Source organism: Schistocerca americana, chromosome X (genome assembly GCF_021461395.2).
Source record: "Schistocerca americana isolate TAMUIC-IGC-003095 chromosome X, iqSchAmer2.1, whole genome shotgun sequence".
Taxonomy (NCBI): Eukaryota; Metazoa; Arthropoda; class Insecta; order Orthoptera; family Acrididae; genus Schistocerca; species Schistocerca americana.
Window position 1 is genome coordinate 474,642,599 of NC_060130.1, and position 72,089 is coordinate 474,714,687.

General features: G+C 43.2%; 1 protein-coding gene across 1 annotated transcript; it reads left to right on the forward strand.

The window, feature by feature from the left end:
• The first annotated feature begins 7,409 nt into the window (after positions 1-7,409).
• LOC124556080 (proline-rich protein 2-like) lies at positions 7,410-58,818 on the forward strand. Its single transcript, XM_047130107.1, has 3 exons — positions 7,410-7,482; positions 10,604-11,019; positions 58,576-58,818. The coding sequence occupies exons 1-3, from the start codon at positions 7,410-7,412 to the stop codon at positions 58,816-58,818; spliced, it is 732 nt and encodes a 243-aa protein (XP_046986063.1).
• The last annotated feature ends 13,271 nt before the right edge of the window (positions 58,819-72,089 follow it).

Genomic DNA, 72,089 nt, shown 5'->3' on the forward strand with positions numbered 1-72,089 from the left:
GTTGTGGCCGCTATGGTGCGTATTACGACTTCTTAGAACGCTTCTAAGAGCACGTTCTTGTATGCGCCCGTTTGTGCGACATCTCCTCACTCATCATTATCCCTCAACATGGACACCAGACAGGAAAGGACGAAAACATTGCTCATGGAAAGGTAGTGTCTCCTACTCCATCTACATTGGAAGTCGCGAACTTAAACAAAAAAGGATAGCAGCAGTAAATTCTTATGCGAGAAAACGCAGCGTGTTGATACTTTAGCAATCTTAATCTATTAATGCAACGATTATTGTTCCCCGAAGAAAGGTTCATATATTTGCCTATTCTACTATGCACAACACTTACACTACTACTACAGCAAGGTTCATGTATTTGCCCATTCTACTATGTACACCACTTACACTACTAGTATTCCACGAACTCCTTTATGTGAGAGATGTGGTGGAGTCCTACGGACTTTTTTCCTTTCAGCGTCTCCAATTCATAAGCATTGTGGTGAGCTGCTCTCCTTATACGGTACGGGCCGTTGTAAACAGAATTGAATTTTTGGCATTTCATTTTTTGTTTGTTAGAGAGTCGGAAAGACTTCACGAGTACCCTTTGTCCAATTTGGAAGTGTCGTAGACGAGCTCCCATGTCGGCACGTCTCTTCCTGACCTCTGCTGTAGCCCGTATCCTCTTGAGAGCCAAATCCACTATGGCTCGGTGCTGCGTTCGCGCCCTTGGTGAGAAGTTTACGACTTCGGTTATCAAGTCCTTAGGAATCCGGTTTTTCAGTACTGTAATGGGTGCCAATTTTGTTATCCCATGGGGTGCCTCATTGATCACCTCCTGGAAGTCTTTAAGGAAAACGTCCCATGTCGTGTGCTGTTTGTTACAGTACAACAAGCACAAGTTTCCGAGTTCCTTAATAACCCATTCTGCAGCATTCGAGCTCGGATGGTGCGAAGATATAAAAATAGGATCCATTTTACATCGACGCAACGTCTCCCTCCATGTTTTTGACTTAAACTGTGGCCCGTTATCAGAAATAATTCTACTCACATGACCAACCTGTGGTAGGAAATCCCGGATTAGGGCTCGTGATACAGTTCGTCCTGTCGCCCTCTTCAGTGGCGTAAAGGTAACGTATTTGGACGTTAGTTCAACAAACGCTAATACGTAAGTATATCCTCTTCTTGTTCTTGGCAAAGGCCCCATCAAATCTGTTGCCGCTAATTGTCTTAATTTAGTCGGTACGATTGGGTACAATGGTGCCTGCATGCTCACAGTGTTGTGCTTAGCCTTTTGGCAGTCTTTACACACCGACAGTACCCTCCGAATTCGACGCTCCATGTATCGAAAGTAACACATGGTCCTTAGCTTGAGATTGCACTTGCGTGGTCCGAAGTGTCGATAGCTGAGGTGAGTATGCCATATAACCTTGTTTATTAGGTGTTCAGGGATGCATATCCCCCATTCAGTGTCATTGGCATAATTTCGGTGGAAAATTATGCCTTTCCGCAAGAGGTAGAACTGCCTGACGGTGGCGCGTCTTCTGTCTATCCATTTCTGTTTCAATAACACTAGGGCAGGGTCCTTGTCTTGCTCCTTCTTGATGTCCTGCATACTACAGGTAATAAAATTTTCAAAGGCTACTTTCTGCATATAGAAAAGGCAGTAATGATTTTCCTCCAGATCTTCTTCCATGTTGTGCTCAAAACCGATCGGTGACCGTGATAAGGCGCCTGCAATAATGTTCTGACTGCCGGGGATATATTCTATCGAAAAATTGTATTGCTGCAGATATGATGCCCACCTAATGAGCCGCCTGTGATTAAGCTTTGCAGTCAACAGGAACTCGAGTGCCTTGTGGTCAGTGTAGACCCTCGTCTTGCGACCAAACAGAAGGTATCTGAATTTTTCAAACGCCCATACAATAGCCAGCGCCTCTAACTCGGTTACTGAGTAATTCCTCTCACTCTTGGCTAGTACTCTGCTACCAAACGCAATTGTCTTCCACACCCTGTTTCTTTCATGTACATAGTCTTGGAACACCATGACACCCAGACCTGAGTATGAACTGTCCGTGACTATGCAAAGCTCTTCTGCTAAATTAGGGTGTGAGAGGATAGGTGCTTGTAATAATGCGAATTTTAATGCTTTCCATTTGGATTCGGCCGCCTCACCCCATTCCCAAGGAATCTTCTTCCCTGTAAGTTGATGCAACCTAGGACTGTTGTGCTTCACTACAGCCAGAACTTCCGTGTCGGCGAATTTTATTACGTGGTCGGTCTCATTCAGTGCGTGGTCTGCCACGGCCTATTTCTCCACCTGCCCCAACCTGCAATGTCACTTATGCTCTTTGATCCTGGTGTTAATTGATCGTCCAGTCATTCCGACATAAACTTTACCGCATGTGCATGGTATACGATATATTCCCGACATTGCAAGTGGGTCTCTTTTCCCCTTCGCCGATCTAAGACAGTCTTTGATCTTCCTTGTCGGTTAGATAATCGTCTTTGCGCAATATACGGCCGGTTCTGTCCGTCACTCTGGGAATATATGGCAGAAAGGCCGTACCCGACATTTCTTTTTCTGGTTCCCTACTTCGCCGAGTGTTTGGCTCTGTTACGCTTCTAATATAATTTGTGGAGTACCCATTGCTCCTCAGGACAGTTTCGAGGTGTTGCATTTCTCGTTTGAGGTGTTGCGGCTCACATATTCGTCCTGCTCTAGTATCAACGAGCATAAGCGACATTGCAGGTTGGGGCAGGTGGAGAAATCGGCCGTGGCAGAGCACGCAGTGAATGAGACCGACCACGTAACAAAATTCGCCGACACTGAAGTTCTGGCTGTAGAGAAGCACTATCACACGCGCTTGTTCAGAGAAACTGTAGAAATACATAAGCACGCGAACAGTTTGAATAAGAAAGAGGAATGCCTTAAGGTAAACGGATCCTGGCTTCCCGTACTGCAGCGAACGATCGTCGCAGGTAGCAAGAGGAGAACCGCACCTGAAATGACCGCGGAGAAGCCCTCGGACGTTGGCGCGCCAGGCACATATAGTCTGCGGCCGCGAGCTCGGCTCCAGTTCACCACCGGCAATGGAGGGTGAAACTTTGACAATGCCAGCCACTCGTGCTGGCGAAACGTCAGAAAAACCATTAGATGAACGTCGGCCGAAGAACCCGAGACAGAAGCCAATAGGCAGTTTGTCAACAAGTGGCCACGAAAGCCTTAACAATTTTGAATTCTATAAAGGTCAGTCAAGCTGGGCAATATGTACCATTGTTGTTGTTGTTGTGTTCTTCAGTTCTGAGACTGGTTTGACGCAGCTCTCCATGCTACTCTATCCTGTGCAAGTTTCTTCATCTCCCAGTACCTACTGCAACCTACATCCCTCTGAATCAGCTTAGGGTATTCATCTCTTGGTCTCCCTCTACGATTTTTACCCTCCACGCTGCCCTCCAATACTAAATTGGTGATCCCTTGATGCCTCAGAACATGTCCTACCGACCGATCCCTTCTTATAGTAAAATTGTGCCACAAACTCCTCTTCTCCCCAATTCTATTCAATACCTCCTCATTAGTTATGTGATCTACCCATCTAATCTTCAGCATTTTTCTGTAGCACCACATTTCGAAAGCTTCAATTCTCTTCTTGTCCAAACTATTTATCGTCCATGTTTCACTTCCATACATGGCTACACTTCATACAAATACTTTCAGAAACGACTTCCTGCCACTTAAATCTATACTCGATGTTAACAAATTTCTCTTCTTTAGAAACGCTTTTGTTGCCATTGCCAGTCTACATTTTATATCCTTGTTTCTTCGACCATCATCAGTTATTTTGCTCCCCAAACAGCAAAACTCATTTACTACTTTAAGTGTCTCATCTCCTAATCTAATTACCTGAGCATGACCCGATTTAATTCGACTACTTTCTTGAGCCTCGTTTTGCTTTTGTTGATGTTCATCTTATATCCTCCCTTCAAGACATTATCCATTCCGTTCAACTGCTCTTCCAAGTCGTTTGCTGTCTCTGACAGAATTACAACGTCATCGACGAATCTCAGAGTTTTATTTCTTCTCCATGGATTTCAATACTTACGCCGAATTTTTCTTTTGTTTCCTTCTCTGCTTGCTTAATATACAGATTGAATAACATCGATGAGAGGCTTCAACCCTGTCTCACTCCCTTCCCTTTCATGTCCCTCGACTCTTGTAACTGCCATCTGGTTTCTGTACAAATTGTAAATAGCCTTTCGCTCCCCGTATTTTACCACTGCCACCTTTAGAATTTGAAAGAGAGTATTCCAGTCAACATTGTCAAAAGCTTTCTCTAAGTTTACAAATACTAGACCGTAGGTTTGCCTTTCCTTAATCTAGCTTCTAAGATAAGTCGTAGGGTCAATATTGCCTCACGTGTTCCAATATTTCTACGGAATCCAAACTGATCTTCCCCGAGGTCGGCTTCTATCAGTTTTTCCATTCGTCTGTAAATAATTCGCGTTAGTATTTTGCAGCTGTGGCTTATTAAACTGATAGTTCGGTAATTTTCACATCTGTCAACACCTGCTTTCTTTGGGATTGGAATTATTATATTCTTCTTGAAGTCTGAGGGTATTTCGCCTGTCTCGTACATCTTGGTCACCAGATGGTAGAGTTTTGTCAGGACTGGCTCTCCCAAGGCTATCCGTAGTTCTAATGTAATGTTGTCTACTCCCGGGGCCTTGTTTCCACTTAGATCTTTCAGTGTTCTGTCAAACTCTTCACGCAGCATCATATCTCCCATTTCATCTTCATGTACATCCTCTTCCATTTCCATAATACTGTTTTCAAGTACATCGCCCTTGTATAGACCCTCTATATACTCCTTCCACCTTTCTGCTTTCCCTTCTTTGCTTAGAACTGGGATTCCATCTGAACTCTTGATATTCATATAAGTGGTTCTCTTTTCTCCAAACGTCTCTTTAATTTTCCTGTAGGCAGTATCTATCTTACCGCTAGTGAGATAAGCCTCTACATCCTTACATTTGTCCTGTAGCCAACCCTGCTTAGCCATTTTGCACTTACTGTCGATCTGATTTTTGAGACGTTTGTATTCCTTTTTGCCTGCTTCATTTACTGCATTTTTATATTTTCTCCTTTCATTAATTAAATTCAATATTTCTTCTGTTGCCCAAGAATTTCTACTAGCTCTCGTCTTTTTACTTACTTGATCCTCTGCTGCTTTCACTACTTCATCCCTCAAAGCTACCCATTCTTCTTCTACTGTATTTCTTTCCCCGATTCCTGTCAATTGTTCCCTTATGCTCTCCCTGAAACTCTGTACAACCTCTGGTTTACTCTGTTTATCCAAGTCCCATCTTCTTGAATTACCACCTTTTTGCAGTTTCTTCAGTTTTAATCTACAGTTCACAACCAATAGATTGTGGTCAGAGTCCACATCTCCCCCTGGAAATGTCTTACAATTTAAAACCTGGTTCCTAAATCTCTGTCTTACCATTATATAATCTAGCTGATACCTTCTAGTATCTCAAGGATTCTTCCATGTATACGGAACACCACAGAAGTTGGAAACTTAGAAAAGGAGATTCTACTTTTGCAGGCCATTTGCTTAAAGAAGGCCATAGTTAACAAGGTGAAACGTGAAGTACTGCATCACATCCATAAAGGAAGGAAGATGAACTATCTTGAAATTATGAAAATTAAAAAACTTATGTCCATCAGCCCAAGCTTAGTACTTAATGACCAGATATTTTTCCCTTAATTGCCATTTCTAACTGCAGATACTACTCATAATCCCATCCAGGCCGTGTTGTAAATTAACCCTCTTACTCACACGTTACATTTTCCTTTATTTCAGATACTATAATTGTTATATCCTAGCCAGTAATGCCACCCGAGCCCGCTGCCAAAAAGGTTGGCAGCATCAAAGTCCGGACGCCGTCCGCATAAGCAGCGCCAACGAGACAGGAAATCGCCGCAAGTCTGCGCGCGCCACCGCTGGCTTCTGGTTTCTTAAGCGCTGGAGTCGCGAGCGCTAGGACAGTTCTGTATTCGCCGCTCAGTTGTATACTCGCCACCGAATTGTGTACTAGCTAGTCAGTTGTGTGTTCATCGCAGCAGAGTTGTTGTTTGTCGTCAGCCGACGCTGACCTAGCCGCTCCGACTCGAACTAGACAGATTTCTGTAGACACGGAGTTCACTACTGTGTTTCTGTATCTTCGTTAATAAAGATAAGTACCGACTTTTATTTAATCAGAGTGTTTGGGTTTTCATCTTTCTGTTCACTGTTCCAGCGGACCGGTCGGCCCGCTATTAAAAGTGTGGCGGTGACTTCGTAAGCCGTTTCTACAGCGAATTGCTTGTCGCTACGAACGCCACCACAAAACTGGCGACGAGGGCTTCCGAACTCGTGTGCAGGGCTGGTTCAACTTGTTTCTGGTTATACTACTTATAGCGATAAAATTTTGGGGGCTGTTTTAATTTGTGTTCACTATGTCTGCCGAATTACAACAGTTGATCTTGTTACAGAGTCAGCAAACACAAAGTCTGGTGGAAGCAATCGCCAAACAAGCGGCTAATCCTCCAGCACAAAAGGAACAAGCACAGGCAGCACCACCTTTCCGTGCTTTTGATGCATCAAGAGAAGAATGGCGAGAATATTTCGCGCAGTTGCAGGCGCACATGACAGTCTACAAAATCACGGGTACTGAGCGGCAGCTTTATTTAATTTCCACTGCAGGCGTGGAAGTCTATCGACTGCTTTGTAAGTTGTTCCCGGAATCCAAGCCAGAAGCTTTAGACTATGACGTTGTTGTTAACAAGCTTGCTGAGTATTTCGAGTCGCGAGTTCATGTGGCAGCAGCCAGATTCAAGTTCTTCAGATTGAAGAAACTGCCACATCAATCTAATAAGCAGTGGTTAACAGATTTACGGGGCCTCACCCGTCAGTGCCGATTTAATTGTGTGTGTGGAGCTTCCTACAGTGATGTCATGTTACGAGACGCTATTACTCAAAACATTGCAGATTCTCGTATTCGTGCTGCTATCTTAAAGTTGCCTGACCCGTCATTAGAGACTGTGATGAACATCATTGAAGCCCAAGATACTTTTGACTATGCTGAGTGTGAGTTAGATCAGCCATGTATTTCTCAAATTGCCTGTGCTAAGCAAGTTATGTCACGCCCGCGGCCCCACCGGCAGTCAGACTGTAAACACTAGCCGGCCGCGTCATGTTAAACACATTCGTCAGCCGCGTGTGCAAAATGATAGAGTTAAGTCTTGCCCTAAGTGTGTTCTTGCTCATCCTCGTGAACGTTGCCCGTTAAGAAACGCGGTTTGTCACTTTTGTCAAAGGAAAGGACACATCCAAACTGTTTGTTTGCGTAAACGCAAGAACAATTCTAGTGCTGCCCAGCCCATGGATATTCATGTTCTTCAAAGCCAGCCCGCCCAGAAGGTCGCGTTTAAAGACTCTTCCACGGTTCGTGTGGGTAATAAACTTGTTCGCAATAAGCCACCCACCCAGCCCTCTGCTATGCGACCCAGGCGTAATTCAAACGCTGTAAAACGTAATGTACAGACTGCAAGTGAAGCGGGAGTTGTTGTTCCACCCGCCCAACCCACGAGTTGTCGTAAGCAGCGAACACGCGCTAAACGCGCTGATTTTGTGTCTTCCGCCTCCACTGCACCGATCCAGAGACAGTGTAATAAACTATTTGTGAAGCTACGCATCCAGGATAAGACCTTCAATTTTCAATTAGACACTGGTGCGTCTGTGACCCTCATAAATAGTGCTACGTATGCGGCTATCGGCCGCCCTAAACTTTCAGCGGCAAAACATTCTTTGGCTACTTATAGTGGAGAACAAATTCCTGTGTTAGGTGTATGTAGCGTGCCAGCCACATTCCGTGGCAATACAAAAACAGTTTCATTCACAGTGCTCCGCGCTACAGACAGTGTAAACATTTTCGGATTAGACTGTTTTGACTTGTTTGGCCTGTCTATCCAAGACAATGTGTTGCAAATTAATTCTGTTGTTGTTCCTCAAGACAGCATAACCGATTTGTGTAATCAATACAGTGACATATTTAAAGACGAACTAGGTTGTGCTGCGAACTTTGCCGCTCATATTACGTTAAAAGATAATGCTCAGCCTCGATTTCTTCGTGCTCGTCCAGTGCCTCACGCCCTCCGGGCAACTGTAGCAGATGAACTTCGTCGTTGGCAAAACAACCGTGTTATTCAACCCGTTTCAGCGAGCCAGTGGGCTTCTACCTTAGTTATTATAAAGAAACCTTCTGGCAAGTTACGTTTGTGTGCTGATCTTAAGTCGACAGTTAATCCTCAGACTGTCATTGATTCTTTTCCTTTGCCTAGACCGGACGAGCTGATGTATAAGTTAGGGGAAGCTCGTTTCTTTTCCAAAATTGATCTCCGTGAAGCATATTTGCAATTGCCCCTCGACGAGCAATCACAACAGTATTGTGTCATAAATACGTCGTTGGGGTTGTTCCGTTTTCTGCGTTTGTCTTTTGGTTGTGCGTCAGCTCCAGCTGTTTTTCAGCGTTTTTTGTCACAACTTCTGGCTAATGTGCCATCGTGTTGCAACTATTTAGACGATATTGTTGTGTCCGGTCGGACGCCTGCTGAACATTTCCGTAATTTGGAGTGTTTGTTTACAGTGTTGTCTCAGGCAGGCCTACGTTGCAACATCGATAAATGTTAATTTTTCCTTACGGAGATGGAGTATCTGGGACATGTTATTAATGCTCAAGGCATTCATCCCTCCCAGTCACATTTAGCAGCTATTCGTGATTTGCCCGCCTCTCGCAATCTGCAGGAATTGCAAGCAGTTCTTGGCAAATTGACATATTATATTAGGTTTATACCTAATGCATCACAGATTGCTGCACCGTTGCATCGTCTCCGCCGTAAGAATGTTCCGTTTGTGTGGTCAGCTGATTGCCAATCAGCCTTTCAGCAGCTTAAAGAGGCTTTATTGAATAATCGTTTTTCTGGTCCATTACGACCCTAACAAGCCTCTGGTGTTAGCTTGTGATGCCTCTTCTTTCGGCCTCGGTGCTGTGTTGTCTCACCGAGTCGGTAACACCGAACGTCCTATTGCGTTCGCATCTAAATTGCTAAACAAAGCTCAGTGTAATTATAGCCAATTGGACAAGGAAGCGTTGGCTATTGTGTTCGGTGTCACAAAATTCCATCACTACCTCTATGGTAGACCATTCTATTTAGTAACAGATCACAAGCCCCTGACGTCACTGTTTCATCCGTCTAAACCAGTTCCTCAGCGGACAGCTCAGAGACTACAACGTTGGGCTCTTTTGTTATCACAATACCAGTATGAGATACTGTATCGCCCTACAGCTCAGCATGCAAACGCTGACGCGCTTTCTAGATTGCCGATTGCTGCGGATGATGTCTTCGATTCCTCTGACGACTCTTGCCATCAGATTGACGCCGATGAGCATCAATCCCTCCGGGATTTTCCGATTGATTATCGTCAGGTGGCACGTGAGACAGCTACGGATCCTCATCTGAGTTTACTATTACGTTTTGTTCAACGTGGTTGGCCGCCCAAGGCAAAGGACATATAGGATCCTGTGGTTCGTCGCTATTATCCGCAACGTCATCTGTTGTCTGTTTCGCACGGAGTTTTGCTGTTACGCACCGAGAATGTCCAGCTTCGTGTAGTGGTTCCCCAAGTGCTCCAATCCAAGGTCCTCGACTTGTTGCATCAAGGTCATTGGGGAGTGGTCCGCACCAAGCAGCTTGCCCGCCGTCATTGTACATGGATCGGCATTGATAAGCAGATTACGCAGATGTCTACAGATTGTTCGACGTGTGCCGAACACCAATCTGGTCCGCCTCAACGCTATTTTGAGTGGGCACGCCCTGCCGGTCCCTGGCAACGGGTACATATTGATTTCGCTGGTCCATATTGGAACTCTCGTTGGCTCATCGTGATAGATGCATTTAGCAATTTTCCGTTTGTTGTGCCCATGCAGTCTACAACGTCTGCACAAACTATACAGGCGTTGACTTCAATTTTTTGTATTGAGGGTCTTCCAGAAGTTTTAGTGTCTGACAATGGTCCACAATTTACCTCTGCTGAATTTGAAAGTTTTTGTTCTGCCAATGGCATTCGCCATGTTCTTACTCCGCCGTTCCACCCTCAATCGAATGGTGCAGCGGAACGTTTTGTACGCACATTCAAGGATCATATGGACCGCCTCCGTGCTACGCACTCTCGTCAGCAGGCCCTCATCACGTTCCTGTCGTCGTACCGGACCACGCCACGCGACGGCCCTTCGCCTGCGGAGCTTCTCCACGGCCGTCGTCATCGCACCCTACTACGGTTGTTGCACCCCCCGGATCGACCCGCCGCTTCTGAGCATCGCACTCGTTTTCAGCGCAACGACGCCGTTTTTTTCAGAGTTTATCACGGTCGCCGTCGTTGGGAACGTGGTACCGTGATAAGTGTCTAGGGTCGCGGTTTTTATACTGTTCAAGGTGCTACTGGGGTGCACAGGAGGCATCAGAACCAGTTGCGCCGCGCTGGCCGCCCGGATTCTGCCGCTCGTTCTTTGTCCACAGATTTGGTCCGCGGCGGGTTCCAGCCGCGCCTTCCGACTTCGCTGCCGCCCCCAGGGCAGCAGCAGCAGCCGTCGCCGCTACCACGCCGACAGCCCGTCCCGTTGATGCCTCCCACGCAGCTTCATCCGGGAGCGCCCCAGGTGGTCGCTCCGGCGCCTGCGGTCCCTCTTCAGTCGCCACCGCCTTCGGAGCTGATGGACGTCGACCCCTCAGCCGGGCCGCCTTCCCAAGCGGTGGCTGTGCAGCCTGTCCTGCAGCCGCTTTCCTTGGGCACCCCCAAGGAGTCTGACACCGCAGCGCCTTGTCCGGCGCCCACTCAGCAGCCGTCGACGCAGCGTCAGGAGACGCTGCCTCTCTTCGTGGGTCCCGACGCCCCGTCGCGTCCAGTACCAGAAGCTGCGCCCGTGGTCACAGGCGTGCACCCTGACCTCGGTTTTCAGTCAATGTTTCCCGAGGCCCCGCGCAGCCAATGCTGGGGTGCGGACCGGGGACTGCCACCGACAACAGTCTCCGCCCCGGTCTCGTCCGCTACGCCTGCGGCCAGACCCCTCCCCCGCCGTCGACGCTCGCCACGTCATTATTCAACGACGGTGCGGCGATTAGGGGGGGAGGAGTGTTATATCCTAGCCAGTAATGCCACCCGAGCCCGCTGCCAAAAAGGTTGGCAGCATCAAAGTCCGGACGCCGTCCGCATAAGCAGCGCCAGCGAGACAGGAAATCGCCGCAAGTCTGCGCGCGCCACCGCTGGCTCCTGGTTTCTTAAGCGCTGGAGTCGCGAGCGCTAGGACAGTTCTGTATTCGCCGCTCAGTTGTATACTCGCCACCGAATAGTGTACTAGCTAGTCAGTTGTGTGTTCATCGCAGCAGAGTTGTTGTTTGTCGTCAGCCGACGCTGACCTAGCCGCTCCGACTCGAACTAGACAGATTTCTGTAGACACGGAGTTCACTACTGTGTTTCTGTATCTTCGTTAATAAAGATAAGTACCGACTTTTATTTAATCAGAGTGTTTGGGTTTTCATCTTTCTGTTCACTGTTCCAGCGGACCGGTCGGCCCGCTATTAAAAGTGTGGCGGTGACTTCGTAAGCCGTTTCTACAGCGAATTGCTTGTCGCTACGAACGCCACCACAAAAATAATCTCTCTCATTGTGTTAAGAAATTTTACTTTGTGTAATCACAGCTGACTTCACTCGCCTACTTAATATCACTATTGGAGGAGCTTGTGGGCGATTACTAAAATATTCTCACCTCAGTGTCACAGCCTGCACCACGAGGCTGTGGCACCCAGAGCAACATCCCAGAATGCAGTACGGCGTCCATTTTCTGACCACAGGATGGGCAGGCTGTCCAGTATCACGAGTCCAGCCGCCGCTGGAGCAGAGAGCCACTCACTTGCTGGAAGGAGGTCATGGCCGCCTCTACAGTACCGCCAGCAGTGCTACCACACTGTCATCATGGTCGCAGCCGGATATGTCGCTGACTGCGGCATTCGAGTGACACCATGCTCAGCCGGACTCTTTGCGCTGTCAGCAGTGCCGGACGTCTATTGTTTTTCATGAGAGGCAACTGGACGCTTCCACAAAGATGTTCCTGATGTAAAACGGCCGAGGGTCGGAATAAAGAATATAATTAAACAAAGCTACTGTCGTCCTGACACCTTATTTCACTCTGCATGGTCCGCAGCTCATGGTCGTGCGGTAGCGTTCTCGCTTCCCACGCACGGGTTCCCGGGTTCGATTCACGGCGGGGTTAGGGATTTTCTCTGCTTCGTGATGACTGGGTGTTGTGTGCTGTCCTTAGGTTAGTTAGGTTTAAGTAGTTCTAGGGGACTGATGACCATAGATGTTAAGTCCCATAGTGCTCAGAGCCGTTTGAACCATTTTTTTCACCCCCCATGGGCGACAACATTGGTGTCAGATCACTGACGTCTCCTTCTTAGAGCAACATCTGAACTTACAGCTTACAGTACGGTGAGCCCGAAAATTTTGATTGTAGTAAGGTCACGGAGAAAACGTTTGACAGTCTTGTATTTTGTAAAGTAGATTTCATTGTGACTGTGTGTATTGTGTATTAATCCGAGGATTAGAAACGACGGAGAGGCTTCGTCCTGCCGTAGCCCTCAGTGGTTCACAAACCTACATCAGGCCACAGCAGTCCACCCACCCCACCACCGCCCTTCACCGAACCCGGGGTTACTGTGCGTTTCGGCCCCCCAGTAGAGCCCCCCTCCCCCTCATCACCACCACCACGGGGGGAACGTCTCAGACCAGACGAGTGTAACCCCAAATTTTTGGATGGTAGAGTAATTATGGTGGGAGTGTACGTGGAGGCAGTGTTTGCACAGCAATCGCCGACGTACAGTAACTGAAGCGGAATAAGGGGAACCAGCTCGCATTCGCAGAGGTAGATGGAAAACCGCCTTCAAACCATCCACAGGCTGGGCGGCACACAGGACCTCGACACTAATCCGCCGGGTGGATTCGTTCCGAGGGACCGGCACGCCTTCCTGCTCAGGAAGCAGCGCGTTAGACATCACGGCTAACCGGGCGTGCTCATTGTGAGTAGAGAACCTGTAGACTTGTCCAGTTTTAAAGGTCGTAGAAGTCATGATTGGTTAGTGGCTGTTAGATGTGCACAGCGTAACTGTGAGGACCATTCAGCACCATATACGGGATCAGTTCTGGTAAAATGTTATACATGGAATCGTTGGGGAGAATTTGGCTAGGCAAAGCCAGCAGTTGACATGGCTCATGATTAGACGTAAGAATGAAGTTAATGTATTTATTTTTCTTGTCTTGTGTGTGTTATTTCTCAAAATGAGAGTAGTCAAGGTTAAGGCTTCGATACAGATGCAAGGTGTGTCAGAGCTAGAAGCAGTAAGCATATTGTTAGATAGGGAGGAACAATTAACAGCAAATAATACAGAACTGTGTGGGTTTGTAGAATAGCAATCGTCGCAACATGCTGTAGATTCGTCAGTCGCAAGCTTAGCTGCTCCTTTTTCTGGTAAGGCAACTAAGGGTGTGCAGGCCTTTGTGGGAAACCTTGAAAATCTGGCTGAGATGGAAGGTTGGTCTGACAAGGAACTATTGACTGTTGCAAAATTGAGACTAACAGGGAAGCTAAAACTTGTTTAAGGTATACAGGAGCTCTTAAGGAGCCACAAGATTCGAAGAATTAAGAAGCGTTAATTCAGGAATATACGAAACGAAATAGTGACCAACACTATAGGGAACAATCAGGGGTAGTAACTAAGAAAAAAATGAAAAATGTGGAATAATCTGCGGGTAGGATAAACAAAATTAATGGAATTACCTATGAATTAGGGCAGGATGGTACAGTCAATGAAATAATTTTGCAAGAAGCTGAGCAGATGCTTTTTAAGAGGGTTGTATGCGGAAATGTTAAGAGGTGTACAGACATGGTTCGATGGATTTGCACACTGGATAGTGTTTGCAACTAGTATAAGATGTTTCACGTGTGGACGAATGGGGCGTATAAGGATGGAGTGTCGCCAGCCTCAGGGTGATATAAACAGAATAAGAGGAAGCAATAGTTTCAGAAGTAGGGGACCATGGAAGAATAAGATGTTAAACGACAACCGGAACCCCAGGTTCACCTAGGGTCATTCCCTACTAAATCGTATGCAGAGGTGGATTGTGCGATAAGAGGCAAAGCAAGAAGAAAGGGTTGCAAGACGTTATTGGATACACTGGCGCATGTGTCAGTCGGCACAAATGATCTTGTGAAACATAAGAAGCGCGACCTACCACCGTACAGATTGCGTGGTGTGGGGGAATAAGGATGTCACACCATAAGGATCGGTGGACTTAGACTTTTGCCTCAATACGATTAAATTTAAACAATGTGTAATGATTGTGCCACACGGGACTGAGGGCTACGACATGATTCTAGGATTAGATTTCTTATATCAGCATTGTGCTATAATCGACCTTTGGCAACATAGGGTGCCACTTGACGGAAAAATTTTTCACTTAGGTGAAGTCATTGCCTGTGTAGCGATGTCGCGAGGAAATTCTGACGCCAAATACGAACCGATTAAACCGTGGACGGCCACACTAAGACTACATTTGGATAAATATGTACGTAAGGATACTGGGAAATCACTTTGGGTCAGTGTTGAGTCCAGCTTGCCAGTAGGAATTTTGTGTGTGGTGGAACCGTTATAAAACAATGAAGTATTAGATCAGTCGGGTTGCTTCGTTAAAAGACATATTGTATGTATAGAAGAAATGAAATGTGAAAATAAGGCATCTGTTTTATAGATTATTTTAACGGAGAGTACAAAGGATTATCAAAGGGGCTGTTATTCGTTACTATGGATATTCTGGAGGAAGGAGTGTCAGCCACGTACAATCGCCAAACGCCATTGAAACTGTATTACAAGGTTAAATGAAGCATCTAGAGGGAAGCAATATGGAACAGATGGAAAAATTATTTTTGGAATTCAAGGATTTATTTTTCTCCAAATGCGCCGCTACCAGTTGGGCATGTTACACAGCACCGCATATGAATGGGAAACGAATCATCGTCCTACCACAAAAGATACATAATACATACATACTTGCAGCTAATTGTGGAGGAATTTGTCGAACAGCAGCTCAAAGATGGAACAACTGAAGAAAGTAATAGTGCAGGGAGGGTAGGACCAGTCGTGTCAAAAAATCATTGGATGAAACACGAAAATATAGGTTTCGTTGTGGTAACACACATTTAAATGCGAAAACCATAATGGACGCCTACCCTTTGTCAAACATCACAGAAGCCTTGGATCATTTAAGGCAATGCAAATATTTTTCAACAAGGTATTTGAAACGTGGTTATCACAAGACAGATGTTGCATCACAGTATCGACACAACTCAGGGTTTTTCAGCACATTGGGGGCACTACCAATTCAGAAGAAGGTCATTCTAGCTAAAAAATGCATATGCAAGGCTCCAGAGATCGATGGATGGAGGGTTCAGAGGATTGAAACCACAACAATGCTTACTGTATCTTGATGACATGGGAGTGATATGGAACAGCATATGCAGCGATTAAATGTAGCGTTCCTAAGGTTAGAAGCAGCGAAGTTAACAATGAGTACAGAAAAATGTGGTGGAAGAGATAGGATACCTATGTCACATCTTAAGTGACGATGGGCTTATGGCAGACCCAAGATTAATTAGAACTGTAAGTGAATTTCCTGTACTACAATCTGTAAAGGAGTTGCCATCATTCTTAGGAGTCACAAACTATTACCGCCAGTTCTTAAAAGGATTTGCGGATTTTACAAGACCATTGATACAGTTGTTAAAAAGGGTAATACATTTTTGAGGTCAGGAGAGTGCCATCATTCATTTGGCTGTGTGTTGTCATAAGTGGTAGAAGGTGTGGAACATAAGGTAGGTCACGCATCAAGACAACTAAATTCTGCAGAAAGAAATTATTCGGCAATAGAGAAAGAGATGTTAAGCCTTATTTATGGAATCACATATTCCATATGTTATCCGTACAGTAAAAATTTTAGAGTAAAAACAGGTCATGCAGCATTAAAATGGTTGTTGGGGTTAAAGGATCCTTCTAGTAAGGGACAGAAACACTAAGTGAATTTGATTTTTCGTGTGTGTGTGTGTGTGTGTGTGTGTGTGTGTGTGTGTGTGTGTGTGTGTGTGTGTGTGTAGCCTTTGCCTGTTTGTGCTGTTTTTATTTGTAAAGTTCCTTTAATGTGTCCTTTAATGTGTTAAATAGTGTGCCCTTGCAGAATGTAGTGTATTCGTTTAAGGCCTGTTTTCTTTCTGCCATTGCCTTCTGTATATGGAAGTTTCCCTCAGTGGTCTGTTTGCAGTATAGGCTGTTGCTGGGTTTTAGTATTCTTAAGTCTGTTTCAATTGTGGTTGGGTGGTGATTGTGGGCTACAAGGTGGTCAGCAAATGTGCTATGGGAGCTGTTGCTTTTTAAAGCTCTGAGATGTTCTGAATATATGGTTTTGAAGTTTCCGTGTGTTTGTCCTATGTACACTGACTGCCAAATGTTGTATGTGAGTTCATATATTCCTGATCTGTTAATATAAATAAATTCGAATAAAAACGAAAGCCCACTGATGATGGCACAGTGATGTCGAAACATGTTTGGGTACTGAGAAAAAACGGTGTTTTGCATAACTGGGTGACCGCACATCCAACAATTTTGACTGCAAAAACGGCCAACACAAGGTGCTGCAAATCAAAATGATGCCTATTAACTTTGTATACGCCGAAGGGAAAGACAGAGAAGTTCTTTTGCGTAGTATACGGGGCCAAACCAAGCGGTAGAGACTACGTCCCAGTAAATGTAAAGATTCAGTTGCCGACGACCGCGACGAATGTGCGTGTAGGACAATTGAAACCTGTTAAGGGGGTCCGGAAGTTATTCCCTGGATAGGAGATGCGGACCGGAAAGGGGGAGTGAGGAGAAAGGTATCGCAAGAGCTTGTCAATGAAACGATAACGAGGAACCCGTATGGATTAAGGCCTAGGAGATAGTCGTTTAGTATTTTTCTCTTTTCGTTAGGTATAGATTATGTGTAATTAGTATAAGCAGCAGCAGAGCAGCAATGAATTTAAGGGGGAGAAAAGTAATAGGTATTCCTGCCCGTAGGTTAAGTGCAGAGAAGGCGAAATGCGTTGCATAGCGGGGTACTGATTTTCATCGGGGTGGAAACGTTAAGGAATAAGCATCTGGAAGGCGAAATGCCGTTCGCCAGGAAGGAAGACGTAGTGATCACCCGACATCTCTGGGTGATACAGGTGGTATCCAGTGGGAGATGCGTAACGAGGTGAGGATAATGGAAGAAGCATTCAATAAATTCCGTCAGGGAACGGAAAGGCACGGGATACTCAAAGGACGTGCCAAGGTATCTGTGAGAATACACAGGGCATACGAGAAATTAAGGAGCGAGCTCCCAAGGCACTGGGGGTTATTTCACATATGTGAAGGAAGAGTGTTGGCATCGACACTGGACGTCGGCTTATGAAAACAATATTTGGCACTGCTCATGAGGAAGATACTCAAAGGGTGAACAACACCATAAAAGAGGTTAAGTAGTGGGCAAAAGGGAACAAAGCCGTGAGTGACTGGCACCCTACACAGATTACAAGTTTAGAGAAGGACATATTGAATAACACATGACTACTGTAACATCTGACTGGAAAAGTAATGCGTTACGACAGAGCTACAAAAGAGGCGGTTAATAAGAGTATCAGGGAACTACAAACCGAAACAGAAGTCTTAGATAGGGAAATAGTAATGACAAAATGGTTGCAGTCCGTAGAAGATAGTGTTTGGAAAGTGTGAGGGAAAGTAATAGAACTACAAGAGGCTATGCAGCAGGCTGTAAGAGGTCAAACAGGGGTAAACATGTCGTCTCCAGAGCAGTATTTAAAGGGTCTAAGGAAAGTATACAAAAATTTGGAAATTTTTGGTAAGGTCTTATGGGACCAAACTGCTGAGGTCATCGGTCCCTAAGTTTCCACACTACTTACTGTAACTTAAACTAACTTATGCTAAGGACAACACACACACCCATGCCCGACGGAGGACTCGAATCTCCGACGGAGGGAGCCTCGCGGACCGCGACAAGGCGCCTATAGACCGCCCGGCTACCACCCGCGGCTCGTACAGAAGAATTACCACCGAAGTTGGGCTTGGTATTACAGCCCGAGTACAAAAACTTACTCTTTTATTTTAAGGTAGCCACAATATCAGTGAGAACAGTTGGAGCGAAAGTTTATAGTTCCTTTTCTATGCCAGTAGCAGGGAAACAAGCACTTTACGAGTGCTACATAGTTCATGGATATCCAGACACATGGGGGATATTGCAGAAGTCTGTCACAGTAAAATCTGAGTGACAATTATTAATTGCAAAAGCCAAGGGAAGAGATGCAGAAATGGAGGAAGCAAAGTTACAAAAACGCTACACTTCCATGTCACACTAAGTACTTTTTTGTGTTGCATCCAATCATTTTACATTACGCGATATTTTTCTTTATAAATGCTAAGAAAGCCCTGTTCCTAGCACATCAAACCTTCACCATTCTCAGAGGAGTGCAGACGATTCAGAAAGCAATTCCGCACTTAGCATGTATGTGGAGCCTTCCCAGCGCTGCCTGTTTCCCGGTTTCACCGATCCTTGTCGACACCCGGGCTCGGCCGGGTACCCGACGAGCCGCGGGCCTCGATGGCGCATCGCGGCTCGGGCAATCCGTTGTCGGTACACTTGGGCTCGACTACCCGCGGTGCGGGCAACAGAACGAAGCGGTCGACTGCAGCCTGGCTCGGACGGGTAAATGTTGCGCGATTCTGAAAACCAGTACCGGTACATCGTTAATAATCATATCAAGATTTCTGGTCGTTAATCATTAGTTCCCGAGCACCGCAAAGTCACAATTGCATTGCATGTATGTATTGTATTCTATGTTAACTGGGGGCCTAGAAACGACGGAGAGGCTCTGTCCCCGCGGAGGCCGCAGTGGTCCACAACCCCACGATGACTACCGCAGTCCATCTCAGCCCTCCGCCGCCCCACACAGAACCACTCTTTCAGGGTTATTGTGCGGTTCGGCACTCGGTGGACCCCCCAAGGGAACGTCTCACACCAGACGCGTGTAACCCCTATGTTTGCATGGTAGAGTAATGGTAAAAATAAAACGTAAGATTTGCACAGATGTATGCGAGAGATAGGAATTTTTTCTCTTGTAATTAAAAACAGTAACAATAAAAGATAGAACGAAACATAATCAGAGCACATTTAAAAACATTTAAAACATGATCGCAAAACAATGATATTTGAAATAAGCAGTTACCTGCCACCGAAAACTGCTAGGACCTGCCGTGAGATAGGGAGTTTGCTGTTGAAGGGGAAAAGGATTGGCAGTGAGGAGGGCAGGAAAGTGGTGAAACAAGGATTGAGGTCTGGTGCATAGTATCGATTAGGTAAGGGTTGCTGTTAGGACAGAAAAGGAGGTGAAGTAGAGGGCTGTATTGGTGAGACTAAAAGTTGTTAGGAAAAATGGAGTGTGGAAAGGAAGGCAGACAGAGAAACAAGGAGGGGTAAGGAAATGTAAGGAGAGGAGGGAGAGTTAGCTCTGCTGAGGTAGAACTGCTGGTGTGGACTTCCAGCTGGTAGTATGGGTAAATATCAGGGTGAAGTTCACGATCTGGAAGGGGGAGATCGTTGAATTTTCTGTAGGAGAGTATGTGGAGCATGTGTAGGTGTAGGATTGATGGGATGTGTTGGCAAATGCATACCATCATACGAGAATTGGAAAGCAGAGGGCAAGCTATAGGATTATTCAAGTCGATTTTGTGGATGATGTAGAGAGGTCAGAGGTGTTCAGTGTGAATAAGGAGAAGCGGGAATTTAATGAATTCGTAAAGGGTTCTTGTGGGGATATCATCTCCGGTTTTTTCTCTTTGTTTTTATTTCATCCACCTCGCCCCATATGAATGGGGTATGGGCTGTCAGCGGTACACTATTCTGCTCTTCACCCGAGCAAATTAAAAAAAAGATGAGGATTAGAAACGAGAAATGTGGCTTATTTTCCATTCTAAATTAAAAATCGAAGGTGAACAGCTAAAAAGAAACGAAAACATGTACATTTTGAAAACACATCATAGGAAGGTGAAATTGTTCTGACAAAAAGACTGAAGCTCTGCACTTTCACATAAAATTAAAAGGACCTGCACAAGGTGAGAAGTATTGTCAGAGAAGAAAGTATGTTTGATAGGATTTAAGTGTGTAGGTAAAACGATAGAGGTCAGAGGTCTGTTAACTAGGAAATGTGTAGATATGGTAGGTAGAAGTTGACGTGGATTGTGGAGAAACGATCAGTGGGAAAGGCAGATGGTGATGAGCAGTACGTTGTGTGAGTAGATTAGTGGTTACAAAAGGAAAGGGATGTCGATGAATGAAGAGAGAAAAGGAAAGACGAGCACTGATGTGGAGTGGGATAGGTGTGGAAGAATTAAAGTTGGTAGCAGGGATAAATATTTGGTTGGACTTGATTGTCTGCATGGGGGAGTTGGTTGAAGTTGTGTTGGGATCGGATATGGAATGAGCATAGGTGTAGGGACAGAGTGGGGCTTTTGTGAAGGTTCAGCAGCATACCATTGTTGGTGGTTAGAGGGGAGACAATGGGGTAGTTGGAATCTCGTATGCAAATAGTGTAGGAAATGCAGAGGCTTTCAATGTGGCTGAGTAGAAATGAGAATTTGGTGAGATGGTAGAGGATCCATGTGGGAAAACGTCGAAAACGATAGTGCATAGTGCAAGGCGTTCGAGAATTTGGAGGGACTCATAGAACTCTGGTAAGCAGATATCCATGCAACATTTGCATAGCAGAGAATGGGTCAGATCAGGACTCTGTAGGTATAAAGAATAGAGGGGGGCTGTAATCACCAAGTTCAGCCTGTTATTAGTTTTAGTCTATTATGGGCTTTCAGTTTAATGGTTATTTGGTTAGGTTTTCCATGTTAGTAGCCGGTCAAGAGTTAGACCCAGATATATTAGTGTTTTAGTTACCTGGATAGGACAGTAGTAAATGATAATGTAGAAGTCATGGAGGTGGAAAGTGTGGGTGGTTTGACCTAAAATTATGGCCTGGGTTTTGGAGGCGTTTATCTTGAGGAGCCATTGGTTATACCAGGAGATAAACTGACTGAGGCGGATTTTGAGGGATCGTTGGACTTTCAGTGTAGGCATACTGAAGGAGGTGGAGTCGTGAGGGTGGTTTGGGTCTGTTAGCAGTGTAGAGGATATAAAGGAAAGGAATGAGGATGGACCCTTGGGGTGCTCCTGCAGTGGGGTGGGAGGTCTGGGAATTGGAATTGTTAATGGTGGCAAGGAATGATCGATTACATAGGAAGCATGCAATAGGGAAAACAGAGTTAACTGGAAGAATATGTGTTTGGAGCCAGAATGCCATACATGGTTGTAGGCTCCTTCTAGCTCAAGGAAACAAAAATAGCAGATTTACATGAGAGGAGCTGATGGAAAAGCAGATGGGTGAAGTGCAAGAGCTGGTCATCAGAGGAAAAACTGAGATGGAAGCCACACTGGTTAATGGGAAGAAGGTCGTTTTGGTTAAAATGTTGATAGATGTTTTGAAGTGGAAGGATTCAAAGACCTTGCTAAACACTGAGGTGAGGCAGATGGGGTAGTAGGAGCAGGTATCAGTAGGAGGTTTGTGTAATTTGAGGAAAAGCAGGATTCTGGTTGTTTTCCATTGTTTAGGCTAGTAACCTATGGATAGTGGTGTAAAGGGCTGAAAGGTTGACAATAAATGAGAGGGTGCATTCTTTGTGGTGTTGATAAGTAATGCAGATGCGACCAGGAGAAGGTTGTGTATGTCACATGCTGTAATTAGTGTTTTAATTCTGATTATGGGATGTTGTCCAAGTACTGGAAGCTGGGAGCCAGGGTTGGGACAGTGGTATTTGTATGTTCGTGGATGGTAGGGCAAAATGTGTAATTAAAATGTGAGTCATCAGGAATGGAGAATATATCACAGAGATAGGATGTAAAATGGTTTCTCAGATTGTCAGGTAAGGGATGGTTTTCGTGCAGAAGTGGGTAGTGAGAAATGGGATTATTGTCATTGAGTCAATGGAATGCTTTAAAGTACGTGGAAGAGTTAATGGGGATAGTAATGTTGAGTGTGGAGGATGTCTGGGGCAACCCCACACTTTTCTTGCATTTAATAAATTCCTGATATGTCTCTGCATTTGATGGTGGTGTATGAGAGTGTCCCTGTCATGACTCTGGAAGGAGGAGTGGTACAGTGGGATTCTTGAAGGATTAGAAGGGCTTTTGAGGGAGGGTGGAGTGGTGAGGATATACGATCTGCAGGAATGTGGATGGCTTGAGTGTCTGAAAATGTCTGTTGCAGAAATGATGTGGCATGAGGGATACTGTCATTTGATGGAAGGTTACAGAGTGGCTTGCAGTCTGCCATTCTATGGATTAGCAGTGGGCAGTCCAACTCACATGGGGGTGGTTTTGGATATCACTTGGATGGAGATTGGGATGGGTCACAGAGATGAGGTGTTGTGTAGGATATGGTGAGGGGTACAGGTAAGTAGTCACTTCCAAATGGATCGAGGACTTCTGCAGTAGGGCATCCAAGGAGGTTGGGAGATACGAATACAACATCAGAGGTAGTGTTGGTTTTAGTATGGGTGTGGTGTTGGGTGGGAAAAATGTCAGTTTGCAAAGAGTCAGTAAACTGATGCCACCCCTAGAGTTCTGCAGGGGATCAACTATGGGGATCTATATGGGTGAGGAATTCATAGGGGATAGGTAATTGGGTCAGATGTAGTTGATGGCAGAGGTAATGGTTATGGTTTGGAAAAAGAGAGTAAGGAGAAGGTGCTCATTTTGAATATTGCATGAGAGTTGTGTAAACAGAGGGATATTCTTGTGGTGGCCAATTAGAGATCCACCTATGGTTAGGGGAAGGGGGCTATCTGTGTGGTGGAGGATATAGGGAGAGGTTTGGGTGGTGTGATAGGGTTGGAGGAACATTTCACTAAGGCTAAGGGTATGAAGATTGTATTTGGACAGGGCATACATTAAAAGATGTTAATTGGAGGATAGGTAGCAGATGCTGTGGTACAAGATTTTGGAGTGCTGTCGCGCAGTTATGAGGAAATTAGCCGTGGTATGTGTGCATGAGGACTAGACAAACCTTAAACTAGGGTGATGAGGTCGGTGAAGAAGTGTACCTGGTTGTGTGATTAGGCGGCTTGGGTGTTGAGATGAGAGACAGAGTGGGTAGCAGCCAAGATTTGTTGAAGGGTGTGTGGATGCTAGAATGGATAAATGTTTAGGAGAACAGTAGTCATGAATTTAATGATATCTTCAGCAATGGGGTTGGCTGGAGGGAAATGCTGCTGTCAATGGGCCTATCAATGGGATGGACTGAGACAGTGAGTTCTTGTTTGGTTGGTTGTCGCCTTTCTTTGCATTTTGCAGAATAGGTGTGGTGGGACTCATTGCAGGTGTTGCAGGTAGGATGGGAAACTAGTTTAGGGCACCATTTAAGGAAATGGGAGACGCTGCAGTGACGATGGGAAGCTGGGATTTTACAACCTCTGGTTAGTTGATCGTTGTAAAGAACAAAGATTTAACAGTGGTAGGACTGGGGATGAGATCTGCAAGGTTCAACCATGTAGCAGTGGTGATACGTCAGGCCTCCCCCCTTAAGGAGAAAGTCTATGATGGTGGCACGATCAATAAACACAAGGATGAGGTGAGAGGAACTATGATCATTGTTGATCTGAAGGGCTCTTTGAACTTCTAAAGTCATTTTGTTGTTCAGTTTGGATTGTATGTGTCGTCACCTGTGATCTCAAGATCTACATTAGTGATCACAGTGGTGAAGGTAGGAGGATGACGGGCATGTTAGCATTGTGTGGTGTGGGATATTGTGATAATAGCTCTTAAAGACGTTTTGGGACCAAAGATAACACAAGGAAATTTGGAGAGGTCACTGAGGAAGTTGGGGCTGAGGGGCTTAAGTAATACATAGTCTTCACCAGAGATAATTTATTATATGTGGAGGCTTAGAGAGTATTTATAGATTTCGCAGATGAGGATTTGTGTTTGAGGAACTTCGGATCTGGGTTGGAGATGACAAATATGTGGATGGTAGGAGAAGATGTTGGAGGGGCAGGTGCTGTGTCCATACATTGGGCGTTGTCGGGATCAGTTTGTAGTTTTCTGTGTGTGAGTGGGACTGAAGTTGGTGTTTTGATGTTTTCTTGGTTTTTTGATGGCTGTTGGATGGAAGGGCAGAAATCATCATGCAGCCCAACAGTTCCAGCAGATGATGCATTCTCACATGCAGTACAGTTATCTAGAAATCGTTGAGCAGTGCTTCTGAAAATTATGGCGTTACATTTTTTTCTGCACATGTGACGCCGATTCTACCACACATTTCTGCAACTGTTGCTGTGTGACTGAAAGTTGACATGCATTCCCATGTCAATCTGGAAAGCGATTCTGGTAAAACAATCATGTCATGCGTTTTGCGCCATTGCATGTACTCATATAGAGACAATGACGTCATGCATATCTACAATCATACGCAACAAATTTTCGATTCTGATAAAACAACGATGTCATGCATTTCTGTGATTGTTCATACAGGTGTGGAAAGTTAGAATCAGCTAGACACGGCCTATGACTTTGCAGTATGGCTTCCAAGGGGATTGCATACGCTGTCAGATAGCTGATGGCATTGCTGAGCTGATTCTCGTGGTTGCAAACACGTATTGCATAATGTGATGCCTGAAGATGTCTCAGCTAGTCTCTTCAGGCTCCCAGCAAAGGCGCTGCAGGCGCGGCTGTACCATGCCTTGCTGGTGCAAAAGATGTAAATGCTAGAAAGAGAGTACACTTTACAGATGATATTTATACATCAATTCATGTACTGGATGATTGGCATTTTACTCTATGCAGAGGCGCTCACAAGGGGCCATGGATGTAAGTAGCATTCGATCGCTGCACCTTCAAACACCATATAGACAAAGTCTCTAAAATTATTTCTCTATGATCATAAGTTGGGAGCGATAACACCATACGTTTATACACTGTTCCTTCATCATCCCTAATACGACACTCTAAAAAGTTGCCAACCACACTGCTGTTTTTCGGGTTTGAAGCCACTGCGATGAGCTAAACTGTTTTGGTGAAGCAAACGATTGTGGAATATCTCCTTAATACTTGTCTGGCACCAGAGAATATGATAAATGCAACATCTTGAAACACTAATTGTCCAAGCACGTTGTAAGATCTCAGTGTGTCTCCGATGACGCACAGTTGCAGATATCATTGTAAGATGTTCCACATGTTTTCTATTAGCTCTACGTTTATACTACATATTGGAAAATTTCTGTTAATGACGATTAGTTCACAAATTGGTCATAAAACAATAACACGTAAGTTGCGGTGCCTGCAGAAAGCTTACATATATCCACAGTTCCATTCCTCGCCACCTCACATTGCTTTGAACAATGTATCATCATGGGTGACAAATCTTAAACTTGTGTGGCTAAGTGTGCATCTGAAACGATCGTTAGTCCAATAGTAAGAGAGGTAATACCTTGTGTACATGCCATACAGTAGTTTTTGTCCCAGTTAAGCTGTAGGTTATAGTATGGAAGAAACTGAGAGTTTCGGTAAACTCTCTCAGATGCCGCTTCCTGTCTGTATGGGGGAGGGAGGGAGGAATAAATCGAAGTGTTTCTAGCTGAAATTGGCAACTATGAAAGACTTGGATATTGAAACAGCTCCCATGAATGGGAATTCAATGGCGGTTGGCCTCCGAATTCATTAAATGTAGAAGTTTCGGACTCTCTTCATCTAATAGAGATATATGCGGCACTTTCCGCACCAATTTATCGCGCACAATTTTATGCTCTTCTCCTACTCCTAGAACGTATGCGCTATTATCAGTAGTACTTCTGACTAAAATCAGCTCCTGTTAGCGTTCATAATGATGCATTTATAATAATCAAAGAACCCCAGTAACATTATGAGCAGGATACACGCAATAAGGGAGCCATCAATCGATCTGTCTCCGAACAATCCAGCGTTGTAAGGCATTCAGATCCGATGCTGATGCAGAGATGTATGTTTTGAGAGTCGATGCGATTCCAACTTTTCCCATGAGGTCGATTTTGATGTCATTAAGTGTGTATCTTGTTTCTCGAAACTACAATGCATTATGTGTAAAGAATGCTGTCACCACTGATATTGGAATCGTCTTAGAAGTAAATAACATTTCAGAATTCTTATCTCATCTTTGTTATTGAACATTGCTGAAGCAAAAGGTTTACGTAATAAGTATACCTGACTAAAGATATTAATAACATGCTTGCCATACTGAAGTGGAATTTTTGTATCCAGTAATGTCATTGTGACCTTTCAGACCAATAGATTTAATAAACTCATAATTTATGTGTGTTATCATGTTGCCCTGCCTCTGAAAAGCGGTCTTCTAATGGCTGTGAGCATTTTATTTACACTTCGTACCCATGATCTTGTTTCAGATAGGGATGTTCTATAATTTCCTCACCATGAAAATCAACTACATTCCTATCCTGGTCTATGATATTCAGTTTGAGACGGTCTAACGTCTGAACAGTCGCTGGGAGGTATATAGGATTGCATGCCACCTCCACAATTTTATAATATGGACCCAATGTAGTTAAGAACTCAAATATAGTATGGATTAACCTGCCATTAAGGTACGGATTCGACACAATATTACACTCAATACGAATCTTATTGACTGGCAGTCCATCCACTTGCTGATTGGACTCATAATTTTAATAATTTTAATCCTTCTGTCCTAGAAAGTATGTACTTTTATCAGCAGCACTTGGAACTAAAATCAGCTCCTGTTTAGCGTTCGTAATGATGTACTTGAGCCGGCCGGAGTGGCCGTGCGGTTCTAGGCGTTACAGTCTGGAACCGAGCGACTGCTGCGGTCGCAGGTCCGAATCCTGCCTCGGGCATGGATGTGTGTGATGTCCTTAGGTTAGTTAGGTTTAATTAGTTCTAAGTTCTAGGCGACTGATGACCTCAGAAGTTAAGTCGCATTGTGCTCAGAGCCATTTGAACCATTTTTGATGAAATTGATCCCTTGAGAAAAACCTAGTAGTGAGCCTATTGAACCTTTGTGGCTACAGTCAACTACATCTTCTGTTGTTTTTATTAATATTTTAAACGTATTAACGTTTGCTCATCACTGTGAAACTTTTGCAAGTCGATTTATAAATGCATTTAAATTATCACTGACTTAGGAAACAGGAGGTATTACTACTGGTTCACCAACTCCTAGTTCCAGTTTATTGTTTACGATGGTGACATTAGCTGTGTTATTTTATATTTCCAGATCGGTCAGTGCAATACTCTATTCCCCCTTACATGGATGTATTGGAGGAGAATAGTTTACTTTTACATCTACATGGATACTCAGCAGATCACACTTCAATGCCTGGCAGAGGGTGATTCATTCTCCGTGGCCAGTCTTTCCTGCTCCAATGTTCGCAAGACTGTCCCTCAGACAAACATATCAAGGATATTTAGTGTATCCACTTTGCTGAGCCGATATCTACTTTTCATGTAGATGAATATTCTTTTGATCTTAGAGTGTATAACATCACGTTTAAACCTCAAGTGATTCAGTGAAGTGCATACTGTTTGTTTGTTTTGCAATCTTCATTAGGAACATTAGATAACAGATTACTACAGAGATATAAACTTCGAACAAATCGAAGCGGCTAGAACTCCTGATTCGGTTTGATACCGACAGTGACACATTTACAGCCACTGCTGTTCGAACTATAGGTTATTCTATTGGCGTGATGATTATTTGACGAAAAAGTTTCAATGCAGGTGCACAACCAACGTCTGATCTATATTGGGCATCAGAAATCTGCGAGTAAGGGAGTTAATGGGTGGAGGTCTATGCTGTGCAGTTGGAAGTTGGGAATTTGAATTTGATGGAAAGTGTGTCTGTATGGCCAAGACGGTTAAGGTAGCCATTCCATGGAAAAGAAATCCTGGTCTAGCACGAATTTTCAGCTCTCGTGGTTGGATTGCCACGATGCACTGTGCTGCTGGAAGTAATTATTTCCTCCCCATTTCTTTTCCATCATGTTTCCTTTCCATTCCTTTCACCCCAATTTTTCATGTATATGTCCCAGCTGCTTCATCACAAATGGTGTCAGTTATGTCCGACAGAAGAGAAGCCACGCATATTTGAAATTAATATTTATGTTTCATATTTACACACAGACAATTTTACAACCGCTTCTTGCATACTGAACAAAATTCCTCCTGACTGCCATACACAGTTGCGGTCTGTTGAGCTGTTGTGTCGTGTGTGGGACACCTCCGTGTCTCGTTGGAGTGCAGACATGTAGAACACCTCCATAACCTGGCCCAGTTGTAGCTCCGCTAGTGCTGTATAATAGGAAAACACTAAGTATAATGTCATACCCTCATAGTAATAATAATTTTATTGATGGATAAATACTGTACTTACTAATAGGTCTCTGCAGCAGTTGAGCAAGGGTCCAAGCATGTAAGGCTTTGTTATTATTTGTCACTACCACTTCTAGTTCGGTGGATCACTGTATAGATATTTTAAAAAGAGTATATACTTCCAGCAAATGTAAAATGTTATGCTGGTTGACCCTATTACGTAATGCATCTTCTTGGAACTTTACGTAATTTTCATTATCTGTTGAACTATTTTCCTTTGGTCTGCACATATACGATATTCCGTTGTCATGCTTATCCATTATTGATGCTGAAAACTTTGACTATATTCCTATGATAGATATTTACAACAGACTTATTTAAGTCTTATTTGCTCAATGCAACCGTATCCTCAACTGAACACATGAGAGTTAGACATAAGTATAGTCAGTCAGACAGCGAAAAAATGACGGTGCTCATGCTGTCGAATAATTAAAGTTGCTTAAGAGCTGGGGCAGGGGGAAGGAACAACTTGCACTCCAGAATTACGCATTTGCAAATATCATACATGTTAAAGTAAAACATGCGCAAGTAATTCTTTGATGTGATACTCACAGGTTTCGCCAGCTCAGAGTTTCTCTACAATACAGTGGCATCGGTGTTAAAACTGCACCGTATGCAGATTAATAGCATAATGAGCTATGGTGCAGGGGCATGGGACAAGGGGGAATTGAGGCTGCGGGGTTCTGGGATCGCGGAGTGTTGGGGTGGTGGTGGGGTGGAATCGTCTGGCAGTGACATAATGATTTCGGAATTGCGGGAGCGACGATATTTTGGGTTTGGGGATATGATGATATCAGAATTCCACAAAAGATGTAGTCACTACGATGGCGTATTTTCTGAACGCTACGATGTCTGAATTTCAGGAACTCTGATCCCGATATCAGCGAATTCCTGCCCAATACCGGCAGTGATCCTCTACTGGCGATGACATCAATCTACCTTCGATATGTTGGCGAAGATACATGTTTAAAGTCGGTGGTAGGTATAAAACGTCGTTCGAAATCGTACTGAATGCTTTGGCTGAAAATAAAATTGAACAAATAGTTCAGGAGCCCACTCTAAGTGTGAATGATTGTGAAAACGTACTTTATCTCTTAGCAAGAAATAATCCTGAGCAGATAAGGAGCATCATGACAGATAGAGGAATTAGTGATCACAAGGTCATTGTTGCAAGACTGAATAACAAAACATCCAATTCGATAAAAAATTAACGCAAAATATGTGCAGGTTTTTTCACAATGCACGTTACACACTTCTAGACGTTGTAGAGGGGACTGAGTAGATCAAGTTGTGCATTAGAACCCATGTAAAGAAACTTCATCGCCGGCCGAGGTGGCCGAGCGGTTCTAGGCGCTACTGTCTGGAATCCTGCCTCGGGCATGGATGTGTGTGATGTTCTTAGGTTAATTAGGTTTAAGTAGTTCTAAGTTCTAGGGGACTGATGACCTCAGAAGTTAAGACTCATAGTGCTCAGAGCCATTTCTGAAACGTCACTCAACTACGCTACAGAGCGCCAAAGATATAGGCGCCGGCGCCTGTAAATGTATGTATATACAGGATGATTCCGCGGTGATGTTACAAACTTTCTAGGATGATGAAGAAGGTTAAATGCATCAATTTGAGCTAAGGGTCCCAGTATCGGAAGGAACTAGTCGAAAGTTGTAAGCGAAAACCATTCCAATACCTCTGACAGTGGAATTCATGTATCGGTACTATTGTTGCTAGATTATGGAGTGGGCAGCTTTCAGAGGTAGTAGTAAGGATCAAACAAAGAAAAAACGCATACCTTAAGAGCTATGAGCACTTATTCAATAGAGGTTATGCGTTTCACCGTTGCGAAGACGAACAAGACAGTGCTCATACCATAGCAGGTATGCATTTTAGAGCCCATGTTTACTGCACATTTTTTCCTTCTTTCTGTTCGTACGACCACTTTTGAAGATTTTATACCATACAATCTTAGCAAAAACAGCACCAGTACGCTGCGCGGGATTAGCCAAGCGGTCTTAGGCGCTACAGTCATGGACTGTGCAGCTGGTCCCGGCGGAGGTTCGAGTCCTCCCTCGGGCGTGGGTGTGTGTGTTTGTCCTTAGGATAATTTAGGTTAAGTAGTGTGTAAGCTTAGGGACTGATGACCTTAGCAGTTAAGTCCCATAAGAATAAAATGGTTGAAATGGCTCTGAGCACTATGGGACTTAACGTCTGAGGTCATCAGTCCCCTTGAACTTAGAACTACTTAAACCTAACTAACCTAAGGACATCACACACATTCATGACCGAGGCAGGATTAGAACCTGCGATCATAGCGGTCGCGCGGTTCCAGATTGAAGCTCCTAGAACTGCTCGACCACAACGGCCGGCTAGTCCCATAAGATTTCACACACATTTGAACCTTTGAGTCCCAGTACGTGTATACCACTGTCAGAGGTATCGAAACGGTTTTCGCTTGTAACTTTCGACTCGTTCGTTCCCGATACAGGGATCCTTATATCAAATCGATACATCAGTCATTCTCCATCATCCTAGACAGTTTGTCGTATCAGTACGGAATCACCCTGTACGTACCTATATTTACAGGTGGCTACGCCATAGTTTTAACGCTCTGTAGCATCGCTGAATGACGTTTCCGGACATGGGTACCTATGTAAAACTTGATCTATTAAGTCCGCTCTACAACCTCCAGAAGTGTCTAATATGAATTGTGAACACACTGTATATTTAAAATAGGAAATAAACATTCGCTTGACGCATTATTAAGAGAGAGCCTCAACTCCTCCCAGTCAGACTATGTAGACGTAGACAAAATGTGGTTTAAATTCACAGAAAGAGTATTGACGGCAGCTGAGAATATATACCAACTAAATTAATAACAGATGGTACCAATTCCCCACGGTACACACAACAGTTCAGAAAATTTTAAAAGAACGCAAAATCCACAAGACAGCGGAGTTTTACAGAAGCTCGAAATTCAGCGTGAACTTCAATGCTAGATTCTTTTGACAGACTCCACAACGAAACTCTGTCTTGTAATCTGGAAGAAAAACCAGAGAGCTTCTGGTCCTATGTAAAGCAGACTAGTGGCGAGACACAATCGATACCTTCACTGTTATAGAAGCAAAGGTAATGGTACTGATGACAGTGCCACTAAAGCAGATTACTAAACAGGGTTGTCCGAAATTTCTTCGCCAACTAAAGACGAATTACATTTTCCAGAATTCGAATCAAGGGCAACTGACAACATAAGTAACCTACAGCCAGATATCCTCGGTGTATGAAACAGCTTAAATAGCTTAATAAAGGCAAGGCTTACGGTCGAGGCTATATACCAGTTAGGTACCTTTCAGAGAATGCTGACACAGTTGTACCATATTTAGCAATCATATACAATCGCTCTTTCGATAAACGATCCGTACCTAAAGACTGGAAAAGTACACAGTTCACAGCAATACTCAAGAAAGAAATAGGAATAATCCGCGAAATTACAGAGCAATATCGCTATCGTTGATTTGCAGTAGGATTTTGGATCGTATTCTGTGTTAGGACATAATTAATTACATTGATGTAATTATTGACAAATAGCTCACACGAGTTCAAAAGATATCGTTCTTGCGAAAAAAAACTATCTCTTTATTCACGCGAAGTAATGAGTGCTATCGACAGGGGATTTCAAATTGATCCATCTTTTTAAATTTCCAGAAAGCCTTTCACACTATTCGTCACAAGCGAGTTCAAATGAAATTGCGTGTCTACGGAGTATCGTCTCACTTATACGATTGAATTTGTAATTTCCTATCAGAAAGGTCTCAGATCGCTGTAACCGACGTAAATTCATCCAGTAAAACAGAAGTAATAGCTGGAGTTCCGCAAGGAAGTGTTATGGCCCTCAGCTGTTCCTGATCTACATAAACGATTAAGTAGGTGATCTGAGTGGCCCTCTTGGAGTGTTTGCAGATGATGCTGTCATTTACCGTCTCATCAAGTTATCAGATGATCAAACCAAATTGGAAAATGGTTTAGATAATATATCCGCATTGAGTGACGTCTGCATTGAGCGAAAATTGGCAATTGACTCAAAATAATGACTAGAGTGAAGTCATCCACATGAGTACTAAACGGAATCTGCTAAATTTCGGTTACACGATAAATCACACAGATCCAAAGGCTATAGCTTCAAATAAATACTTAGGGCATACAATTATGAATAAATTAAGATGGAACAATCTCATAGGTAATGTTGCGGGAAAATCGAACCAAAGAATTATTGGAATTATTGGCAGAACACTTAGAAGATGCAACAGGTCTACTCAACCGATTGTCTACACTGCGTTTGTCCGTCCTCTTCTGGACTATTGCTGCGCGTTGTTGGATCCACATCAGACAAGATTAATGGAGGACATCGAAAACGTTCAAAGGAGAGAAACTCGTATTGTATTATCGCGCAATTGGGGAGACAGAGCCACGAATATGATACGCGAACTGGGGTGGCAATCACTGAAACAAAGGCGTTTCTCGTTGAGGCAGGATCTCCTCGTGAAATTTAAATCACCAACTAATAATAATAATGTCGTGTGACGGGGGCCTCCCGTCGGTTAGACCGCTCGCCTGGTGCAAGTCTTTCCATTTGACGCCACTTCGGCGACTTGCGCGTCGATGGGGATGAAATGATGATAATTAGGGCAACACAACACCCAGTCCCTGAGCGGAGGAAATCTCCGACCCAGCCGGGAATCGAACCCGGGCCCTTAGGATTGACATTATGTCGCGCTGACCACTCAGGTACCAGGGGCGTACAAATCACCAACTATCTACTACAGATGCGAAATTTTTTTGTTGGCGCCCATCTACATAGGAAAGAATGATCATGTTAATAAAATAAGATAAATCAGAGTTCTTACGGAAAGATTTTTGTGTTCGTTTTTCCCGCACATTGTTCAAGAGTGAAACGTTAGACGAATAGCTTGAGGCTGTTCGTTGAACCCTCTACCAGGCACTGAACTGTGAAGACCAATAGTAGTTATTTAGATGTAGATGTAGAAGTTGAGACTTGGAAGCATCACAAAGCTGTTTGGCAAATATTTGATCGTCAGCTTACTTTGGGGACTGGAGTTGAATTATTTCCACATTCATTGGATAGATCTTCGTAATTTTGATTAAATATTCTGAACTAATACTAACGTAATAAATGACAATGATAAAATTAAATTTCACAACTGTAAGAATGTCATTTTATTCGTAAATTATAAGAATTTCTCTCATCATTCACTTTGTGAGAAATTTGCTATTCTTTTCACCTTAGCTACTGCTGCAGCAGTGAGAAAATGTTCCCGGTATCGAAAGCCTGACTAGCTCTTAGTTATCGTGCTCGTCTGCTGAAGCGAGTTCAATTGTAGTATAGGGCCGAGTATCTCTGGAAAAGTGGTATATAAAAGGCAGTTGTTTTTCGTCTACTTCAATGCAACTAAAAGAACCAGAATGGAATTTAGTAACAGAATCTTAAGGAAAATCTCTGAGTTGGTACTGCAGGCTTAATATAGACTGACCAGGAAACTCTTGATAATCAACAGGTGAATGATGGAATGCGCCAAACTTCTTTAATTATTAATACAATGTTACTGTCGTTATTTGTCGCTGATGTACACTATTTTTTGAATCGTGACTTGGAAAGATGGAAGCAATGGATGTTCACCACACGCAATATTCTCCTTTAGCTTTGCTGCTCACTTAATTTCAGAATAAACGGAGAACACCTAGTCAGAAAAGCTAATAAAATGTAGTCGGTACTCAAGGTAGGAATCTAAAATCATTTCTGGTGATTTATCACTGTGTCTACAAAGTAATTCAAGTCGGGGCATGGTACTCAACTATAGAATGAGTAAATACGCTTAAACTAACAGAAAGTCACGAATGCATGGTCATGATTAGCCTAGAATAGTTTTCTGTTGTTTCGTCTGTCGGCTCTGTTGAATTAATTGAAATAGCCAGGTAACGTTTTATTACACTGGGATTCTGTTGCATTTGTAACGAAGTATGAAACGTTTAAAATACTAAGTACTTGTTGCTTTGGGTAAAAATCCCAGAGTTATCGACCAATAGATTCTCGTGTGAGCTATGATACTGTCAAAGATGAGTCAGATTACTGTGTGAGCAATCATAGTTTAGTACTTTGGGAATACGAAGCTACTTTGGAAAATTTTATCTACTACCCTATAGAAAACAACTGGTGAAGGAGGAATTCTTCCCGATTAGTTTACTTTTCGTAGTTGAAAAGTGATTTCTCTTATCAAGGTAGCGAGCTGCTATGGCTTCAGTGGCTTAAACGGTCTAGGAACTGAGGAGAGTAGGCATTAGGAGTGATTTAAAACGGAATGAACATATAAAGTTGATCGTCGGTAAAGCAGATCCCAGACTGAGATTCACTGGAAGAATCCTAAGGAAATGCAACCCGAAAACAAAGGAAGTAGGTCACAGTACACTTGTTCGCCCACTGCTTGAATATTGCTCACCAGTGTGGGATCCGTACCAGATAGGGTTGATAGAGGAGATAGAGGAGATCCAACGGAGAGCAGCGCGCTTCGTTGCAGGATCATTTAGTAATCGCGAAAGCGTTACGGAGATGACAGATAAACTCCAGTGGAAGACACTGTAGGAGAGACCCTCAATAGCTCGGTACGGGCTTTTGTTGAAGTTTCGAGAACATACCTTCACCGAGGAGTCAACCAGTATATTGCTCCCTCCTACGTATATCTCGCGAAGAGACCATGAGGATAAAATTTAGAGAGCGTAGAGGCCACACAAAGGCGTACCGATAACCTTTCCTTCCACGAACAATACGAGACTGGAATAGAAGGGAGAACCGATAGAGGTACTCAAGGTACCCTCCGCCACACACCGTCAGGTGGCTTGCGGAGTACGGATGTAGATGTAGACGTAGATGTAAGCAAGCATGGTGCATCCATTTACTTATCTCCAGAATGGTAAGATGCTGCTTTAGTTGTCTATCCTCTATTTGATGTGAAGGTCTCTCGTGACGTGAAGAAAACTAAGCTAGTATTCACAGCGAGGTAATTGCTTGAGCTTACTTAGTTTATAAGAAACACGCTGTGTGGTACGGAGTAGACGAGATATATAAAGTGTATGATGGTGAGGTAGTCTGTGACCCTTATTTATCGCTTCTAAATTGATGTAACTGTCTGCTACGAAGAAATTAATCGTCTCACAGAGAGTAAGCAAAGGACCTATTGCCGTGGTTAAGGGTATAGCGATCTTTGAACACTTTTTTTCAAGTAAACTAAAATGTAATGCTAATTCTGATGGTATAGTTTTATTCCCTACACTTCTAACTTTCAGAAATCACCGCTGCACCAGGTGGGAGGACCCCTTGCAGCCGGAACATCGGTCATCGGCAGGAATTCCCCAAACTCTACTACTGGACTCGTAACAAAATAATTTCTAACAAGTCATTTTCAGTATACTTTCTGTCAGGATATATAGAATACAGGAAACAAATAAAGTTCTAAAAAAATGGTGACATGCTGAAACAAATGTCATTTTCTTTGCCCACAAACTCGAGGCAAATGCGTGCATCGAATATAGACTTTGAAGACATCGCAAAATGGATATGTACGCTGTTAGATAATTTAATTTTGAACTTCGGCATCAAATTGCGATCAAAATCATGTGTACTGTACTCAAGTTATGTCTCCCGTCAATTTGAAAGATATAGTTTCGATAAAAACACGTTTATAGATTAGAATTCCAGTTTTTGTAGTTATGTTGAACATTCCTCTACTCAGAGATCCCTAAACAATGCAGCAGTCCTTCCGGATCCAAAGGGAGGTCCTTCTGTATTTTCTGTCTGGCCATGGTGGTCCTGCGGGCCTTTATGGCAGCTTGTGTCATCCATCGCTCTGCTCTAAAAAAAAATGGCTCTGAGCACTATGGGACTCAACTGCTGTGGTCATTAGTCCCCTAGAACTTAGAACTACTTAAACCTACTAACCTAAGGACATCACACACATCCATGCCCGAGGCAGGATTCGAACCTGCGACCGTAGCAGTCGTACGGTTCCGGACTGCGCGCCTAGAACCGCGAGACCACCGCGGCCGGCCGCTCTGCTCTCAAATGGGTTCAAATGGCTCTGAGAATTATAGGACTTAACATCTGTGGTCATCAGTGTCCTAGAACTTAGAACTACTTAAACCTAAGGACATCACACACATCCACGCCCAAGGCAGGATTCGAACCTGCGACCGTAGCAGTCACGGAGTTGCAGTCTTAAGCGCCTGGAACCGCACGGCCGCACCGGCCGCCGCTCTGCTCTCTCGATACGCTTTTTCTTCCACTTCTGTGCAGAAGTTGTAACAGATTGGTCCAATCTCAAGTTGAAGCACGTTCATAATTTCCATAACGCCTATTAGGCCGTCGTTGAAATTACATTTCGACTATTGTTGTCCCGCTGTAAATGGTTCTCGGGGACACTTTCCCACAAATAGCTTCCTAACTCGATAACGGAGTTTCTGGCAAATTTAGATTCAACACTAGAATAAAGTAGACGTCCCAGAGAACATTTTCAGCCGGAAAAAGAAAAAAACAATCTGTTTTCTGAAATTTTCAAAGAACTAAACCTGAATTTGATCGTCTTGTGTGTGGGATATAAAGGTGTTGATGCTGTTCACACGCCACTGAGCAACTCCTTCAATGGCAGAAATTATGTATGAGCTAGAATCTGGTTGACAACGAGCGCTGTTGAAGAATCTTGGTAGTTTGACTTAATGAATCAACAGTATTTGGACAGTCTCCACACATTTCAACACCAAACTTCGGTATCAAATTCCTGTCAAAATCATATGTACTGTGCTCAAGTTATGTCTCCCGCCAATTTGAAAACTACAGTTTCGAGAAAAAGACGTTTAAAGTTTTGAATTCCAGTTTTTGTAGTTATGTTGAACATTCCTCTAGTCAGCGATCCCTAAACCATGCAGCAGTTCTTCCCGATCCAAAGGGAGGTCCTCCTGTATCTTCTGTACCGTCGCATTCATATCCCCAAATGTCACCGTGGGTCGCTGTGTGTAAACGCCACTCCAGGTTAGTGTTTTAAATTTCTTTCTGTTTAAGGATTGGTTGTGTTTGATCCCTTCATTAGAATGATTAGCTATTGAATTAATTACACGTAACATAGCGGTTTATTCTAACAATTAGTCCTCGATAATTATCATGTGAATATTCTGACAACACAGAGACCAAAAATAAAATAATGACAGCAACGACTAGGAGGGCCGTCCATTTAATTGTTCCCTCGTCTTAATTTATGGTGCTTCGGTTGGCTCATCCACATTTGCTTCTACTTGTCATATTTCAGGTACCTGTCAGTTTGTCATGTGTTTCCACTACATCCTCGAAGCGCATATTTCATTACTGGATTGCTAGGCTGCTCAAGAAACACGTCGACTAGTGAAAAAATATCCCTTGCTTCTGCAAGAATGATTGCTACTTGGCAACATTGTAGAATATGTCTGGGAACCCTGCGATAGTCGAGTTACTTTCTGGAGTGACAGAATTATACTGATAAATTTATTTGATATTTCCCTGGTATTTCAATCAAATATTCTGAAAGAATTTCACTTATGGAAAATCATGTAATTATCAAATGCATGTTTTTGGAGCAGAAAGGTCATTCCACGCAAAAATTATAACTCATTTTGTCCTTTTTATTGCGAATTATCTGTCTTAAACATCACTACAACATTGAGGGAGCAGACGATGCTGCAGTTTCTCGCTACGTCTGTGGAAATGTTTTTGCTCTGCAAACCCACGGCTGTGATGGATCTAGGTTAAAATCTCACAGGATAACAGATTTTTATGTCTTAACTGATAGACCTACAACTGTTGGACTTGTTCTATGTGGCGCATAATTCATGTCAAAGTGACCGATGAAGAAAGAAAACTATTTTATGACGTGAGTTCTTGAATAGCACACACCCCATACAAGACACAAATGTTCGAGCTTGCTCCACTTCTGTCACCCCTCTTTAAATCCAATGAGAAAAAATGTCACAAATGTTAAACTTTCTTCCATTTAACCCTCCATTTTCTAGTCTATAAGCAACGGTACTCGTAATCTTCAAATATCCAACGTTCAAGATGGAACTACAAGAACGATACGAGAAACCCAAATAAAACATGAGGATTGATAAATACGTTTATAGCACCCTGCGTACCAACACACCGTACAAAATCACTGCAAACGTATGAACAAACCTCTTTTTTCCGGGTAACTTTGGCCATTATGATAGATTACGTACTCAGTACTGCTGGTGTCATACGCTGAATGAGCAATGGTTACAACGTTGTTGTTACTGAATGATGTACACTCAGTTTATCGAAAATATTTCACACTGAAAACCAAACTAAAATATTAAATAATTTAAGCTTGCGAATTTGAGTGCAGGAACAACTGCTGTAGATCATAAGCTCAAGGGGCGAGGCGTCGCTATCAGCTGTGATGATGCCAGCTGGCGTCAGGAGGCAGTAGGTCTTTGTAGCAGAACTTGTTCTCATCAGGATCCAACAGATTCATACTGTTAACATGCAGACGTGGTGTGGTTTACTACATCCCGGAAGATTCAAGCTCAATAACTCACCTTTTCTTTTGCGCTGATCGACTCTTACCATCAACAGATAGCGCAGCAAATTAGCTCAAGTGGATGGTTGGTTGTCTGGTGATTTCGCGGAGGGGACCAAACGGCGATGTCATCGGTCCCATCGGATTAGGGAAGGACGGGAAGGAAGTCGGCCTTGCCCTTTCAAAGGAACCATCCCGGCATTTGCCTAAAGCCATTTTTGGAAATCACAGAAAACCTAAATCAGGATGGCAGGATGCGGGTTGGAATCGTCGTCCTCCCGAATGTGTGTCTAGTGTGCTAACCATCGCGCCACCTCGCTGGGCGAAGTGGAGGATAACACTACCCTTGGAAACCACACTGTCGGCAGGTTGTGTGGATGGCCATTACGTGCTTTTATTTCAGTGATTACAAAAAGAAGTAGAACGTATGAATTAGGTAGCCGAGGCAGTTGGTTGATGGCGATTCAGTCGAAAAAGGAAATGGATGTATTGAACAGTGTGTAATCTATTCCAGGGAATCAGTGAGTCAGAGTTATCATCTAGTGTGGCGCACTTGCGTTACAACAAAATCGTGACGAAGCCAAATTTGGTGTTCTGTTGGATGGATGGTAGGTTTGTTTGCTTAGGACTGTGTTCCGACTTCAGGCAACTGTTTTTAATATAGCAGAGGCAGATCGTAATGACCTCTGGTAAGATCTAAACTCACATTACACGTGAAGGTAAACATACATCTGTATGTGTGCTGTCTGTTCTGCCAGATACAGTATGTCGAACAGAACAGACGCGATTGTGTGATACAGGGGCTGTTGATTATTTTACTTAAGGGAAACCAACGACATCAACCGCATTATGTCTTGGAAATAAATCCAAAGACAAGAGGTGAAAACTTTGAAAACCTTTGCCTGATCGGGAGCCGAACGCGGACCTCGCGCTTCACGCGAAAGATCGCTTTGAAGCCGCGGCTACGCTGGCACGCTGCGCATCTGACCCAAATTCCGAGCCGGCCGAAGTGGCCGTGCGGTTAAAGGCGCTGCAGTCTGGAACCGCAAGACCGCTACGGTCGCAGGTTCGAATCCTGCCTCGGGCATGGATGTGTGTGATGTCCTTAGGTTAGTTAGGTTTAACTAGTTCTAAGTTCTAGGGGACTAATGACCTCAGCAGTTGAGTCCCATGGTGCTCAGAGCCATTTGAACCAAATTCCGAGCCTGTCGTAGCGTCCATTTTCATTCTCCTCCTACTGGCTGCTAATCCATTCCCACAGTAGTCTGAGGTAGTGTGCATCCACACAGAAATAATTGTAAGAGTCGTCGCGTCCATAGATACAGGGTGTTTCAAAAATGACCGGTATATTTGAAACGGCAATAAAAACTAAACGAGCAGCGATAGAAATACACCGTTTGTTGCAATATGCTTGGGACAACAGTACATTTTCAGGCAGACAAACTTTCGAAATTACAGTAGTTACAATTTTCAACAACAGATGGCGCTGCAGTCTGGGAAACTCTCTAGTACGATATTTTCCACATATCCAACATGCGTAGCAATAATATGGCGTAGTCTCTGAATGAAATTACCCGAAACCTTTGACAACGTGTCTGGCGGAATGGCTTCACATGCAGATGAGATGTACTGCTTCAGCTGTTCAATTGTTTCTGGATTCTGGCGGTACACCTGGTCTTTCAAGTGTCCCCACAGAAAGAAGTCACAGGGGTTCATGTCTGTCGAATAGGGAGGCCAATCCACGCCGCCTCCTGTGTGTTTCAGATAGCCCAAAGCAATCAGACGATCATTGAAATATTCATTCAGGGAATTAAAGACGTCGGCCGTGCGATGTGGCCGGGCACCATCTTGCATAAACCACGAGGTGTTCGCAGTGTCGTCTAAGGCAGTTTGTACCGCCACAAATTCACGAAGAATGTCCAGATAGCGTGATGCAGTAATCGTTTTGGATCTGAAAAATGGGCCAATGATTCCTTTGGAAGAAATGGCGGCCCAGACCAGTACTTTTTGAGGATGCAGGGACGATGGGACTGCAACATGGGGCTTTTCGGTTCCCCATATGCGCCAGTTCTGTTTATTGACGAAGCCGTCCAGGTAAAAATAAGCTTCGTCAGTAAACCAAATGCTGCCCACATGCATATCGCCGTCATCAATCCTGTGCACTATATCGTTAGCGAATGTCTCTCGTGCAGCAATGGTAGCAGCGCTGAGGGGTTGCTGCGTTTGAATTTTGTATGGATAGGGGTGTAAACTATGGCGCATGAGACGATACGTGGACGTTGGCGTCATTTGGATCGCAGCTGCAACACGGCGAACGGAAACCCGAGGCCGCTGTTGGATCACCTGCTGCACTATCTGCGCGTTGCCCTCTGTGGTTGCCGTACGCGGTCGCCCTACCTTTCCAGCACGTTCATCTGTCACATTCCCAGTCCGTTGAAATTTTTCAAACAGATCCTTTATTGTATCGCTTTTCGGTCCTTTGGTTACATTAAACCTCCGTTGAAAACTTCGTCTTGTTGCAACAACACTGTGTTCTAGGCGGTGGAATTCCAACACCAGAAAAATCCTCTGTTCTAAGGAATAAACCATGTTGTCTACAGCACACTTGCACGTTGTGAACAGCACACGCTTACAGCAGAAAGACGACGTACAGAATGGCGCACCCACAGACTGCGTTGTCTTCTATATCTTTCACATCACTTGCAGCGCCATCTGTTGTTGAAAATTGTAACTACTGTAATTTCGAAAGTTTGTCCGCCTGAAAATGTACTGTTGTCCCAAGCATATTGCAACAAACGGTGTAATTCTATCACTGCTAGTTTAGTTTTTATTGCCGTTTCAAATATACCGGTCATTTTTGAAACACCCTGTATGAAGATACACTATGCGATCAAACGTATCCGCGCGCCGTTGGGTTGTCGTCCTAGAGAGGGGTCGGTCCGCATGCAATTGGCTGACGTCTTCTTCACAGCCCTCTCTGCTCTAACTTTCCTGAGCGGCATGTCAGTGCTTGATTTTGGGAGTCTAAGTATTCTTGAAACATTTATTATTTACAGAAATTTTGTTTTACTAAAGGATTATGGAATAATTTATAGTAATAGGGGTTCCAGGTGCAATTTTGATATAAAATTGACATGCAAATTAATTAAATTGATCAATTAATTACCCCATGCATCTGACACACCACTCCTACCCCCAGGTAACGTCTTGTGTTTTCCACCATGCCCTCCACCACGCCTTACCCTCCGCCTCTCTCTCACCCACCTAACCTTTTTGCTGGAATTTTGAATTTTGGTGGGAAATTTACAAAATGGTGGTAATTTAAAAACAGCGGTAATTTCCTGTCCCAGCAGTGTGCTGACATTCCACCCCACCCGAAAATTGGTGGGTAATTAAAAAATGTGGATGCTCTTTCTGGGACACGATCCCTGCCTAGTCCTTCTGGACAGAAAGCCCAAGTGTACCACCCCCAATACATGAAAACTGTTCAGACACAGGTGAGGGAGGTTAGGTTAGTGAATTTTGTTTATTTTAGTGGGAGTCTGGAGTAAAGATCGTTCCTAATTATGTAATTAATCATAAAGATCGATTCAAATTACGCAACAATATGCATAACATTACACAACGGGCGCCTAAAATCGCAATACAGCTCAAAAATTGACGATGCCACACAACTGGTGATATGCTGCTGTGAAAAAAATTCACTAAACCACTCTAAGCTAGTTGCAGACGTACTCAAACTCTACATAAGGTGATTCCTTCTCCTACAAACCGGTGGGAGAAAAGGCTGGAGTGGAAGGTACTACCTTTATTTTTGGCAGGAATTGTGTTCAACCGATGAGATGCTGATGTTGGACAGAGAGTAATTTAGTTAGTAAATGTATCTCCTGTAAGGATACAGCTGAGGATTGTGTGTGCCACTGTTTGACGTAAGACTTCGCTGCAAATGGTTCCCACTGCATTCCTTGATAATCACTCTGCAGCCCAGGATAATTACACATCAAAATTGTTGAGAAAAGAAACAGCAGTCAGAATCAACAGGCCATAATGCAACACAGATACTAGGGGTTTGGAAAAAATTGTCATCCCAAAAGACTGTACCAGGAGAGAGGGGCAGAAACTGCACATATGTTTTCATCGATGTGTGATCACAAACTAATCAACTTAGAGCCACTCTTTCCTCCCTCACCTCCATCTCCCCACGATAGGTAGGGGTACAGGTCTGCTCTATCTTGTTGCCGATGGGCCACACAGAGGTCCAAATGGTTGCAGTGATATACTATCTTCTGTTCTGCAGAACTCAGTCACAGATGGACGCTTTTTGCATTCTGTTAAACGTATTTCTCAGAAAGACGGGAACAACAACGCAATTCCAGAGAAATCTCCTGATCGCTTTCTCAAATGGACAGCTGCTACCTCTTCTGCACACTTCCAGCACCCACAGAGCAGGTGGACAGCCCTTTCCACTAGTGGAACACATGACTTGGTTGTCTACACTATTAGTCAGTGCTAACGAAGCCGACATACGTTATAGGTCGCAACACCACCGACCCACTGAACAAAGCAAAATAAGTGACAGCTACACTTGTTTGCCTAAAACGCAGTTGAAATGCACTGTCCCCCACACCACCCCCGCAAGCGCCAGCCGTTTTGCGATGGAGAACACTTGTATTTAACCTCAATACACGTCTCATAAGCGAGCATCTATTAAAAAAGAAAACACAATCATGAAGATAATATACGTCTTGTTTCCCCGAAAATATATTCAGTCCACATTCTTTTAGTTTTATGAGCAAAATTGGTATAGTTTGAGAATATTTATCATGTTCAAATGAAGAAAAAACTGCAGCGCTGCCAATTACAGGTGACCAAACTGCAGAGGTCAGTGCTATACATTATTGTTGTCAAGACTGCATGTTAAAAAATATGTGTTACCACAAGTCCTGCGTTATTTCAAACTTCATAACATGTAACTAGAAAGTAGACACCACACCTAGAAATGATAGTGTTTTCCCTGACATGTGAGTAGATTAGTAAAATCTTTTTTACCGTATCTCTCTCTTATAATACACAGAAAAACAAAGACTGTCTTCGTGTTGACATCGATAATATACATGTATTGCTCCATTGGAGCAGGTGTCCGGTGATGAAAGTTGCATGCACAGTCCTGGGCAAATTTTTGTCACCTGTACTGGAGGAAGACCATACCCCACAGACTATCAATCACTAGAGAGGGTTCATGTGTTGTTCTTTCATAAGCAGTTTAATACAGTGTTTTTCAGCTGTAACACATCCAGACAGTGTATCACTACAGCTTTGTACACCATCATACAATTTGTTTTTCTACCATGACTTTGAGGTATGTGTCAGATGCTGAACTGACTTTGACACGTTTTGATCCATTGGGTCTCACGGAAAGTAAACTATGTAAGTAAACGGAAAGTAAACTATGCTGCTCTCACGATACGCAGTATGGTGGAAATAAAAACAGAGGTGACGTTTCTCATTGATAAAAATGTTGAAGACATCACATCATATGGAAACTGAAAGAGTTTGTGGCATTGTGGAGTGTTTCCAAACAGCTATCCAAAGGCGATGATCTATACAATTAATCTCATCTTCCACAAGATGAGGTAGTAGATGTCCATTTTGAAGAGCATTGCTTCCCCTACTTGCAGTCATGTACGTGATTGCTGTTCTCATGTCGATCATCACTGGAAGGTGCTATTCACAACAAACATAGCATAGTAGATACAAAAAGACCTCCTGTTATCTTATTGGTAAAAAAATATGCGTATTAAAGCACAGCATATGGTGATAGGATGAGTCTGCATCATTGAGCACTGCAGTCAAACAGCTGTCTTAGGTGATGATCTCCATATTTAATCCTACTTTCCTCAGTGACAAGTAGCAGATGCCCGGTGTTCCGATAAGGTTCACTCAGTCTCAAACAAGGTGTGTAAGTCAATTGGTATGTGGTAATCAACAATACAGCAGTGGACGGATGAGTGGAAAAGACACCATCAACATGGAAAGATGTACTCTAATAAGCACTGAAGACGATAGTACTTTTAGCAATTTTAGTGGTTGTTCCATAATTTCCACGCCTGCCAATGACCCAGCAGAATGCTTCTCAGTATCTGTGTTGTCGATAAACCAGCCGTCCGTTACTTTGCAAGTACCATATACTAGATTGCGACTTCAGTACGTCCATTCGGTCATATACACCAAAGTATATTAGACAGCGTCATATACTAAGACAGTTAGGTTATCCACATATTTCTAGCAAATCAATCACAGTGCAGATTTTACAGTAACGGCTGACAATCTTACCCTGTGGAATGGCAGGAGAAGACTCAATATGTTTATCAGACTTTAACCATTCCCTAGAGTGTTCTGCAGGAGAGTGGACTGATGCCACATATATCAGCCTTAATAAGCACGAAATTGCTGCATAATCCTGCACATGAGTAAAACTACCTAACATTAGATCAAGACTTCTGTGTGCAAGAGGAGTGCTAACAGGGCCGTGGTGATGCTACTGTAAGCAGCAATAGGACTGTTACATTTCCTTTGGCTATTGATTGTGGTGTTTATTACCTCACAAGAAATTGCTGCTTCTTCATGTGCATTTTCGTGCAGCAGGGCATGGGTGGTAACTCATTGTATCAACTATCTAAAATATTCATGTCGTTTTTCCCTCGCTGTTTCCTAGTAAGGCATATCCTCATCCATCAAAACTGCTACTACTAAAAATAAACATGACTTATGCGGGAAGTATGATTGTCGGTACATACGTTTCGACCTTAAAAAGACATTTAAATCCATCAACTTTCTAAGAGACAAAACAGCAGTCTCCTGACTTTATTCTAGTTGGCTTATAATCATATCGTGCGGCAGATGTACACCGATGACGCCTTCATAGTGAAGAACAGCTCTTTCACTTCCTTGGACACCTGAACAGCGTAAGAGGAAGTAGTTTTGTCATTTAAAATACTGTCTCCATAGTTATTGGGGTAGGAAACTTTCAGGGGGGTTGAATATCAGGTGTTGAACATATATATCAGGCATTAGAATGTTAAGAGCGTTGCATTGCACATGACTAATATTTTGGAAAAAATATAACTTTAACGATACAGCATTTTTAGGTGCAAAACTGTGTAGCAATAGGAGTGTGTGTTTATGGTCTATGATAATTTCTCTGTGCAGTCCCTTCTTGGTACTGACTCCAGACGTTGGAATAATATTCCAGAATTGATGGCACAGGTGATTTATATAAAATGTTTCACACTCTATCCATCTGGATCTTCTTCATTTATTAACTACATGTTTCTTCTTAACCGTTAATTATATCACCACAACAGTCTCACGTCTACTATGCACTGATAAGCGATGCTAACCTCCTCAACAGGCACACATCTAGAGGGATCTTGTAGCTGTGGGTATGACTGGTGTGGAACAGCGGTTATGGACACAGCTTGCTCTGTTCCTTCATGAGATGTGGAATGTCGGGGGTATAGTACCCTCCTAGTTCTGGTCAGTTGCAGATTAAATTGGCGACTGTGTTACAGGGTGGACTGGTCAAGGAAAATGTGGGGCGATCTCTCATTCTCTGAATTTATCGTACAAATGCGAGAATACTCTGTGACTCCCATTCACACAGGCTAAGATGGTCAGCCGTAATCGTAAATTTTGGGCTATGTTTGATGTGCTAGAAAGATGTAGATAACCTAACTGTGTTGGTATAGCATGCAGTCTGGTATACTTTGGTGTATATGACCAGATGGACATACTGCACAGCCATCTATCAGCATTTGCAATCTAGTATATGGTACTTGTAAAGTAGTCGAGGGGTGGCTTAGCAGTGACACAAAAATTGGGAAGCTTTATTCTGTGATACTGATAGGTGTTGAAATTTCACAACAACTGGTAAAATTGTCAAAAGTGATCATGCAATAAACCGTGGTGCTTATTACAGTATATCATCCATATGGATGGTGTCTTTTCCATCCCATGCGTCCACTGGTATACTGTTGATTACCACATATCGATTGACTGACACACGTTGTTTGAGATGGAGCAACTAATATCGGAACACTGAACATCGGCTACTTGTCACTGTCGAGAGTGGTATTGAATGTAGAGGTCATCACCTTCAGACTGTTGTTTGGATGCGTTCCTCAATGCTGCAGAATCGTCCTATTTCTATATGCTGCATTGCCCTCCACATTTTTTTCACCAATAAGATAACAGTATCTCTTTTCATTTAGACTGCTGCACGATTGTTGTGGACACCACCTTTCTGCGTTGGTCAACACCAGGACAGTGATCATGTACATGACTGCAAATAAAGGAAACAATGCTCTTCAAAACAGAACAGTGAGACATCTGCTACGTTATCACTGTGGAAGATGAGAGTAACTGTAATGGTCATTACCTTCAGATAGCTGTTTGGAAAATCTCCACAATGCCTCAAACTCTCTCAGTTCTCATATGCTATGATGTCTTAAATATTTTTGTAAGTGAGAAACATCACCTCTTTGTTTTATTTCTATTACCCTGTGTGTTGTGGGAGCAGCATATTTTACACCACGTAATGTTCAGCTTTCTGTTAGAGCCAATTGATCGAAACGTGGTAATGTCAGCTCAGCAACTGACGCCAGCCTCGAAGTCATGGTCTAAAAATAAAATGTATTGTGCTGTAGAACACTGTAGTCATACACTGCTTGGATGTGTTATAGCTGAAAGACAATGTGTTAAACAGCTTACGAATGTACAACACACGAATCTTCTCTTGTGATTGATAGTCTGTGTGATATGGTCTTACTCCAGTACATGTGCCAAAAGTTTACACAGGTCCTTGCAATCGACTTTGATCACTGGCTTCAGTGGAGCAATACATGTATATGTAATATGCTCGATGTCAACACACAGACAGAATTTACCTTTAGATATATTGTGCGAGAGAGACACGGCAAAATGTTATAGCAGATTCTATTACAAGGAGTGGTTTAACAGGTTAAAGTCTGGAATCAGATAGTTTGTAGTATTTTACCTACTCTGGATGTTACAAAATAACAACGAGGAGTGCTCTCAAATGTGCTAAATGACTGTATAGATGCTGATCTGTGTTGGTATTTCATATGTTTGAAAGTATGTAATGGAGTCATGCATGACAATTTGCATTTTGAACACACAGAATGCTGTCAAACTAAACAGATTTTGATTTAAAACCAAGAGAACTCGACTGTACGTAATCTTGTGAAGTCATAACTATTTCATTATTGTCACGATTGCGAGTTTAAAAATATGTGTTACTGCAAATCCCATGTTATTTCATACTTCATAACCACTAATTATAAAATAGAACCAATTGAATTATAGCGCGTTTTGGAACCTCGAAATGATAGTGTTTTTCCCGACATGTGAGTAGATTGCGTGAAGCAGGGTATTGTGTGATGATCAAATTGGTTACAAAACTATAATGTAAGAATCTGTGGCTATTTCGAATGATAGTCTGTTGGATTCAGACTACTTCTTCAAGTACAGGTGCCTGAAAATTCTATTAAATGTCATGCTCTCACGATTTGTATTTCTTTCTTTTTTTGCATTTCATGAACACCAGTAAGATATAGCATTGATAAAACGTGAATTGACATTGTGTACAAAACAGACATCCTCTTAAATTATAGCTTTTTGTTGTTGAACGTATACGATTGTGTTTCTTCCACTATCTAAGCAAATGTCATAAAAGGCTTTATTGTGCTATATTATGTCATGTGTCTGAATTTGTAATACACACGTCCATGACATTTTATTTATAGACAGTGATTTGACTGCAACCGACGCTGTGAAACAATCTAATTTTGTCTGTCAAAGTTAAAGAAATCACTTAAATAGATGTTTTTTCTTGAGAGTTTAAATTATCGCTCTTTTCTTTACTCCGATGACAGTTTCAGAATAATGAGGACCTTCTGCAGTAATCGGTAGTTATCGCAGCAAAATAGTGGAAGTTATTTTTTCGATTGTTTTTAACATTCTACATCGTTATTCTTCATGTCTAGATATTTGCAGCCCTCTACCGCTAGATGGCTCCGACTTGTAGCGTGTAACATGGCGGTGTGTAATGTTACTACATCGGTGCTTGAGAAATAGCGTACTGTAATCGAGTTTCGAATTTGAAGTATTCGTCCACAAGCAGAACTCCCTCTCCTTAATCATGACAATGCCGTACCGTACATGAGCGCTGCGACATCTGCAACAGTCAAATGCCTTGGGTTCATTGTGATGATCGTCCTCCACACTGTCCCAACTTGGAGCCTCCGATCTTCATCTGTTTCATCTGCTCCATCGAGGACTTCGGTTTGATAGTGAAGAAGCGGTGAAACTGAGGTGAGGTCGTGACTCCGTCAAACGTTCTACTGTTCTGCGGGCAAAAAACTGCTCTCTCGTTGGGAGAAATGTGTTCGTCGCCTAGGTAACTGCACTGAGAAATAAATACTTAGACTTGATGAATAAAGATGTAGAATGTTAATGATGTTTGTTTTATCTAACAAGCTTTAAGGGGACTGGTTCGCGAACGCAAGGGGAAATCTTGAATAATTTGTCTGTTTTCTAACTAGCGTAGCTCAAACAATGGTTGTAAGCCCATGTAACGCTTACCATCTTTTAACGGATCTTTCGGGAACATTTCGATGTACGAACCACAGCTTTTGGTGTCACACTGTTTTCTAATTGTATCTTCTTTTTGTTGCAAGTGAAATAAGACATTTTAATTATTTACGTACAACATAGACACACAATTCTCGCAATAAAAACAAAGTAGAAACTTTTTTTGGAATCTCTTACACTATTATCTTTAAAATAGATTTTCGAAAAGATGCTGCTGTACAACTTTTTTTTATTAACCATTATCAGATTTTTCAGTAAGTAATTCAAAGCGTTTCTTTAAAAAATCATTAATTTTCAAATTAAAGTTATAAGAACAGTCTACTTTTTAGTTAAGTATGATTTAAGACAGTGTAGAAAATTTCAGGCGTCTTTAATTGTCTTAAACCAATGTGTACCAGAACTTCAAAAAAGTGTAGTTCCAGGAAAATTCTAGATAAAGTTAAAACTTGTTTCTCTACCTACCCTGCATAGCACTAATTCACCTTAGGTCAATATTCATCCTTTTTCTGGGATCCTCTCTTTTATTTTTCAGACTTCTATCTCTTATTCTTGCTTCTTTGGTATCATCCAACACTGATTTCTCTACTTAGGAGAATATCCTGCAGCCAGTGGCAATTAAAGTTCCTTGTATGTTTAGTCCACTTGGCACTCCCACCAATTCCATAACCTTCTGTTTGGGTTTTGAGCCCTACAATGCAATTACTTCCCGAATAGTATTCTGTCACTGTGGTATTAGAGACTAAAAAAATCATCAAAACAATAAAGTGAGAACAGAATTCTGTTTTAACAGGGCTGCCTGCTGACATGTGGACGTCGTCATAAGTTCAGACACTTTTAACTTCCTCTAATTTTGGAACTTCCTTCAGCACAATTTCCTTGAAGTAAAACTTTTTCCTTGTCAGTAAACTACAGGTAATTTTTTAAAAACAAAAATTAAAAAAACAGTTCTTTGACACTTATTCACGTAATAGCCTCCTTGAGCGAAATATGTTAATGGCAACAATATTTAAAGTTGCTCTGTTTCATTACGCATGTCTTTATCTTCTTTTAATCATCAAATGATAGACGTTTAATTTCGTGATTGTTGGGTTAGAATTTACAACGGCGAGTCATGTTGTCTCGGGGCAATACCGTGCCCGATGCATGGTATTGCCCCGTGGTGAACGGTATTGCCCATCTGGTAATTTCTTTTGGTATTTTCGTGATCTATATATTTGGAAGTGTGTGCGTATGTGTGTCATCTTACAAGTTTTCTTTCTTTTTTTAATGGTGAGAAACAGAGCCAGAGTGTAGTGCATGTGACACAGCTGAAAACTATATTTGCCAACACTGCCATTAAAACAGGGGATAAATGTGTTCAGAGACAAGTTGACACCATAATCCAATAATTTTGTTTTACCAGTAAAAGGATTTTCTGTCTTTAGAAACTTTAATAATAAGTTGTAAAATTTATGTTTTTCAATTCAAAATAAATTCTGAATTTCGAATTTCTTAATTTGATTTATTTTTACAGAGTTTTTGTCATTTTATGTGCTATGCTGTATCATAAGATATATTGCGCGATATTACTCCACCCCTCGGGGTAATACCGTGCAACGTAACACTTTTGTAAAACAGCTGTAAGAACGTAAATCGATTTAATATAGCAAATATGCAGCCATAAACGTGTGTGGCATTGATTTCTTGCCCAAAAAATGGTGTTCAGCATTTCAATTGAGTTAGAAAAATACTAAATATTTGAAAAATGGCTTACGTGCAAGGTATTTCCTCGCTCTCCCCTACGTCTCAGCACGTTTGCTTAATAGTTATCGGCATAATATTACACGCAACTGAGGACGACTGGACAAGAAATAGCATAATGATCCACTTGACTATGGAAGTTTGGTTGTACTGTGAACTGCTATTATGTCCCGGTTATTCTGAAACCAACACCTCAACGCGTCTTCATAGAATAAGTGCTGCCGACCAAGTGGGTCAGATTTAAATATACCGCCCAGCGAGCACATAGCGCGAACGAAGATATTTCATATGATATACGTGGCACGTAAACATTAGTTCTTACTGCTGCATACAGTTTAACCAGCTGTTACTGCATTACTGTTGAAACTTTAAGGCTCGATATGCAGCCGCAAGAAAGGAGCCTAGGGAAAAAGAGTGAAAAAATTGTAAAGAACTGCAACGTGTGAGGGTATAGAACGCTCACAAGGCGTAGCCAGGAAATACGCTATCAGTAGTTTGTGAATTTTCTGACAATGCGAAAATCCTGTTGTCGGATAACAGAAATTAAACAAGGAAGTAGCCAGGGCATGGCCCATGGATGGAGGGAGAAAGAGTATCAGAAGAATGTAGAAGGACTTGGACTACAGAAGAAAAGTTACAGGTATCAGTGCGGGTTGTGAGAGGACGAAAGCACTGCGTAAGTGATTAATCAGTACTGGCTTTGGCAGGAAGCAGCCATGCGTCCGACGAAAAGGTAAAATATTGGATCACTTCATCTGTATTAATCAATCGTTGTTGGGTGAAAAATTTTGATGCGCTCTAATGCCGGACGGAATATATATATTAGAGAACTGAATATTACAGTTTTCGACTGCGGACTGTAGAGGGACATGTAGCAACAGAAAGACGTTTCCAGGGCTGGTGTGGCGTTAATTAGCAAGACGCAGACTTCATTTTGCTAAGTGAACAATGGTGTTATAGTAAATAAGGCAATTTTGTAGTTACATTTCTATTCTAGAATTCGCTTCTAAATTAAATGCGTCCTAAAACGTGAAGTAAGTATCAGCGTATGTGAACACAAAAGAATATGTAGTGACTGGTATGCAAAACCCTGCATATGTGAGAATGTGAAATATAACTGAGTCTGAAATTAATCAATAATCAGACACACCCGCTGGATCCATTTCTGAATCTTATGTACGCCACTGAATTAATAACGTTTTAATTTATTGGCCCTAGCAAAGAATATGGAAGTGAGAACTGACACAAAATTTATCATTTACAGGTAATGGTTATGATAAAAAAAACTCAAGATTTAAGTAACACTATGGTTTCTTATAGAAAATACATGAACAATAACGCAACAAAAAACAATTATATAGACGAGAGCTTTACAGAGGTTTACCTTACTATGAGTACTGCAAGCTAAAGCTCTGAGTTGGCAAAGTAACCGAAGAGCTGGAGTTGCATTAGATCTCGGATCTAATTCTTCGACCTGGGGGTAATGTAACTCGACCAAGGCGATCACAGCGACTGTTTGTGTGGAACCAAGACACAAGAAACCTTAAGATCTGAGGAAGTACTGATGAATATCAGCCAGTGACAGCTGTCTTGTAACTGAACTATAATACTCTCGCTTGTCCTAATGTGCCGGAGCTGTAAGCGATGCTTACCATTATCTTGAATGTACTGCGAACAGAGTGGAGAAACAGCGACTCCACTACATGAGTGCAACTGCTACTTAGCCTCCGTCACCTGTCCATGACTTCCACCCCGGAACTCCTACAACTTCCGTATCTCCTCACCCTCTGTGACCGACTACCTGCATGTCTCTGTTTTTCAGGCCTCCTCCCAGCAGCTTGCTCCTGTCTTCCTTCCAACAAAACTTGACCACAAATACTCTTAAGAGTTGCTACAGCCCTCCAATGGCGCCATTGTTTCTGTGACAATATTTCCGCTACGGTCGCAGGTTCGAATCCTGCCTTGGGCATGGATGTGTGTGATGTCATTAGGTTACTTAGGTTTAAGTAGTTCTAAGTTCTAGGGGACTGATGATCTCAGTTGTTAAGTCCCATAGTGCTCATAGCCATTTGAACCTTTTGACAATATTTCGCGACCAGAAACAGCGAAAACGCAAAAAATAAATTAATCGAATTTCCTCCTTTATTTCCTAAATAGCTACCTGCACAGTGTTACGTCTTCATGACGTCACTACTAAGACTCCAATCGTTGCTCATTTGGCCTCCAGGTAGCCTCACGTTAGAGGTCCGTTAACGAGCTTGCTACACGCCTAGTAGCCGAATCTACTCCAGCGTCCGTCTGTTAAGTAGATCGGTGATGTTTTGTTAAGTTATTAGGAAAGCCATGGAATGTTTATCTGCCCACGTAACAGACTCCTAGCGTCTACCACCCACTGACAGAGTTCTGTCTTCTGGGACGAAGGCGTTTATCTCCGTTGCCCGCAGGCCATCTTATTAATGATCAACGGCCAGTCTGCCTGATCTCTGTGCGGCAAAGCGACTTCGAACCCTGGCAACGAAGTTGGTGCCCAACCTGCTACTTCTTCTCCTTGTGTTTCTGCAAAGGCTGGTGCATCTACGGCCCACCGCTGCCGATTCCGTCGGGCCTCACAACGCGTCACCTGTCTCAAATTCACAGTACTCCTTGCTTGAAATATAAGCGCATAACGCAAATGAATTTAGGCAGACCCATGTTAGACTACTACAGGTTCAGAAGAGAAAGTGAAATCAACTCATACAATCACTGATTATGACTCCCCTTAAACTAATTCAACACCCTTCCATTTGTATCGTTAAAGATGATCGACAATAAAAAGACGCTGTCTGAAAGGCTTGTTGCGTTTCATTACTACTCGATAGCACCAAAAATTTGCGCAGGGTTTGGTCCTCTAAGGAATATAGTGAGACATAAACAAGCAAAATTTTACAAATCTTTTTACCCGGAGTGATCAACAAGGGAATCTACATGACCACCAATGCCATTGGCTTGTTACGCCACAGAGTAATACAGGTTCCAAGCTATAAAATTCTTAATGGAGTTCAAGCACCTTGACGTATGATAGCCTGGTTACGCCACGATTAGCGGCGGAGCAGGAATGACGGTGTTGCAAGACAGATAGGTAGCACAGACTGTAACTTTGCAGTAGCTGAGTGAGAGAGAGCACACGCAGCGGGAAAACAGAAAAGGACAGCGACTAAGCAAAATAACACGCGCGGCGTGATGCCGCAAGAAGCAGTAGACACACATAGGGAAAAAACTCATAGACCAATTTAACTGGTAGCAGAATAACGAGGCCACATGCGGTTTTCGCTGGTAAACTGCACGTCACAGAACTATGGAGAGCTCTTTAAATACCAGAGTCCCAGCTCCAATTAGAGGAGAACGGTTCAGGTCAATGGGAACGATGGAGTCCGTATCTACGACATTCTGTTCTGTGACCATATTGTTTTAGTAAGTCTTGTCTCAGATCAACCAGTGCAGTACCAGCCAGCCGTGGAGCACTGCAGAGCTGAACTCCCTGATGAACTTCATGCTGTGTCACACCAACCGCTACTGATGGGAGACCTGATGAACTACCAACAGCAGTTCAGGACCAGGTGCTGTACTCTCTGAGCGTAGGATGGAAGACAACGATCAGGGTTCCTGGCGGACCACCGTCCAGTACGCCTAAGCACATCCTGGTGTGGGGCCTACCAGGTCGGCAGTACTGGGTTCAAAGCCTGCCGCCTGCACCACACCGCGGATGGGGTGGTCCAGGGAAGAAGAGGCACAGAGTGGGATTGGGCCATCCACGCTGTACCAGGCAGGGCTAAGCATCCGTATCGACGCAAGAGGAACGACGTCTCGCAAGGACACAAGCACAAGGACTTGAGCAGCATCCGACACCGAGAGCCTGTCCGTGACCAGGGCAGGAGGCAACTTCACCCAACCAGTGCACTACCCTTTGTAAAAGTTGTCAAAATAAACGATTCACTGAATAATTATGTTTTCTTAGCTCCATGAGCGCTTCCAGACGATTCCTGACATCGCGCAGAGGCGTCATTCGCTCGGCCCCTCCGTAGGCTGAAAGGTGGATAAAACCAAATGTATCTCTCCTAACCGTATAGAACTTAAAAGGAAAACACGTTTATCCAAACGGAGACTATCCATTTTTAGCTGGCTCCAATGCTGAAGCCATTTACGTAGTCATTAGTAACATTAATAACAATGCGTATACAAATCGGCAGCTGGTCAAACATTGACACGTTTATCAAGTCTTGAGTTGTAAATATGTTATAAGTCAAAAGATACTCTACACTTATTGTAAAGTGGATCTCTAATTAGTCGTCCAAGTGAAGAGACCAATCATGTCTTGACTGAAAGTTTGTTCACAATTTACTCATCGTTTGAAATCTTCAAAATAAATTTATGATAATCTCTTGTATATGCTAACTATAAAATGAAACGAACATAAATAAGATAAAAATTTAAAGCGTCAAATAAAAATATGTAATCGGGTTGTAAAATGGAACACGTGTAACATCAAAGTAATGTTTTGTACAAATGGACATTGACTTCTTATGACTACCCATTTTTTCATGTGTGAGCTGTAAGTATTAGAACACGATAAAAGTACCAACATCAAACAAGAATGTTAAATCAACAGGTGAGGTCAACATGTAATCTGTGACAATGTGATGTGTCAAGATCCTTGTGCTGGCCATTTTAGAACCAACTGTATACACATTACAGTAGTTCATGTGGAACTTAGCACGTCATTATGACTTACTTTCGTTTCAATTTCCGATCATGATCGGGTTATCAGACGCTATTATAGAACCAGTTAACTGGTAATTAATTGTGCTGCACAATTATGTGGAGATCCTAAACGGTATTGACAGTGGTTGATAGCAGGCGTTTCGTCTGCCACAGTACGCAGTGTGCATTAGCAAGGCGCCTCTGAAACAGCCAGTAGAACGCGGAGCTATTCTGTTGTGTTGGAGCCTGGGATGTCGGCAGAGCGTTTATAGTGAAATTTCGTGGTCTGAACGCATGACGAACATTCCTGAAGTGAAACGGTGACGCCACGTCCCGTACTATCAGCTGGGCTACTGCTCGCGAGAAAAACTCTGTTAAAATAGAAGTAAATGAAGTAAAGGTGGTGTGGAGAGCTCTGTGACATCCGTTGTGTGAACGGTCAGCTAGAAGAAGTTTTGGGGTAGTATCGGCTCCCGCCAGCATCTCTCTGAAAAATTAAGGACGGGACAGACTGTGATTGGCTACGCACTATGCTATGTTAGAAGGCATGATTCAAAATTTTATGAGGTGGGATTGTACGGAGCGAACGTGAGGAGACACTTTGCCTGTGGGTGGCGTGCAGTAAGGACACTACGGCCGTCGGAGCCCGAGAGTAAGGACTTCAGCCGTTGGAGTCGTAGAAAAACGACACTTCGGCCAGCAGAGTTACCGAGTAAAGACGCGGGCTACGGGAGCCTACTTGGGCAGGTTCTGGAGCAGCCAGCTGTCCGTTCGAGATTACTTCTGTATCAGATATCTTGCAGCTTGTGTTGAGTGCAGGTGAGCTCCTCGCAGCTTAGGCAAAGTAATTTCACACAGGAGTTAGTTCACGCGAAATAGTGAGCCGTTTTTAACAGCGAGACCCGCTGTACTTGCAAGTGTAGTGGGCCACAAGCCAGTGAAGTTAAACCATTTTCACTTTTGTATTCATTTGTTAGATTCTGTTATCCGTTCAGTTCATCCGGTGGAAAGTGGCGGATGTCCTACCTCACTTTCTCTACCTCGCTAAACCAAAATAGTTTTACTCAGTGTATGCTACTTAAGTTTTTTCAGTCAATGTACTTATCACTATCCAAACTTGTCTTTGATTTAAAATAAACATTTCGTGATCCGTAGTACGGTCTATAACTCAAGTAAACAGTATCCTGATATCATTGTTTTTGAGATGTCATGTTACTGGTGGAAATAATTTGATTAATTTGATAAATAGAGAGAGAGAGAGAGAGAGAGAGAGAGAGAGAGATGTGGAATACTTCAATCAGTGAGCTGGCTATATAACAGTATGCGTCTAATTACATTGCACAGATTATAGGTCATTGTTGGAGGGTGTTTTTATGTGCCAACATAAATTTTGGGATCGAAATTTATAATAGGTACCCGCTATACCTCCTTTTAAACACCACGCTTCACCACAAATTGACGACCCTGTCAGGATTTAGAGCTTTACGATCTTCGAAGACGACGTCAGAATTTATTTTTAGTCGATTGTTCTTAGTGCTGGTGCATTTTTTTAACACGTGGAAATATTTTTTCAGCTTTAGTTGGTATGTGTTTGGGTCGGTGGTTTCCATGCCATTCCTGATTGAAATGTTCACGTCGTTGACTACACTGTTGATCATTTTGGATGGGTTACTGATATTTTATGTTCTGTTAGTGAAATGTGAGGACATTTTCTATGGATCACTGTCCGATTTTAATTATTGCGTGAATCAGAATGAAAGTTAACGAGAAATAAGTCGCTTTTGAAACGGGAAAGACCTGAGAATAGAGTCATTTTCGAAATGGATCAGGATTCGACTAGCAAGTTAAACATGAATGACGACGAAATTAATTTGTGACCTGAACGGTCAAGTAGTAGATGTGAGGTAACGAATAGATTTGATTCAGAGGGAGAAGAGCCGGTGAAGGAGATGGATGCAAGTATCGATAATGAAGCAGTAACTTCCAGGCATATAGATGCTATAGTTCAAATCATAAATTTTTCCGACGAAGACAGTGGTATATCAGCTTCTCCACAGCAAAAACACAGTTGTGGGCAAAGATAGTAACAGAAAAATACGGTTTTGCAGTTGTCGTTAGCTGGGGAGGAAAAGAGGAAGAAAGGAAATAGCAATGCTAAGCGTGAAAAAGAAAGGAATAAAGTTGATGAATCGATGATAGAAAATATTGCTAACCGTAAAAAAGAAAAGAAGAAATTAGAAGAATCGATGATGGAAAATATTAACAAGATCATGGGTGATATCGCCAAAATAAAGAAGATATCATCCGAGTCGAAAGTTGCAGCAAAGGGGGCGAAGAAAGAAGCAAGATGAGCTACAATAGAAGTAATGGATTCCTGAAATGAGGTACTTGTAGCAAAGAAACAGGTTAAAATAGCCAGGTGTGCCATGACACAAACGAAAGAGGTTTTAGCGACTCTCCATGAGCATGGAAAGAAGACCGTACATGAAACAGAGAAAAAATTTCGCGGAATTCAGAGGGGATAGAGTTGTTGGAACAGGAACATCTGACACAATTGAAGGGAGAGCGCATTAGTGCTCAGCACTCTGAGATTCTCAAAGATAGCAGATCAACACAGGAACGCGTCAAGAGTGCTGAAGTCCAATGCGAGAGATGTCAACACTAAGAGGAAGTACGAGCGAGACGGGTATACTTGGACGTGACGGAGCCAGCGCATATGGCAGACGCACCACCTTATAAGTCAGCTGATGTGAGCTCTGTGCAGAAGAGTGCGGTATCTGTAGTCACTAACAACACGGAAGCGGCGCCTGTGCATAAATACGTCTCACTAAGGGGATGTAATACTCATATTTATGTAGAGAACAGTGATGGGAAGAGTGACAGCACGTCGCAGAATGTGATTACTTATAGTGGAGAAGAAGTGTGTTTCTCAGAACATCGAGAACGAATAAATGCGAACGAAGACTTGGGTTTTGTAGGCCCATAATTTCCAGACAACCGAAAGGGGGAGAGCTCATTATACGTCAGACGCTTGGCCGGTAAAGTACACACTAGAATTTATCTGCGGGCATGTGGAAGATTCTGTCGCAGAAAAGATGCGCGCGATTGCAACAAATTTTAGTACGTACTAGGAATTCAGAAACGCTTTCCTCCCTAATTATTGGTCTAAAGAGACACGGGAAAGGATAAAGCAGGAGATAAATTTTTGTAGCGACTTGAAATCATCGGGTTTCAAGAGCGCTGAGAAATTATCTGAATCAATCATTAAGAAAAACCATTTTCTCGATGCACCCTGCAGTGCAACTGAATTGACACGTTTGTGTTATACGAAACTATCATTTCACTATCAGCAAGTAGTCGCTGACAGAAGTGGCGATAACAATGAAGCGCTTAAGAGTATTCTCAGAAAGCTTGATTTCGTGTGTGAAGCACATAATGCACGAGAAGGAAGTGGAGAAAATGAAGGAAATCATAGGGAACAGTCAACCAGTAATAACGACAGACGAAACAATACTCGGAAGGAGAATTCAGGAGGTCAAGGTTACGGCAGGCAACGTGGAGATGGTCCATTAGCTGATAGGCGGCAGACATGGAATAATTTTACGGGAAACAATAACCAACGACGTTTGGAGAGAAACTGGTGCAAATCGGATGTGAACCGAGAGCCGGTCAAGATTATTGAAGTACGACCTCCAAACCCAACGAAGGAACACCGCAATGCTAACTCGACACGTAATTGGCTACTTGCTACTGCGGATCCGATTCATAATTGATCCACAGCGCCATTCGGAAGGAGCCAAATAAATATCTTAGAGTACGATATAAAAAAATTAGTACTAAGATTTGTAGTCATTAAGTGTATACAGTTGTAAATATCAATCTTACGTAGGCAGTAAGGTTTGGTCGTCTTACTACGGATCCCATAGGTATTAAGAGGAGTCGTGTCACAGTTAGAGGTTATGGTACTTCTGTTGATGTTATCCCTGTATCCGGAAATACACAAATGAAATTTTCAAATGAGATAACTACTGTAATCGATACGTCATTATCGCGATTGAAATCACTGTACTGCTGTAAATATAGTCGTCAAAAAGAGCTTGTTGCAGTTTGGAAGAACTGTGTGTGGGTGAATTCAAAGTGTCGGCATTTACACTGTCAACCAGAACATTATGACCACCTACATAATAGCCGGTATGTCCACCTTTGGCACGGATAACAGCGATGACATATCGTGGCAAGGAAGCAATGAGGTCGTGGTAGATCACTGTAGGGAGTAGGCACCACATCTGCACACACACGTCACCTAAATCCCGTAAATTCCGAGGAGAGGGTCGATGAGCTCTGATGGCACGTTCCACTAGACCCATGAATACCCACGTGAATGTTCCCCAGAGCATAAGGGAGCCGCCACTTGCATGTCTGTGTCCCACGGTAGAGGTGTCAAGGAGCTGTTCCCCTGGAAGACGACGGATTCGCAACCTCCCAGCGACTGATGAAGAAGAGACCATGCAACATTCTGCTACTGCGCCGTCGTGCAAAGCCGAAGGTCGCGTGTCCATTTAATTCGTAGTTGCTGATGTCGTGGTGTTAACATTCATGCATGCATGGGTCGCCGGCTGAGGAGATATCGATAGGAGTGTTCGGTGCATTGTGCGTTCAGACACAGTTGTAATCTGCCCAGCATTGAAGTTTGACATTAGTTCCACCCCAGTTCGCCACCTGCCCTGTTTTAACAGTCTGTCCAGCCTACGACGTCCGACATTTGTAATGAAGGGTGGCTGCTGATTCTACGTGACCCGTGCGGGTTTCTGACTAGCAGTCATTCCTCGCCAGGTGACACTCCTATCGCTTGGACAGGCTTATATCGACAGTACGTCAGTAGTCACAATGGTCTGGCTCATCAGCCTATTTCGCCAGAGTAAGGCACATACATGGGTGTAGCGTTGGATCATACCAGTTTGCGTTTTGAGTCTCTTTCGTTGGAGTCTGATAGTGATCACGCCACAAGTAAGTCTGACATATTGTTTTCGAGTGAGTCTGGACCACACTGTGTCGGTGGTGGACCCCGTTTTCGTTGGAGTGGAATCGACGACATAGTGCGGCATTCGATGAGAGTCTTCGCTGGCGTAGCCCCGACGTTGTAGTACAATCGAGTGGCAGTCGATTAGAGTCTCCATTGGCGTAACACCGACATCATAATACGATTACATGGCGTGTTCTCTTTGGTGTAGACCCCACGTCATCGGACTTGGGAGAGGCGCTCGATTTGTTATTGTGTAAGAAGGCTCACGTACTGTCATGCTGAAAAATATCCGAAGGTCGTGAACTGCGTTTCGCCTGACTTGTATGCAACTCACATAACGTAACTGTCTTGAAAATCCTCACCTCTCTTTTAGGTACAGTTGTCTGACTATACGGAATGGACACTTCAAGAGGCCACAAGTAATAACTGCTCTGTGTGTCTATCAGTCAGGATGTAAATTAATATCACGATAATTCAGATGTCAAAGAGAACGTTATTTTAGAGATGACACAACCGTTATGCTTGTAACTCAAATTGTTACAGAACACTACATTTCAAGAATCAAGTATTCACTTCAAATTAAACTACCAACATTTTTGCTCTGGACTGGGGCCCGCCAGTCTAGACTAATAACTTTTGTTCCTGTTAACTGACCTTCCCCCATGAACCATGGACCTTGCCGTTGGTGGGGAGGCTTGCGTGCCTCAACGATACAGATAGCCGTACCGTAGGTGCAACCACAAACGAGGGGTATCTGTTGAGAGGCCAGACAAACGTGTGGTTCCTGAAGAGGGGCAGCAGCCTTTTCAGTAGTTGCAGGGGCAACAATCTGGATGATTGACTTGTCTGGCCTTGTAACACTAACCAAAACGGCCTTGCTTTTGTGGTACTGCGGACGGCTGAAAGGAAGGGGAAACTACAGCCGTAATTTTTCCCGAGGGCATGCAGCTTTACTGTATTGTTAAATGATGATGGTGTCCTCTTGGATAAAATATTCCGGAGGTAAAATAGTCCCCCATTCGGATCTCCGGGCGGGGACTACTCAAGAGGACGTCGTTATCAGAAGAAACAAAACTGACATTCTACGGATCGGAGCGTGGAATGTCAGATCCCTTAATCGGGCAGGTAGGTTAGAAAATTTAAAAAGGGAAATGGATAGGTTAAAGTTAGATATAGTGGGAATAAGTTAAGTTCGGTGGCAGGAGGAACAAGACTTCTGGTCAGGTGAATAGAGGGTTATAAACACAAAATCAAATAGGGGTAATGCAGGAGTAGGTTTAATAATGAATAAAAAAATAGGAGTGCTGATAAGCTACTACAAACAGCATAATGAACGTATTATAGTGGCCAAGATAGACACGAAGCACATTCCTACCCCAAATAGGGGTAATGCAGGAGTAGGTTTAATAATGAATAAAAAAATAGGAGTGCGGATAAGCTGCTACTAACAGCATAATGAACGTATTATAGTGGCCAAGATAGACACGAAGCCCATTCCTACTACAGTAGTACAAGTTTATATGCCAACTAGCTCTGCAGATGACGAAGAGATTGAAGAAATGTATGATGAGATAAAAGAAATTACTCAGGTAGTGAAGGAAGACGAAAATTTAATAGTCACGGGAGATTGGAACTCGACAGTAGGAAAAGGGAGAGAAGGAAACATAGTAGGTGAATATGGATTGGGGCTAAGAAATGAAATAGGAAGCCGTCTGGTAGAATTTTGCACAGGGCATAACTTAATCATAGCTAACACTTGGTTCAAGAATCATAAAAGAAGGTTGTATACATGGAAGAATCCTGGAGATACTAAAAGGTATCAGATAGATTATATAATGGTAAGACAGAGATGTAGGGACAGAGATTTAGGAACCAGGTTTTAAATTGTAGGACATTTCCAGGGGCAGATGTGGACTCTGACCACAATCTATTGGTTATGAACTGTAGATTAAAACTGAAGAAGTTGCAAAAATGTAGGAATTTAAGAAGATGGTATCTGGATAAACTGACTAAACCAGAGGTTGTACAGAGTTTCAGGGACACCATAAGGGAACAATTGACAGGAATGGGGGAAAGAAATACAGTAGAAGACGAATGGGTAGCTCTGAGGGATGAAGTAGTGAAGGCAGCAGAGGATCAAGTATGTAAAAAGACGAGGGCTAGTAGAAATCCTTGGGTAACAGAAGAAATATTGAATTTAATTGATGAAAGGAGAAAATATAAATACGCGGTAAATGAAGCAGACAAAAAGGAATACAAACGTCTCAAAAATTAGATCGACAGGAAGTGCAAAATGGCTAAGCAGGCATGGCTGGAGGACAAATGTAAGGACGTAGAGGCTTATCTCACTAGGGGTAAGATAGATACAGCCTACAGGAAAATTAAAGAGACCTTTGGAGAAAGGAGAGCCACTTGTATGAATATCAAGAGCTCAGATGGAAACCCAGTTCTAAACAAAGAGGGGAAAGCAGAAAGGTGGAAGGACTATATAGAGGGTCTATACAAGGGCGATGTACTTGAGGACAATATTATGGAAATGTGGAAATGGAAGAGGATGTAGATGAAGATGAAATGGGAGATACGATACTGCGTGAAGAGTCTGACGGAGCACTGAAAGACCTGAGTCGAAACATGGCCTCGGGGGTACACGATATTCCATCAGAACTACGGATAGCCTTGGGAGAGCCAGTCCTGACAAAACTCTACCATCTGGTGACAAAGATGTACGAGACAGGCGAATTACCCTCAGACTTCAAGAAGAATATAATAATTCCAATCCCAAAGAAAGCAGGTGTTGACAGATGTGAAAATTACCGAACTATCAGTTTAATAAGCCACAGCTGCAAAATACTAACGCGAATTATTTACAGACGAATGGAAAAACTGGTAGAAGCCGACCTCGGGGAATATCAGTTTGGATTCCGTAGAAATGTTGGAACACGTGAGGCAATACCTTACGACTTATCTTAGAAGAAAGATTAAGGAAAGGCAAATCTACGTTTCTAGCATTTGTAGACTTAGAGAAAGCTTTTGACAATGTTGATTGGAATACTCTCTTTCAAACTCTAAAGGTGGCAGTGGTAAAATACAGGGAGCGAAAGGCTATTTACAATTTGTACAGACACCAGATGGCAGTTACAAGAGTCGAGGGACATGAAAGGGAAGCAGTAGTTGGGAAGGGAGTGAGACAGGGTTGAAGCCTCTCATCGATGTTATTCAATCTGTATATTAAGCAAGCAGTGAAGGAAACAAAAGAAAAATTCGGCGCAAGTATTAACACCCATGGAGAAGAAATAAAAACTTTGAGATTGTCGATGACATTGTAATTCTGCCAGAGACAGCAAACGACTTGGAAGAGCAGTTGAACGGAATGGATAGTGTCTTGAAAGGAGGATATAAGATGAACATCAACAAAAGAAAAACGAGGCTCAAGAAAGTAGTCGAATTAAATCGGGTGATGCTCACATAATTAGATTAGGAAATGAGACACTTAAAGTAGTGAAGGAGTTTTGCTATTTGGGGAGCAAAATAACTGATGATGGTCGAAGTAGAGAGGATATAAAATGTAGACTGGCAATGGCAAGGAAAGCGTTTCTGAAGAAGAGAAATTTGTTAACATCGAGTATAGATTTAAATGTCAGGAAGTCGTTTCTGAAAGTATTTGCATGGAGTGTAGCCATGTATGGAAGTGAAACATGGACAATAAATAGTTTGGACAAGAAGAGAATAGATGCTTCCGAAATGTGGTGCTACAGAAAAATATTGAAGATAAGGTGGGTAGATCTCGTAACTAATGAGGAGGTATTGAATACGATTGGGGAGAAGAGAAGCTTGTGGCACAACTTGACTAGAAGAAGGGATCGGTTGGTAGGACATGTCCTGAGGCATCAAGGGATCACAAATTTAGCATTGGAGGGCAGCGTGGAGGGTAAAAATCGTAGAGGGTGACCAAGAGATGAGTACACTAAGCAGATTCAGAAGGATGTAGGTTGCAGTAGGTACTGGGAGATGAAGGAGCTTGCACAGGATAGATTAGCATGGAGAGCTGCATCAGACCAGTCTCAGGACTGAAGACCACAACAACAACTGACCACGAAAGATCTTCAATCTCGTTTAGATCACAAGTAACATAAGGTACCCAGGATTAAATTTGAAATAACAAGGCATGAAGTTTTGTGTAGGACTGGGATTCGAACCCAGCACCTAATCCAATTTTTAACTAAGCGTAATCAGTTGCTAAAAATCGTAATTTTTCGCCAATACCGAACTGATCGAAACCGAAATGACTGGAAGAAGCAATTATCCCTTACCGGTATTCGACCCCAGTATCTATCGTAGTTGACTTTTAGTCACGAACAGACGTTAAAGATCTGTTTTCCTCAGCAGTAGCGAGATCGGCACATGGCTGAACTGGAAATAATATGCCTTAAGGTTCTGTGCTGACTGGGAGTCGACGACAGAGGGCGACACGTTGACTATCGAATACATTTTCAACAGTAACTAAGAGTGCCATATATGAACCTGAAATGATACAATGAAAAGTGCTGTCTCTGACTGGGAGTCGAAACCGGTACCAACAGTTATTGTCGATAATGCACAGAGAGACGTTAAAAATCATAACCATGTGTCACTTGTAGTTTCGTGTGCGCATGCTACAGCTAGAAATGACACGATGGGAAATTTTATACCAAATCAAGATTCGAACCGAGACAAGCGCTCATGGAGATCTTGAGGACCTGGGAATGTTGGGGAAACATTGAAACGATGGAGTTGTATCATCTCAAAGACGTCACATCCAGCGAAAGAAAGGTGTGAGCCCGAATCCCAGCCCAGTATCAATATCCTTAATGTCTCAAATCCAGATACAATAAGAAATAAGTGCCCGTTGACCTTACATGACGATTTGCTCAATTTTAAAAAAGAAAGATCGTGTAAGAAAGGAAACTCATTCACAGACTGTCCTAATGTAGGCACTGAAGGGACGTCATGTGTATTGTGGCTTTAGAACCACAGTGCAATCCTACATTGTTCTATAGGAGTTAGCAGACGGGAAGAGGGTCGTTTTGTGCTTAATGGAAATCGTGGCCTAATGTGTGCATCGAACCTGGACCTTAGACATACGAAACTAGAATCATTCCACCAGACCGCCAACCTACACAGAGGTTTGATTCAAGACTGTGTCGTAAAGAAGGATGCTGCACACTCTCTAGAGGTTACTTGCACGATACATTCATTCCCTTGTTCTTTCACTCTGATATTCACTACCTGTCTACTAAATGCATGTTTTTGGCTTGATTTTTTAATCATCGAATTGAAATCACATAACAGCTGTTGTGGGTTGGCAGGAGAGCCAACACCAGGTACTAGAGGAAACCGAAAGGCACGCGTTTTAGCTCACGCAGGCTGGCGTGAGGTCTGGAACAGGACAAGGAAATTAGACTTTAGAAAAACGGACGTAGCTGGTGGAATACTTAACTATAATTCATTAATGATGAGTGTCGCTTTTGACTGTACACGACTCAGTATCAATAGTAATGGCGCCTTGCTAGGTCGTAGCAAATGGCGTAGCTGAAGGCTATGCTAACTATCGTCTCGGCAAATGAGAGCGTATTTTGTCAGTGAACCATCGCTAGCAAAGTCGGTTGTACAACTGGGTCGAGTGCTAGGAAGTCTCTCTAGACCTGCCGTGTGGCGGCGCTCGGTCTGCAATTACTGATAGTGGCGACACGCGGGTCCGACGTATACTAACGGACCGCGGCCGATTTAGAGGCTACCACCTAGCAAGTGTGGTGTCTGGCGGTGACACCACAACAGCCGCATGCATGGACTGGGAACAAGGTAGAACGCAGAACTTTCTGCTGGAAGTTTCGCTTTCCACTTGCAATTGTGTGCTATTGTTTGTATCTATAGTCTACTCATAAATACAGCACGGTGTAAACGCAAAGGCCAGTTATCAGGCACACTCTCATCTTTACGTTATTAAACCACATTTCGTCTGACACAGTTACGTAGGTAAGGACACAGTAAATTATGTGAAGAGTATTGATGTATGTAATCCTCCAGCGCAAAGTTTACCTAACAAGAAGATAAGAATAGGACGCGCGCTCTGAGGATTCAGTTCGAACTTAATTATGTTTATAGATAATAATAATAATAACAACAATAATAATAATAATTATTATTATTGTTATTATTATTATTTTGTGTGGTTAAATCCCCTAGTGCAAGTCTTCCTAATGGACGCCAGTTCGGCGATTTGCGTGTCTCTAACCTACCCCATTTATCCATCCGGGCAAAGAGGATCTTCAGTTTAGCGTGCACTCCTCGTATCGTTGAGAGATGACGGATAGGTTAAAACGGAGTCTCAAAAATCAATGATCCGAAAGAAAATCGACACTACGACCTAACGTTTTCAACGTAAGCGCTTCACCGCTAGACCACCAGGACCAACATGAAGGTGGGGTCTCCATCTATAACATTTCATGCGTCAGTTTGCGACTATCAAAATATGTGGCATATATCGACGTATCGCTTGATTTCATTGAAGTAGCAGCTTAAATTATTTACACGCCAGTTGACCGTAGACCTCAGCCTTTGACATTAATTTCAACTTGATACTTGGCTCCGAGCACTATGGGACTTAGCTTCTGAGGTTATCAGTCCCCTAGAACTTAGAACTACTTAAACCTAACTAACCTAAGGACATCACACACATCCATGCCCGAGGCAGGATTCGAACCTGCGACAGTAGCGGTCGCGCGGTGCGACTGTAGCGCCTAGAACCGCTCGCCCACTCTGGCCGGCTCAACTTGATTCTTTTATCCATTCTTGAGAAAGAGGCTTCTTTGCGGACGGACGTATCTTTTCATCGCACCCAACTAGAACGTTAAATTTTTTACACCTCCAAGGAACCATACATATTAGTATTTGAAATAAATTTCAGGTCGATACCTGTACCAGTACTTGAGTAAAATAGGTCTTAACAGACGGACAAAGAGAAATACGAGCAACAAACTGCAAAAATGTCCATTAAAGAAACTAACGAAAAACCTACATAAACCGTATTACTTCAGAAACAGAAAATAACAGTGGGATCTTAAAAACAACGACGAATACGCCAGTGAGAGACCTCAAAATACTCTGAAGCGCGAAAGAAACTGGTATAGGCATGCGTATTCAAATACACAGATACACTATGTGATCAGAAGTATCCGGAGACCCCCAAAACATACGTTCTTCTTATTAGTTGCATTGTGCTGCCATCTACTGCCAGGTAATCCTCATTAGCGACCTCAGTAGTCATTAAACATCGTGAAAGAGCAGAATTGGGCGCTCCGTGGAACTCACAGGCTTCGAACGTGATCAGGTGATTGGATGTCACTTGTATCATACGTCTGTACGCGACATTTCCACACTCCTAAGCATCCCTAGGTTAACTGTTCCCGATGTGATAGTGAAATGGAAACGTGTAGGGACACGTACAGCACAAAAGCGCACAGGCCGATGTCGTCTGTAGACTGACAGAGACCGCCGACAGTTGAAGAGGGTCGTAATGTATAACAGGCAGACATCTATCCAGACCATCACACAGCAATTCCAAACTGCATCAGGATACACTGCAAGTACTATGACAGTTACGCGGGAGGTGTGAAAACTTTGATTTCGTGGTCGAGCGGCTGCGCATAAGTCACACATCACGTCGGTTAATGCGAAACGACTTCTCGCTTGGTGTAAGGAGCGTAAACATTGGAAGATCGAACAGTGGAAAAACGTTGTGTGGACTAATGAATCATGGTACATAATGTGGCGATCCGATGGCAGGGTGTGGGTATGGCGAATGCCCGGTGGACATCTGCCAGATTGTGTAGTGTCGAAAGAAAAATTCTGAGGCGGTGGTGTTATGGTGTGGTCGTGTTGGTCATGGAGGAGCTTGCACCCCTTGTTGTTTTGCGTCGAACTATCACAGGACAGGCCTACATTGAAGATTTAAGCACCTTCCTGCTTCCCACTGTTGAAGGGCGATTCGGGGATGGCGATTGCATCTTTCAACACAATCGAGGACCTTTTCATAATGCACGGCCTGTGGCGGAGTGGTTACTCGACAATAACATTCCTGGAATGAGCTGGCCTACACAGAGTCCTATCCTGAATCTTATAGAACACATTTGGGATGTTTTGGAACACAGACTTCGCGCCAGGCCTCGCCGATCAACATCAGTACCTCTCCTCAGTGCAGCACACCGTGAAGAGTGGGCTGCCATTCTCCAAGAAGCCTTCCAGCACCTGATTGAACGTATGCCTGCGAGAGTGGAAGCTGCTTCAAGGCTACGGGTGGACCAACACCATACTGAATCCCAGCATTACGGATGGAGGGCGCCACGAACTTGTAAGTCATTTTCAGCGAGGTGTGCGGACACTCTTGATCACATAGTGTATGTAAACAGGCAGAATTCGCCGCTCCTGTCGGCAACGTCTATGTAACACAACAAGGGTCTGGCGCAGATGTTATATCGGTTACTGCTACTACAATGGCAGGTTATCAAGATTTAAGTGAGTTTGAACGTGGTGTTATAATCGGCGCACGAGCAATGGGATACAGCATCTCCGAGGCAGAGATGAAGCGTGTATTTTCCTGCACGACTATCTCACGTGTGTACCATGAACATCAGGAATCTGGTAAAACACTAAAACTCGGACACTGCTGCGACAGGAGATAGATCCTGCAAGAACGGGACCAACGACGACTGAAGAGAATCGTTCAGCGTGACAGAAGTAAAACCCTTCCGCAGATCGCTGCAGATTTCAGTGCTAGGCCATCAACAAGTGTCATCGTGTGAACCATTCAACGAAACATCATCGATATGGGCTTTCGGAGTCGAAGACCCACTCGTATACCCTTGATGGCTGCACGACACAAGGTTTTACGCGTCGCCTGGACCCGTCAACACCAACATTTGACTGTTGATGATTGGATATGGCTGGCTCTGAGCACTATGGGACTTAACATCTGTGGTCATCAGTCCCCCAGAACTTAGAACTACTTAAACCTAACTAACCTAAGGACATCACACACATCCACGCCCGAGGCAGGATTCGAACCTGCGACCGTAGCAGTCGCGCGGTTCCGGACTGAGCGCCTAGAACCGCGAGACCACCGCGGCCGCCATTATTGGATACACGTTGCCTGGTCGGACGAGTCTCGTTTCAAATTGTGTCGAGAGAATGGACGTGTCCGGGTATGGAGACAATCGAATGAATCCATGGACCCTGAATGTCACTAGGTGACTGTTCAAGCTGGTAGAGGCTCTGTAATGGTGTGGGGCGTGTGCAGTTGGAGTGATATGGGACCCCTGATACGTCTAGATACGACTCTGACAGGTGACACGTACGTAAGCAACCTGTCTGATCACCTGCATCCATTAATGTCCATTGTGCACTCCGACGGACTTGGGCAATCCCAGCAGGACAACGCGACACCCCACACGTTCAGAACTGATACAGAGTGGCTCCAGCAACACTCTTCTGAGTTTAAACACTTCCGCTTGAGCATATATGGGATGCCTTGCAACGTGCTGCTCAGAAGAGATCTCCACACCCTGGTAATCTTACAGATTTATGGACTGCCCTGCAGAATTCATGGTGTCAGTTCCCCTCCGAGCACTACTGTCGAGTCTATGGTACGTCGTGTTGCGACACTTCTGCGTGCTCGCGGGGGCCCTACACGGTATTAGGCAGGTGTACCTGTTTCTATGGCTCTTCCGTGTATAATTTCAGGTATCTAGAGATACAAAAAGGATGTTTTGCCTTAATAACTGCATCTCAGAGGTGTATCAATCGCAGTTGGCACCTCTTTCAACAACTGAGGAGCCTTGCAGTTGTACATACGAAAAGAGACCCAGGAAACTGTAACTAGTGTTGCTACTGTACGAGAATGCCCGTCTACCCTCTGATGATTTCACAAAGGAGCCTGTTCAGGATCTTGGACCTTCTCACCATATTCAAATCGTGGTCATTCAGAACTGTTCTTCCCCCTCCTCCAGCCCCCGGACACCCACATCCATCCATTACCGAATCACGACTCCTTGATCAATCAGGACATGTTCTATCAAACGACCCCTACCTTTAGTCAAGTTGTGAGATAAATATCTTTCCTTCCCAAATCGATTCAGTACCGCCTCACTGTCTGATATATGCTTCTGATCTCCAGCATTCTTTTGAAGCAACACATTTCAAAAGCTTCTATTTTCTTTTTGTTTGAACCAGGTTTCAGTTCCGTTCAGTGTTACACTCCAGACAAATAGTTTCCGAGAAGACGTTCCAACATTTAAATTTGTATTGGATGTAAGTTAGCATATCATTTTCAGAGAAGGTTTTCTTGCTATTGCACCCTGATTTTTCTGTCCTCTCTATTTCAGCAAATTCTTTTATTTTGCTGCCTAAATAACAAAACTCATCTACTATGAGATTCATTCAAATGAAACCTGGTCAGTGCGTCTACCTTTGCCATATACGTAAGGTGAGACCACGTAACTGTGGGTATGGTGGCGCCATCTATTGGCAGAGAGACTGACGTGTGCTCACCATTTGATGTTGGATAGC

Coding starts and splice junctions, on each gene's coding strand:
- LOC124556080 (XM_047130107.1), top strand. CDS start 7,410: ATGGATATTCATGTTCTTCAAAGCCAGCCCGCCCAGAAGGTCGCGTTT. Junction 7,483..10,603: donor CTCTTCCACGGTTCGTGTGG/GTAATAAACTTG, acceptor CTTTGTCCACAG/ATTTGGTCCGCGGCGGGTTC. Junction 11,020..58,575: donor CTGCGCCCGTGGTCACAGGC/GTGCACCCTGAC, acceptor ACGGTTTTGCAG/TTGTCGTTAGCTGGGGAGGA.